This window comes from Sceloporus occidentalis, unplaced genomic scaffold, assembly GCF_023333645.1.
Source record: "Sceloporus occidentalis isolate IW3139 unplaced genomic scaffold, rSceOcc1.0.p SCAF_2, whole genome shotgun sequence".
Taxonomy (NCBI): Eukaryota; Metazoa; Chordata; class Lepidosauria; order Squamata; family Phrynosomatidae; genus Sceloporus; species Sceloporus occidentalis.
The window spans coordinates 206,172,529-206,232,493 of record NW_028316982.1 but is presented as its reverse complement, the minus strand read 5'-3'; the positions used below and the strand labels follow the sequence as shown (position 1 = coordinate 206,232,493).

The following is a 59,965-nucleotide window of genomic DNA, read 5'->3' as shown; positions in this document are numbered from 1 at the left end:
AAATTACAAAGCTGCTCTTATGAGACCATAATGATTATAGGGGATTGGAACGGAGTGGTTAATCTCCAACTTGATAGATCTACATACACTAAAGTTAAGGGCAATACAGGCAAACTTCCCAAATCAGCCATTAATATGATTAACTCGCTTAATTTAATAGATATTTGGAGAACGCAGCATACTAATGTAAAGGATTTTTCTTTCTTCTCAGGAAGATTTCACTCATGGTCTAGAATAGACATGGCATTCATATCAAAACCCTTTTGTAAACAGGTGATAAAAACAGAAATACTGCCAAGAATAATTTCAGATCACAGCCCTTTAATGCTTCTTTTAGATCTAGGGAAAAAAGAATTTTCATGGAAAGTACAAGATTATCTGTTATCGGATGAGAAAGTAGTTAAAAAAATAAAAGAAGAAATCGAATTTTATTTTAAGACTAACGTAAATGAAGATACTTCAATGGCAGTGGTATGGGATGCAGGGAAAGCTGTATTAAGGGGACACTTAATCCAACAACAAGCAAGATTAAGAAAGGAAAAAAAAATAAAGAAATAGAGCTCACAAATAAACTCAAAGAGGCAGAGAAGAACTTTAAGAAGCATCCCCAAGACAAGAAGTTAAAATCAGAAATAATATCTATCAAAAGGCAAATAAATGATATACTTACAGATGAGGTAATAAAAAATATAGAAGATACGAAACACTATCACTTCGAGAATGCAAATAAGGTTGGGAAATGGTTGGCGAATAAATTAAGAAAGAAAAAAGGAAGGAATACAATATTAAAATTAACGGCAAATGGGAAAGAATATACAACTCAAAAAGAACTTTCAAAAACAATAACAGAATTTTATGGGAAATTGTTCTCATCAAATTCAGAAACACAAATCCAAAAATCTAAAATCAAAGAATTAATTGAAAAATGCCAGATATCAAAAATAACAAAGTCACAACTTGAAATGCTAGACTCCCCAATAACACTAGCAGAAGTAGACATGGCCATCACAAATTTAAAAGAAAATAAAGCGCCAGGACCGGACGGCTTTACGGCCAAATACTACAAGATATTTAAAGAGGAACTGGCAATCATGCTACACAAAACAATTAAACAAATAGAAGACGGAAATTTACCTCAAACATGGAGACAATCTTTAACAACACTAATTCCTAAAGAAGGTAAAAATGCCCAAGATATAAATAATTATCGCCCCATTACCCTTCTTAATTTAGATTACAAAATCTATGCATCCATACTTGCATCTAGATTAAAAAACATTTTGAAAGTGTGGATAGGTAATGAACAGGCAGGGTTCCTACCTGGCAGATATCTCAAAACAAATATACGTATCCTACTGAATATGTTAGAATACCACGATATTTATAAAGAACGCAAACTAGGAATAATCTTCTTAGACTTAGAAAAGGCCTTCGACAATATTAATTGGGAGTATATGCTAGCTGTGTTAGAAGGAATTGGGATTAAAGACAAATTTTTTAATAGGGTCAGAAACATCTATAAGACTCAAACTACACAAATAATAATAAATGGGCAAAAAACACCAATCTGTAAAATAAATAAAGGTACTAGACAGGGATGCCCCCTATCTCCCCTCCTTTTTATTATCGCAATGGAATTGTTAATTAAAGAAATTAAAAAAGATCCGATACTTAAAGTACCAAGAATCAATAAGCAGAGCTTTTACTTAAGGGCCTATGCCGATGATATTGTCGTATTTTTGGATGATCCATTAAATAATATAACAAAGCTAGAAGAGATAATAGAACAATTTGGAAGCATCGCCGGAATAAAAATTAATTAAAAAAAATGTGGTATAATAACGAAAAATTTAACTTCTAAAGAAATAATGGAATTACAAGGAAAGACTGAAATCCAGATAACAGAAAGAATCAAATATTTAGGAATAGAAATCTCAGGAAAGAATACTGATTTATACAAAAACAATTACGAGAAGACATGGAAAAATATAAAAACCGAACTAATAGATTGGAATAAAAAGCAACTCTCTCTGTTAGGCAGAATTGCCGCTATCCAAATGTCAGTACTTCCAAAAATGATATTTCTTTTTCAGTTTATACCTATATTCTTAAGTAAAATGCGATTTAAAAGTTGGAATCAGGAATTATCCAAATTTATCTGGCAGGGCAAAAGGCCCAGAATTAAATACAAGGTAATGCAAGATAAGAAACAGAAGGGAGGTTTAGGACTTCCCAACTTAGAATTATACTATAAGGCCTGCGCATTATCTTGGATTCAGGACTGGATTCTGCTGGAAAATAAAGAGATATTATCAATAGAAAGTGCGGGAATAAAACATGGATGGCATTGTTATTTAGGGTATAAAACGCAAACGGCTGAAAAGGAGTTTAACCAACATCTAATAAGGAAGTCGTTGTACAAGATTTGGAACCAATACAGGAGAGTCTTTTATTCTAGAATACCTAGATGGATTTCTACACAAGAAGCGTTTCATAAAAACGAATATGTAGATAAAAATCAATGGATTAATTATGCGGATCTACTAATTAAAACTAAAGGTGAGCCTAAAATAAAATCGAGAGAACAATTAAATAAAGAAGGGAAGATAATAAGCTGGTTTCAATACGCCCAACTGAAAAAAGAATTCGAGAGGGACATGAAAGAAAAAGGAATAGATCTCGAATGGCAGCCAGTAGATAAGATTTTTTTTGGAGATAACAAAGGATTTATAAAAAAAAATGTACAAATGTCTGTTAGAAATAGAAATGGAAGAAGAAGTTATTAAGGAAAATATGGTTAAATGGATGGTTAATATTGGTCATACAATTCCATTGTCCAGTTGGGAACGCTCTTGGAAACTGAATCTAAAATTCACTAAAGGGAATACATTGAAAGAAAATTATGTAAAAATATTTCACAGGTGGTATATAACTCCAGCCAGACTAGCTTGTATCAATGTATCCTATGACAACAAATGTTGGAAGTGCAAAGAGAAGGTCGGAACTTACTTCCATCTATGGTGGCAGTGTGAATATGTAAAGAAATATTGGATTATGATCCATAAAAAGATGCAAGAAACGTTGATGTTAAGATTTCCCCTAAAGCCTGAGTTATTTTTACTGAATATGCTAGATATAATTCAATCAAACTTATCAACGGATACAATGAGTATCATACTATATATGGTAACAGCGGCACGTATTAGTTTAGCAAAAAATTGGAGATCTGAGGCATTGCCCTCACTAGAAGACTGGCTAACAAGAGTGCATGACTACTATATAATGGATAAAATGTCAATGATAGGAGCAAACAGAACCATACAGGAGCACGCCACTAAATGGGAAAATATAAGTAAATTATGGCAACTCTACTAGCACTAAACCATAAGGAATTTCAGAAATTGAGGCTATTAGATTGATAGATACTGTAATGAACATTAGATATTTGTCTAATCAACTGTATACGGAACTGTATAATATATGTATATATTTTCTTTATTTTATTTTTTATTTATTTTTTTATTTTTCATCTTTTTTTTTCTCCTATGTCGATGTATAAATAAAAATTGCAATAAAAATTAATAATAATAATAAAAAAAATTCAGCAATCTTGACAAGAAAAGAAATAAAGGCTCACAATTCCAAAATAAAGAAGCACGAATGCAACCAAGAAATGTTTGTGCTGTGACAGCAGCCCTGTCTGTTGTTGTTATGTGATTTCAATTCTGACTTATAGAGACATCCTCCAAGGGTTTTCTTGCCAGGATCTAGTCAGTGATTTGCCATTGCTTTCATCTTAGGCTGAAGAGAGTGTAACTTGCCCAAGGTTAGCCAGTGGGTTTCCTTGGATGAGTGGGGATTTGAACCCATGTCTCCCAGAATCCTAGTCCATTATTCAGACGATGCTGGCTTTATCTAGACTACAAAATGTGAGGCTGTGGTATTTCCCTTGCCAGGTTTACTGAAACAGTGTATGGTGGTGAAGATACCATCTCCTTCCAGGACAGAAGATCACATTACCATGTTCAGAGGAAGAAATACAGCAGTCTTCTATCATAAGAATTATAGCTTCTCTTTCTCTAGCTTGAATTTCAATTAAAGGGAAATCTCTGTTGGCAATTCCATCTCCATGTCAACACAGACGTATGTACTATTCCAGGTCATGCTCCTACTTCAGAATGGGCACTGATTCAGCTTCTTCCAATCAGTATTACCAAGTTAGATGACACCATCAATTCCATCCATGAAATGTTCATGACCATCGATACCATGGCTATAATAGATACAGGTCCCCTTCTTGGGAATCCTGCTATTCTGAAATTCATTCTTCCACTAGTGACAGTCATTCTGGGTGCTGTGCTTGCCACTATAGCAATGAGACTCATTGACATGACCTTCCAGATGCAAGATACAGTCGGCCCTTCTTATACACGGATTTTTTTATACGCGGATTCAAGCATCCACGGTTCGAAAATGTTCAAAAAAAGTATAAATTTCAAATATCAAACCTTGATTTTCCATTTTTTATAAGGGACACCATTTTGCTATGTTAATATATTTAATGGGACTTGAGCATCCATGGATTTTGTTATCCATGAGGGATCTTGGAACCAAACCCCAGCATATGACAAGGGTCCACTGTACATCATTCTGACCATACACACTCAGCTGTCCTGGCCTCCATTCAGCAAGGTTGAGCATCTGTTGACCAAACTCCTTCTGAACTGCCTATCAGGAACAGGCAATGTTTCAGCCAACTCAAGCCGAGGATACTACATCCAGTACTAAAGGAAAATCCACTCCTTCTACCTCCATTGTTGCCATTACTAGCCATCCATCTTTCTTCGACATCTATGACTTCCGGGCCTAGATCTGATTCTGATTTTGAGGTCATGTTGACTATGAAGTCTTCTCTGATTGAGTTAGGCACCATGGACCCTTCCTCCCCAATTGATGATATCAAGGTGGTTGTCAATCAGATGTTCTGCATAGCCAAATGTCTTGACAACAACAATAATAAAGTTTATTTATATTTCCTGTCTCTCCCAAGGATCGAGGTGCGATTACATCAGTAAAAATGATACAATGATACAAAATACAATCAATAAAACACTAATACTAAGTTAACCAACATTCCTGTTAGTTCTCTAAAATACAGTTCATCAATTCATCAATAGTTAACAATCATAGTCAGGAGTGGAGCAATCATCATAACCTTTTACATGGAGTCCGGTGGATAAGCCCGCCGGAAGAGATCCGTTTTGAGTGTCTTCTTAAAGGCCTCTAAGGTAGTGATAAGACTAATCTCTTCTGGTAGGCTATTCCATAATTTTGGAACTGCCCTATGGGAAGTTGTCATTAACCTAGTGTTATGATGTTACAATAAATACTTCCCAGATGTTCTGAGAGTGCAGAGCGGATTGTGTAGGGAGAGGTATTCCTGCAAGTAACTTGGGCCCGAGCCATGTAGGGCTTTAAAGGTAATACATAACACCTTATACTTTGCTTGGAAGCTAACTGGCAGCCAGTGAAGAGATTTCAACACTGGTATTATATGGTCAAACCTAGATGTACCGGTGACTAATCTGGCTGCCGCATTTTGAACTAATTGAAGCTTCCAAACTTGGTATAAGGGTAGCCACAACTAGAACTCATTACAGAAATCTAAAGAAGAGATTACCAGTGCAAGTACCATTGCTTCAAGGTCCTTTTGGTCCAGGTAGGGATGCACTCCAATTAAAGATCCAGATTTCAGTGGATTCAATTGCAAGCAACTACTCCTGCAGCTTTAGCAATAATTCCGTATCTTGCTCAAGTCATTTGGAAGTTTTGGTTGACATCATCATCCAGCCGAACCCAAAGGGTGCTCAACAATGGCTCCTTTTCATCCTGGAGAGAAGTGACCAGTGGGGTCCCATAGGGCTCTGTCCTGGGCCCAGTGCTATTCAACATCTTTATCAATGACCTGGATGACAGAACTGTGAACATACTTATCAAATTTGCAGATGACACCAAATTAGGAGGAATAGTTAATACTCCAGAGGACAGGACCAACATCCAGTCCAACTGCCTGTCATGCAGGAAATCCAAATCAAAGCATCCCCGACAGATGGCCATCTAGCATCTGCTTAAAGACCTCCAAGGAAGGAGACTCCATTACACTCCGAGGAAGTGTGTTCCACTGTCGAACAGCCCTTACTGTCAGGAAGTTGTTCCTAATGTTGAGGTGGAATCTCTTTTCCTGTAGCTTGCATCCATCGCTCCGGGTCCTGTTCTCTGGAGCAGCAGAAAACAAGCTTGCTCCCTCCTCAATATGATATCCTTTCAAATATTTAAACAGGGCCTATCATATCACCTCTTAACCTTCTCTTCTCCAGGCTAAACATACCCAGCTCCCTAAGTCGTTCCTCATAGGACGTGGTTGCCAGACCTTTCACCATTTTAGTCATCCTCCTTTGGACACGCTCCAGTTTCTCCACATCCTTTTTAAATTGTGGTGCCCAGAACTGGACACAATATTCCAGGTGGGGCCTGACCAAAGCAGAATACAGTGGCATTATTACTTCTCTTCAGCTAGACACTATACTTTTATTGATGCAGCCTAAAATTGCATTAGCTGTGGTCTACTTGGACTCCCAGATCCCTTTCACATGTAGTAGTCTCGTTCAGCCAGGTGTCCCCCATCCTATATCTGTGCATTTTATTTTTCTTCCCTAAGTGCAGTACCTTACATTTCTCGGTGTTGAATTTCATTTTGTTAGCTTTGGCCCAGCTTTCTAGTTTATTCAGGCCATTTTGAATGTTGATCCTGTCCTCTGGGGTATTAGCTATTCCTCCTAATTTGATGTCATCTGCAAATTTGATAAGTATACCCCCAATTCTGTCATCCAAGTCATTGATAAAGATGTTGAATAACACTGACCCCAGGACAGAGCCCTGTGGGACCCCACTGGTCACTTCTCTCCAGGATGAAAAGGTGCCATTGTTGAGCACCCTTTGGGTTCAGCTAGTCAACCAGTTACAAGCCTTGAGGTTCACCTATATTCAAGGCTTGAATGGGGCACATGCCTGCGAGCAAGCGTGAGGTGCGTGCCACGAGGGCACACCGCATTGATAATAACGGAAGTCACCCCTCCATGAATATTCAAAACCGCAGACCTCAAGTCCACGAGAAAGGAGGGGCTACTGTATTATATTTAAGCATCAGTTCTCTGGCCTGCAGCTTCATTGTCTCAACAGGTACTCCTGCTAAGTACAACTGCACATTGGCTCCCTGGATCATAGAGGCGCATACCCTATTTCAGTGCTGGGAGCATGTTCAGGGTCAAGGCTGTCACAAGCATGGTATTGAACCTATCCAGCAACACAGTTTCAAGCTTCACTGGCTTGGGAGTATCCAGTCTGGCCAGCTCAGGGATGTCAGCTTTGGCTGGCTCAGGAGGTTGAACCTGGGGTTTGTGTGACCTTCAGTGGCTCCTCACTAAGACCTGAAGGCTGGTGCCATTTTCAGTGGAATGATGAGTTCATTCTTTAGAGTGACACTCCTCTTTACCCTCAGTACCAGTCAATGATGAAAGCTATTATAATAGCTGTAAAATCATTGGCTGCATCAGCACTGCAGAAATAATCCAGTTTGACACCACTTTAACTGCCATGGCTCAATGTTATGGAACTCTGGAAATTGTAGTTTGTTGTGAAAGCAGAGTTCTTTGACAGAGAGGGCTAAATGTTTCACAAAATGATAATTCCCAGAATTCCACAGCATTGAACCAGAGATGTTAAAGTGGTGTCAAACTGGATTATTTCTGCAGTGCAGATGCAGCTATAGAATTGGAAAGAATCTTAAGAGCCCTATAGTCTAATCTCTGCCATGCAGTGATACACAACCAAGGCACTCCCAAGAGATGGCCATTCATTCTCTCTTTAAAGTTGTCTAAAGAAGAAAAGCTCACCACATTCTGCTGAACAGCTCTTATAGTAAAGAAATTCTCCCTAATGTTTAAGCAGAATTTTCCTTCGTCTAACCTGAATCCACTGGTTTTATGTTCTGTGGCCCATTCACACTTCTCTACACAGTTATAGTGCTATATTCCACTTTAACTGCTATGGCAACATTGTTTGATATACTGGCGTTTGTAGCTTGGTAAGGCAATAGAGCTCTCTGTCTGAAAAGGCTAAATACCTCTCCTGAAATTACAAAGAGACAACATGGTTTGAGCATTGGGCTACGACTCTAGAGTCCAAATCTCTGCTTGGTCATGGGAATGCACTTGGTGACCTTGGACAAGTCACCCTCTCTCAGCCTCAGAGAAAACAACAAACACTTTCTGAAGAAATCTTGCCAAGGAAACCCCATGATAGGTTCATCTTAGAGTTACCATAATTTGGAAATTACTTGAAGGCACACAACAACACAACTACAAACCCCCAGGATTTCATAAGCAGTTGCCATGGCAATTAGAGTGGAATCATAGTCCTATAATTTGTAGTGTGAAAAGATCTCAGCTTTTGGAACAGTGGAAAACCAGCTCACCTCATCTTCTGCATGACAGCCCTGTGAGTTATTGCCTTGTTTGCAGGTGAAAGAAAGATTAAAAAAAAGAAAATTAAGAGGATTTGGGGAAATAAAAGGTTAATTTGAGATATGGTTACATTTAGTGTATGTGCATGTGTGTGTGCCTACCTTCAAGTCACCTGTCGACTTACTGAGACCCTGTGAATTTCATAGGATTTTCTTAGGCAAGGAATATTCAGAGGTGGTTTGCCAGTTCCTTCCTTTGAAAAAAATTTCCTACAGTATCTGGGATTCCTTGGTAGTTTTCCATCCAAGTGCTAACCAGGGTTGTGCCTGCTTTTCTTTCAAGATTAGACAGGATTGGGTGCATTTTGGGTATTTGGGTTAGACCAATTCAAATCATTTGGCTATTACTCATGACAAACTTAAGTCGCTAAGTCGCTGACTTTCAAGGGTCATCTAAGTACAATTAAACCTGCATCCAACCCAATGTTTGTGTCTTTTTGACTATATGTGTCCTTTTTAGCAAACAAATTCTAAATAATGGACTAAGTAACTTCCTCTGCTGTTAGAACTCAGATCAAGATCAAGCTCTCTTAGACTTGCGAAAGACCATTTCTTGGCCAAAGGTATTAAAAACAGATGGCTAAAAAAGATAAGTAGTTTGAAGTGAAATGGCTTATAAATGTACTAGATATGCAGTGAGCTCAGATATGTGCAGCTGAACAAACAAAATGACTAGTTTGATCTTTGAAGCTTTTTGCCTATTGACACACTTTTCTGTTTTAGGAATGATAATTATTTAATGTCAGTCTAGAGCCAGTGAAGTTTTAAAGAAAGTTGGAAGTCATACAATGATAATAAAATAATGAAATGACACAAGAACAAGAAGAGATCTGAGGAAAAGTATAGAAAATTGCTTCCACCAGTTCCTATACTGCTCATGATGTCTTGCCTTTTGTTTAAAAAAACTATTTAGTATTTTAAATATTTATCAAATATTAGACCCAATCCACACTGCACAAATAATGGAGTTTGACATCAGTTTAATTGCCATGGCTCAGTGCTATGGAATTTTGAAATTTATGGTTTACCCTATAGACATTTACCCTTCTCTATCAGAAAGCTCTGGTGCCACAACAAACTACAGATCTCAGGATTCCATAGGATGGAGCCATAGCAGTTAAAGCAGTGTAAAACTGCATTATTTCTGCAGTGCAGATGCAGCCTTAGTCACCTCTATTCTCAGAAGAAAGATCGCCAGTTATCCCACTATGGTTGATGTCCTGTGTGTACATACTTGGGAATAAATCCCATTAAACAGAGTGGGAATTGCCCCTAATTGCTGTTGGTATAATTGTCATTTAAACTTTTAAACTGTTAACTCAGTAAGTATTCCAAATCAACCAAACTGCTTCTTCTAATACAAAGTTTGCTGTAATAAAGCTGTTAATTTGATTCTGCTGTCATTTGGCTGGGATTGCTACATTCTTCATTCTACAAACAGCATCTCAAATGTCAAAAAAGTAGGCCATATAGGGTGCATGAGACACATTCAGTACTCCAAAGTCTTTTACATAGGCTAGATGAAGGAGCAAGGACCTATGGGGAAAAATGTTAGGAATTTCTAACATTTAGAAATTAGGAATAATTTCTGTCCAGCATTCAGCTGCACGCATTATCACATCTGCCTACCACTCTGACCACATCTCTCCTTTGCTGGCATCCCTTCACTGGCTCCCCCTCCCTTTCCATATTCAGTACAAGCTCCTGCTGGTGACGTTTAAAGTCCTCCATGGGCTGGCCCTCCCTTATTTATCAGACCTTCTTTCTCCTCACCTTCCCACTCAGGCCCTCCGCTCTGGTAGTCAAAATCGGCTGTCCCAGCTCAGGATTTCTTCTGCCCCATCTAGGATTCACCCCTTTTCACTTGCTGCCCCTCACTCCTATAACCTTCTTCCCTCGCGAGCAAGGGCCATCACTTCTTTAACCAGCTTCAAAATGGAATTGAAGATCATCCTGTTCAGAGAAGCGTTCCCAGACATTGTGTGATTGTCACTTGCTATCTGACGTTCTTTTTGTTGCCTGTTTTATTGAACCATTTCCTGTATTGCTATGTGTTTTATTTGTATTATCCTATCTTTTCTTAGATTGTACACCATAGGCGGCTTTACTCTTTTATATTTGTTGTTTGTATGTACAGCGCTGTGCAAATCTACAGCGCTATATAAATAAATAAATAAATAAATAATAAGAAAAGATCCATGGGATCCACAGCCAAAAGTGGGTGTGGGCTGGTATCACTTTTTTCCAGGGTTGTATGGCAGTAGTGAGGGAAGGTAGGCCACATCTTGTTGCGTTTGAGCAGCCTATTTCTCCAATACCTTCCTTCCTTCCTGACTGGTATGCCCATGGCCCTTTTCCTCATTCCACCTTATTTTTACACAGGCATACTTATATTTGTGTAATATATGGCAAACTCCAAAAACAAAACAAAACCCAGAAGCAAAATACTATGGCGATATTCTTCTTAGGCCCACCAAAAGATGCAAAATCTATTACACAAGCTTTCAAAGTTCACAGGCTTCTTCCATCAAGCCTGTTGTTGGCCTAATAAAAGTATAATCACAATGTGGTGGGGTTTATTTGGAGGGGGAGACACTATATGTTGTCAACATGGCTACCTCTGGATATGTATCTTTTACACCAGCGTAGTTCACCAATAAGATTCCAGCCATGGTAAGTAAGTAATGCAGTAAGTAACCCAAGAGTTTTCCCCTCTTTGAGCCCTCTCTCTACTTGGAGTTATTCCAAACAGAAGTTGGAAGGATGGGAGGAATCTTCCCTGGAGAAAAGCACTGATAGCAAACAAGGAAACATTTATTAACAAAACTGCCATTTGTTCAAAGAGAATGAGCTATCCTATGTAGAATTAGAGCACACTGTTAAAGAGGGTATTTGTGGCTATAATTGTGCACTACTGTGAAAGGAGCTAATATCTTGTCCTCCCTCCCTCCATGCCTTGTCTCTCCTCAATCTGCTTGGACAGTTTTGAGAAGCTTATTACCCAAAGCCCATGGATGATATCCCAACCAAACAATACAGTGGCCTGTTACAGACAGCCAAAATAAAGCTGCTTCGAGTCACAGTGGAGGTATGGTGTTTCAATGATGCATGCGTCCTAAGAGTCCAGAAGTCGCACCAAAGCCACGCTCCAGCCCTAAGGACTGGAGCATGGCTTTGGTGTGGTTTCTGGACTCTTAGGACGTATGCATCATTGAAACACCATACCTCCACTGTGACTCGAAGAAGCTTTATTTTGGCTGTCTGTAACAGGCCAGTGTTTCTCATTCTCCGTATTAAAACTGACACATCTGGCATTCCCAACTTCTGAATTTGAATAAACTTACATTATTGAGGAAATGGGAACACATATTCTATTAATCAAAGAAGCTTTAGGACCCATATGCTGTATATTTAAAATTACCTTTTCCAGAAATATTTTAATGTTCTGTTTTAGCTATTTTGGAAGGTTCTATATCCAGTAATATGACACTTAGTAGTATACCTCCATATTTTTTTTTTAATAAAAACAAAACAAAACAACTTTCCTTCCATTTCTGCATTACAGACAACACAGGGACTTTATGGTTGTAATGTAGTTTGTAGCAACAATGACTTGGCAGCTAAGAAAAAGCTGCTCTGATAGACTTATGTAAGTTGTAAAGCTCAATTACTTTCTGTCAAGATATCAGATAAGAGGCTGCCCTTAAATGCATCACCAATGTGAAATCTGACTGAGAGTAGTGGACCGTTAACTTTAGTAATTCTTCAAAGCCAATCTTGCAAAAACAGAAAGAGCCCAGAAAAACATGATGGGAGTCCAGTCAGCAGTTTCTATTTTTGTGCTGCCTCATTTCCTCTACAGTTAGCATCTACAGAAATGAAGACAAACAAGCAGATCTTTTAGACATTTATAAAACATGTTTAAACAGGTATTTACTTAAGCAGATGAAACAGTACACATTTATTCACAGATAACTCCACAGCAGAGATGTTATCTGCATGCCAAAAGTACACATATTTATAGATATTTCAACACCAGTGTATTAATATGTTGGTCTAAGCCATGGGTAGCCTTGCTACAGAGGAGAAATCCCTTCTCTGAATCTCCAGAGGTATTGTAGCCTAAAGAATGGTGCTTCACCAGATGAAAATCCCAAAGCAGAGAAGATCATTTTTGGATTATCTGCTTATTTTACAACACATTAACTGAGCAAACTATAGCGAAGATGCTTCAACTGAAAGACCATCCTGTCTGCAGGAACTCTGGATGCTGTAATCATAACAAGTAATTTTTCCAAGCTCTAGCTATGGGATACATAGCAGTGGCACATTACTGCCACAGTATGCAGAAGAGCTAAACTGGTGTAGTGTTGTGGGCAAGGCAAAGGTGGGTCAGGGAGGATGATACATTAGAATATACAGTGGGTCCTTGTTATCCACTGGGGTTTAGTTTCAGCCCTCCCCTACCCCCACCCCCACCCATGGATATCAAAATCCCTAGGTGCTCAAGTCCTGTTAAATACAATGGCAAAATCAAGGTTTGCTTTTTGGAATTAAAAAAAACAAAACTATTTTCAAGCCATAGATGCCTGAATCCATGGATAAAAAGGACTGACTGTACTGCTCCAGTATATGATTACGCCCAGTGGATGATGGAACATCATACCACCCCCATAACCAGTATAAACAATTTCCCTCTCATTGTGTTCAAAGCCTTGCCATTGCACAGAGAATGGGATTCAATGCACATCAACACCCAGTTGCAACCCACCAATAGTATATACATCCATAGATGAAGACCATAGCCCGGAGAAGATTATTTGCAGTATGGAGCTATATCTCTCTATCATGACTGTATTATGTACACTTAGAGCTCACTGTGGAAAAACTCTGTGGGGAGAGTTCACAGCCCAACAACCAAGGGTTTAATGAAAAAGCACTCCACCCCAGTAAGCAAAGGAAAAAGAAAGTTTGACTACTCTCTCTGCCACCCATTCTTTGACCTTTGCCATATGGCAAGTGTCTACTGTGTTCTATGCTGGGCTTTCTAATCCCTTATCAGGCGTTGCAATATAGGAATAGTCTGGCATGTGTACAAATGTTTCAACATTTTTAACCCCCACCACCCCACTTATTATGACTATGTTTTCAAGGGTGAAAAGTATATCTTGTATCATAACAGCACAGTCATAGTGAAACTAGGGATTTTGGTAGAAGCTTTCAGCTACTGATCTTTATCTTCGCTCTGAAAGTTCACAGTCTTCAAAACTGAAGCCATTTTGCTGTATCATTCTAGAAATAAGCCCTTATTCATGCTGTGTGTCTTATCAGCAAAAACCACAAAGTATCATAACAACCCAAGAGTAAAAAGAGGGGGGAAATGTGGTTTACTATTAAGAATTGACAACATTTCTCAATATGAACTTGAGCTACAGTGAATTCAATAATTATGGTTGAATATAAATACTCCATGAAGAATAGGGGCAGAAGATATGAGGTTTTTTCCAAGGGAACATACATTAAACTCTCCCTTTAGACAAGATAACGTTTTGAATAATAATTTAACATATCAATAGTGTAATCTAAGGCTTTCCTGTTTATGCTCATGGGTCACAAATTAGGGGTGAGAGTGATCAATTTATGGTTTCATTCTTCTCTTCAGACATCAACAAACAAATTTCTCTGGAAAAGAGTGAAACCTTGTTAAAAAGCAACAAAATAGTGGGGCATCTTAGAGGAAAATACTGGTACACTCTACCTAACTTCTTGTAGTAGACAGGAGAGGAAAAAACAGTCTTCTACATACAGCATATTGTGAACATAACTATTTATCTCAAATGTTGGAGACATTTAAGTCACATTCCCATATTCATCTCTGGATCATAGTCCCAATTGTCTCTTCCACCTCGTAGTGGAATTCTTAGCACTGCAGCACTTGAGCTCCCTCCACTGGCAATTTATCTTTTACTAGGAAATAAAAACTGAAGTGACCCTTTCCCAACCCTTTTTATCTAGAGTCTCATCAAAATGCTATTTGCCTGATTACTGTATTACCGTTTTTCTACATTATAGAATGTGAAAAAAAAGAGTGTTTAATGATGTGATACCCCATCCATTTAAAATGCACTGGATCGTGCTGCTGTACACTCTTTTCAAAAACAAAACTGGCTTTAGCACAGCAGGCATTAACAGAAGATAGACAGAGACCAATGGTGAATCCACACCTCACTTTATTTAGCTTTGTACCTGCTTTCACTTTGTGCGTCATCTAAACACCCTGCCTTCAAAGCAGTTAGAAGCCACTTTATCTGGCCAGTGCAGACTACCCTTAAGAAAACAAATGTTTGTCAGCTTTTTGGTTGGCTGTTCAGTTAGCAAAGCAAAATATGTAAAATCACTCCAGATATTATCCCCAGATATTGGGATAAACCCAGAGCCAGGTTTTTTACTCAACTGAGAATATTTTTGTTTATCATAGAAAAGGGTTAGAAATAAACATATTAATTATAGCAGAATCAAACGTCACACCAACTGAAACAGCTGAATTATTATTATTTCTCCTAATTAGCCTAAACATATTTGTTTTCTACCTAGCAGGAGTTTATTTCTGTCAAAACAGTATAAACTGAAAAATTCACATGGTAGAAACTGGAAGGAAGCCAGACAAGTGTGGGCTTCACTCTTGTTTTAAGTTAGATGTTGTGAATGAAACCAATCCTGGAAAGAGAAGATAATACCCTACGGGGAATTTGTAAAATGATAACCAGATGTAGGAAAGGATGGGATTTGATGTCTGAAACAACTATGGAAAAGAGAGGGAGTAGAGGTTACTGATTTTATTATGCCTCCAATACTGTGACATAATTTAAAAATGAGAAAATAAATTACACTTAGTGACACCATTTTTCAGCACTTTGATACAAGAAATATAGCATGGAAAAAGTAAAGTGAATTCTTTTTACAAAAAAATGCTATGAACCAAGAATAAAGTTAACTGTAGCTATTTAAAAAAACACCTGTACAATGAGATTAAAGTGTATTTATACCTGTATAGTTCAATAAAAAATATTTCATTTTCTTTCTCTCTGCCAGCTAATTGTTAGGCATATATCTAAATGCACACAACAAAAATTGCATGTTGTATAGGCTGTTCTGTCACACAGGAGGAGGTTCAGCAGTGCACCTTCAAGTTATTTTAGAGAACTGCAAGACAAGCATCTTTGGACAAAACTTTCAGATATGAGTTGCAGGTTATGAAACAGTTGTATAATAACAGTATGCTGCATGTTCTATGAGAAAGCAGATTATACTGTTCAATAAAAGGTATGATTTCCCCTTGTTTTAAACTGTTTTCCCCCCATTTGATCGTTGTGTTATTTTTCTTTATGATCAAAGCAGATGCAAGCACTGGAGAAAGGCAGAATGATCCCAATTTAAATGAACAATCTTAACTACTTTATACCCGAGATCCTATCCTTAAAACAAGGTGACATTTAGCATATTTCTGTGTGATGGTGACAGAGCTGGTAAAAACACACCAAAGTGTTTTTCTCAGGTAACAGAAACTGAAGGAGGCTATTTGCATGGAGCTATATCTGCTTATAAACTAGTCTGCAAACCCCAAGGTTAGCTTTGGGTATAGTGGAGAATGTCACCTATTTTAAATAAAGTTTACAAGCCAACTTGATCTGCTTTAATGCTTAGAATCCATTTGAGCATGAGGCATGGAATAGACATCACCATTTTGGTCTTTTCATCAAGCAGCAAAATCTTTTGGGGGCAGCCCAGGAAGTTAATGTGGAGGAGGTTTTAAACACTACCTGTGCATGGGAAGCAACCCATCCTTGAGTCCCGACCCACCACCTGAAGACCAATGTTTTAAGTAAAAGTATAGGTCTATAGAAACCCACTGGGCAACCTTGGGTAAGTCACACACTCTCAGCCCCCCAAAAAACCATGATAGTTTCACCTTAAGTTGTAAATGACATGAAGATACACAACACATTTTGAAATGACAATGAGATGGACCACGTCTGTGCATCCAACAACTAATTTTATGCTCTGGGATCCTTTTGGGCGTGTGTGTGCCAAAAGTGTCATGAATATGAAGCTGAAAGTGAAAGTTCCCATCTAGTTTACATCTAGTTCTCAAAAATGAGTATTTTTTTATGTTAAGCAGTGCAGTGAGATCCCCTATTTTTTCAAAACTCTTGCTCCTAGCCACTTCCAGGATAAACAATTATCCAGGATAAACAAGGCCTGGGAGGTTAGGAACCACGGCCACCTGATATCTTCTTGGTCCCAATCCAAATCTACCTAGATGGCTCTGCTTCCCTCATTCATGCCATGTTTTAAGTAAAAGTATGAATGACTTGAAGGCACACAGCAATAACATGGATGGAGACATCTTGGATCTCAGAAGAAGTACCTCTTTGAATGGCTTATAGAATTCAAATTTTTATCTCCTGGATTCCTGGAATGCCTTTTTCCCCAGGACTTTGTGGCCAGGAGGGACCTGCTTGCATATACATCCCTCCACAGAACAACACAGCAACAGCACCTTGAGAAAATGCAGGCCTGTGATTAACATCTTCATTTTATTTTTTTCTGCTGTATAATTTTTAATGTCTTTGCTTGATGAAGAAGCCAGTGGAGCTTTGAAAGCTTCCACCATATATTTGGTGCACTTTGGTTGGCCAAAAAGGGTATCACTGTCCTGCAAACTTTGGATGTTATTGTTCTTTGCTATATGGCCAACACAGCTACAGCTGGATACATAAGCAACAGGTAAAGTATAATGTGGTTTGACATCACTTTAACTACCATGGTTCCATGCTATGGAATTCTGGGGTCTGTATTGTGCTAGGCAGTTTAAGCAGTGTGGAACCACATTATTTCTACTGTGCAGATGTAGCCTGAGGGGCTCATTACCCTTCTCTTCTACTAAGAAATGTATTGTCCAAAACACACTGCAGAAATAATCCAATTTGAGACCGTTTTAACTGCCCTGGCTCAATGCTAGGAAGTTCTGGGAACTGTAGTTTTCTGAGACATTGAGCCTTCTCTGTCAGAGAGCTCTGGTGCTCTCTTACAGAGAACAACAGTTCCCAGGATTCCCTAGCACTGAGCCAGGGCAGTTAAAGCCATCCCAAACTGTCCCCCCCCCCCCCTGCAGTGTGTTTTGGACCTATGTTTCTTTATTTGTGCTTCACAGGAGGAGTTTCTGCCACATAATCATGTCAGATGAATGCATCCAGAGGAAAACGTCATGCAGTAATATGGGACATAAGTAAGAGGTTACCATAGGCCATGTGGCAGCCATGAAGAGCAAGTAGTTTGAAGGATGCTGTGTCACAGGAGGATAATGACACACAGGCATCACCAGGCTTCAATACTGCAGAGTCATGCCACATGGGGAACAGGAAACTGTGTTGCACACCTGTAATGGGTTGGGCTAAAAGCTTCAGTAGTACATGTGTATATAAAGGGAGGAGCTCCCATTCCCAGTGTGTTGTTGTTGTTGTGTATATAGTTAGCGGAGCATTTTGTTGGCGGGTGTGACATATAGTAAATATCTGAATTAAGATTAAAAGCCCTCTTGAGAATACACGCATCCCTCCATATTTACGGATATTTGCAGCTTTGATTATTCACAAATTAATATGTTCTCTCTAGGAATATCTAGGTCCTCCAGTGCAAGTCTATGGTCAACTTTAACTAAAAGTTGCACTGAAAGACCTAGAGATTCCTAGAGAGAATACTCTATTAGGCCTTTGTAGCTCCTCTGGCTCAGTTCTATGGTCAGCGTCTGTTGACCACAGAGTTGCACTGGAGGACGCAGAAATCCCTAGACAGGTGTCCTCTCAGGTAAAAACAGGGTGTTTTTGTTATTTGCACTTTCCCCATATTCACAGGGTGTGTGTGTCTTGTGCCCCTAACCCTAGCGAATATGCAGGGAAAAGCATACTTGGCGTGTTGTCGTGTCTGCAGCTTCGGCGTGTGGGAGAAGGGAGTTCTCCAGCCTGCGCCAAACTGTACAGCAACTAGCAAGAGTTTTCTGCGGCGTGCGTTCCCGGCACAAAGCTTCAGCGTCTAGATTTCAGGTGGAAGATGCACCAACAATACCAAAACCAAATAGCAGTGTGGCATAGTGGTTTAAGTGTTGGACTACGGTTCTGGAGACCAGGTTCTGGTCACCCAGCTCAGCCGTGGGTTTGCTGGGCAAGTCACGCTCTCTCAGCCTCAGGGAAAGGCCACGGGTAACCCACTCTGGGGGGAAAAACGAACCAAGAAAACCTCAAGGCTGCTTTATTTATTATTTAATTTAAATATTTATTTATTCAATGTATTTATTATATTAATTAATATTAAACTTTATTTATATAGCGCTGTAGATTTATTTATTTTTTATTTTTAAATATTATATTATTTATTATATATTTAATTTACATAGCTATTTTAATGTATTATTTATTATTTAATTTACATATTTATTTATTTTTATTTAATTAATTAATGTATTATTTATTTATTACTGAATATTATATTATTTATTTAAAATATTTATTTTAATGTATTATTTATTTATTATTTTATTATTTGTGTATTATTTAATTTACATATTTATTTATGTAATGTTTTATTTATTTAATGTATTATTTATTACTGAATATTATTAATTAATTAATTAATATTAATATAATACTTATTTATTATTTTTTTTTAATTATTTTAATTATTTAATTCAATGTTATTTCCATCCCGCCTTTGTCTCAAAAAGGGACTTGAAGGCCCACACCACAAAAGCCACGCCCACTGGAGCTTTAAACGCCCTCCTCTCAGCGCGAGGCCCTATCAACCCCTGGGTGGGGGCGAGAGCAACCAAGGGGACGCATGCGCGCCAGAGGAACGAGCGCAGGGTGGGTGGCTGTGGGGCGTGGCTCGCGGCGCGGAGTAAAGCGCTGACGTCATCTGCGCCCAGCGTCCAATGGGAGAGAGGAGTGGGTGGAGGAGGTTGGGATGGCGTCACCTGACCGCGGTGGGTCGGCGCAGCGCCCTGAGGATTCTCTGCCGAGCTGGCCCTCAGGAAAAGGGGCACGGGGCGGACGTCGTTGGGACGAAGGGGCGCGAGGCAGGTGAGCGGACTGGGGAGTCTCGCGACAGAGGAGGGAGGGGGTTTCCTCCGAGGCAGGAGGGAGACGAGGAGGGAGTGCGAGTGCGCATGCGCACATCTGAGCCTGTTTGTCTTCACTCTGGGAGCGGGGCAGCATTGGGAGTCCCCATTTTAAGGCTGTGGGAGGGCAGAGTGGGTCTCGCAAGGGCCACTGCAGAAACAACCCGCTTTGACTCCGCTTTTAACATCCCACTAGGGAATCCTGGGAACTGTAGTTCTCTGAGAGAGATCGAGCCTCCCCTGTCACAGAGCTCTGGTGCCACAGCAGACTACAGTTCCCAGGGTTCCCTAGCACTGAGCCAAAGGGCAGTTAAAGGGGTCTCAAAGTGGATTGTTTCTGCAGTGTAGATTGGGCCTGGCTCAGTGATTCTCCCTTTACCACAGAGGAGGAGAATATTCATGATATTTACCATTTTAAATAATGATCTTTATTATTATTATACATCATCATAATAATAATAATAGCCAGGCAGAAAGTGTAGGCCATTCAAGGAAAAAAATGGGAGGACATTTCATAAAAAACACTACTATGAATGTAAAGTCATTTCAAATAAAGAATAATAATGTTTAGGTTTTTTGGTGGTTTTTTCAGGCTACACGGCCATGTTCTAGAAGAGTTTATTCAGGAATTTATTCATAGCCCGAAAAACCCACACGAAACTATAGATGCCGTCCATGAAAGCCTTTGACTTCACAATAATAATACTGTTTGTTTATTTCTTACCTACCTCTCCCCATGGATGGAGGCGTGGAACAACGATAAACGACAGAAACACCACATCAGTTAGAACACATGTGTTAAAATACACGTTGGTTTGAAAGGACAAATAAGATATAAACAAATTAAAACAATCCACATTTAAAATTCACAGTTTAAAAATAATCTGGATAAGCCTAACAAGGCACTGGTCTTTAAAGCTGAATTTAAAAATTCAGACAGGCTTATACAGTTTATTTACAGCTATATTACATATTCTTCCTTATTTCTTGAAGGGGAAACGCAAACGGGGTGTTTAGTTAACAGGCTTCTTGGTCCTGCTCAAAATGGAGGACCTTTCGAAATTCTTTCCGGACAGGAGGTTGAAATGTAGGACCTGTCCTGGAAAAGGAGGACATCCAGTCACCCTGGATTCCACCAAGACACTGAGGAAACATATTCAGAGTGTGGGCCGTAAAGTACAATAACATCCCAAATCCACAGAACAGTCGTACCTTTATTTGGCCAACCCAAATGCAGGCCTCAGAGTAACATAATTTTCTATTATCTTTTTCCCCTCTTGTATGATTTTTAACAAGAGCAAGGCATTGTGGTTTGAGTGTTGGAATATGAATCTGAAGACCAGCATTCAAGTCTCAGCTTTGGCATTAGACCAGCTGGGTGATCTTGGGTGAGTCATCCTTTCTCTGCCTCAGAAGAAGGCAATGGCAAACTTCCTCTGAACAAATATTCCCTAAAAACCACATGATAGGGTCACCTTAGGTTTGCCACAAGCCAGAAAGAACTTGAAGGCTCACAACAACAACAACAAAAAAGGATTTTTAAAACATCTTTGCCTGATGAAAAACGAAGTTGAATTTCAAAAGCTGGCATCATATATTTGGTGCATTTTGATTGGCTGAATAAAGGTATCACTGTGTTGTGAATTTTGGATGTTATTGTACCAAAACCCCATTATAGGGTTGCTTTAAGTCACATGTGGCTTGAAGGCACAAAATGACAACAACAACAACGTCTTAATTATTTATATTATATCCTGCCTTTCTCCTGAGGTGGGACCCAAAACACCATATAGTGCAGATCTGTGTAGCTGAAAATCAATCATAATATTAAAAGTATTGGAAAACTGTTAAATAATCTATTCTGCAGTCAGACTATTCTGGCTGTAAAAAAGATTCATACTTTGGACTTTGAGAGTATGTGGCAGCTACTCCTGTCAGTTTGTGGTTTTGCGGGGGCTACATGTAAGACACCAGAGAAATTTCTTTGGGTGCATGGTAGGCCTTTAAGCTTATTGCACTAGCTGCAGCAAAGATTGTTGTGATACCGTAAGGACTCATGTGTTTCTTTTGGTATAAAATTTTGTGGGCAGCAGCTACCTTCCACAAAAGTGGATGCCAAATAAAACATGTTGGCCTGTACAGCAGGGGAAGGCAATCTTTTTGAGCCGGGGGCTGGATTGCTGTCCCTCAGACAACTGGGGGGCCGAAGCCAAAAAATAAATAATTAAACAATTTTTAAAAAAATTAAATAAATAAATAAACTGGGACAAATGTAGGACAAAATTTTCAAATGGTGGACACTTTTTTTTAAAAAAGTGGAGGACACGCAAAAAATTTTGCTGATTTTTTTAAAAAATGTTAATATAAATGCATGTTTCTGAGGCTTCTATAAACAATTGCCCCTGCGCGTGAGAGGCCAAAGGCCCCGGCGGCAATTGGCGGCAGGACTGGGCTGGGGCCGGTCCCAAGGCCTCGCCGGGCCGCATCCGGCCCACGGGCCGCAGGTTGCCTACCCCTGCTGTAAAGGCTGGTGTTGGACCTGAAAAGAATTTAATGAGAAGGAAGTATGGTAGTTGTTGGATGTGCAGCCATTGAGGTAAAGCAGTAAAACGATAGGCGACCCCTGTTTCCCTATAAGCAGAGTGTTTGTAAGACTAAAGCTAAGCATACTTATTACCAGTTGCACTCCTTTTAAACTTTTTCCACACTTTCTTGGGGGCTGTAATTAAAAATAAACTTAAAGAGTTTGCTCCTAAATGCAGAGTTAATTTTAAATTGTAAGGCGCACTAGGTGGTGTGTTCACAAAAAAAAGTTTTTAGGATTACAGCCAAGGGCTAATTGTAAACTGGAAGATGTATTTTTATTCTCTAATAATCACTCTAACTTAGTTGTGAAGGTGTTGAGATAAGATTTGTTGTTGTGTGCCTTCAAGTCATTTTTGACTTATGACATCCCTAAGGTGAACCTGTAATGGTGTTTTCTTGGCAATGCTCTGAGGTGGTTTGCCTTTGTCTTCCTTTAAGGCTGAGAGAGTATGATTTGCCCAAGTTCACTCAGTGGGTTTCTATGACAGAGCAAGGATCTGAACTCTCCCAGTATCCTAGTCCAACACTCAAATCACTACATCATGTTGACTCCCTAGGATACAGAGAAAAAGCAAAATATGTATTCATTGTGTCTGAGTGGTGGGTAGACACTGAATCCAGCTGTCAGATATGACTGAAGGACGTTATTTTTATGAGGTCTTGCTTCTGTCCTTTTGCTTATATTTCATTGAAATCTGTCATAGCATTATTACTAGCTTTAATTACAATTGACCCTCCATATCCACTGACTCTGCATCCATGGATTCAACCACCCAGTGTTTGAAAATACCAGTAGTCATTCTCTCTCTTTCTCTCTCATGCACACACACAAATCCAAAAAGCAAACCTTGAAGTTGCTGTTTTATGTAAGGGACCTCAATTTACCATACCACTGTATATAGTAGGACTTGAGCATCCACAGATTTTGATATGTTCTGGGGGGTGGGGTCCTGGACACAAACCCTGTGGATGTATTGTTTGTAGTGGTCATGTATGAAACATGGAGTTTAAAAAGGTTCTGCACAAGGTTGTACATTTTGTGTGTGGGGAGGGCAAGATAAAGTAATAAGCAATAGGGTGTGCCCTTTCCCTTCATTATAACTTATGTATTTGGTAGAGTGGCAGAAGGTTAGTTAAATTTCTGTCAAAATAGTTATATAATCAACTGCATTTCTTACCTCTTCCTCCCTCCCTGCTTCTGATGTGAATTTTTTTCCTCCCTGAATGCTGCCAAATGGTACTGTAGACTCAATCTGTCCCATTTTAAGGGAAGTGACAAGGTCTGGTAACAAATATGAAACTTCAGTTTAAAATCTAATGGAATATAATACTAGGCTTGTTTAAACTTTAGTTTAAACTTTAGTTTAGTGATCACTTATAGGCAAAATGAAAACTGGCCTGAATAGGTTTTGTAGTAAAGGATGACATTTGGCTACTGTGGTTTTGGTTGCTATAATGGTAGCTTCTTTGGGACTGTTATTATTTACTACTGTAAGATTTATGGGGCATGGTCTAATAATATAATATGTAAAGCACAGCGTAATTCTTCCAAATTGGCGTACACATTGTGTCTTTATGGAGCTTACAGTGTATCTTAAACCTGACCTGATGCACCTCCATTATTTATGAAAAGCCCACTAAGGTCCGAAACAGACGGCCCTGAAGGGCCGGCTTCACGCTACTCCTTTGATCAGGGGTGCAGCAACCGCATGCCATGGCCCCAGTCCGGCTATTTGTTGCTTAAAAAGAGGTGCCAAAATGCTGCTCCCTGGTGGCACAGTGGTTAAATGCCTGTATTGCAGCCACTCACTCAAAACCACAAGGTTGCGAGTTCAAGACCAGCAAAAGGGCTCAAGCTTGACTCAGGCTTGCTTCCTTCCGAGGTCACTAAAATGAGTACCCAGATCGTTGGGGGCAAACTAGCTTACAGTTGTAAACCGCTTAGACACTGCTTAGGTGGTATGAAGCGGTATATAAATGAAGCTTGTTTGTTTGCTTTGAGCTGGCAAAAGGGTGTCCTTTCTGCTGCTGCTGCAGCTTTGTAACACTCAAGTGGTGTGCAGCATCTAAACGCCACGGGGCCGGAGCACTGTGAAGCCAGGTGTGGCAGGTGGGTGGCTTCTGGGTGGTGTCTTGCCAGCATCCGAGCATGCGTCATGTGTATGCCACACCCCCATGCTGCCCACAAGGCAGCTTTTAGTACTGGTCTGTACTGGCCATAAGTTCATTAGAATGTGTGCAGCTGGGCACTAGTGAATAGGTTTTTATTTCTGATGGAAGACCCTGTTCTGCTATGAGCTCCATAGGTTCTGAGCATTTTTGAAAGGCTGAAAAATCAGCAAGTTCATGTTTTTGGGGGGAGTGTGTCTCAGGATCAAGAAAATACAAATGAATCTACCACATCCTGGTTCTTGAATGGTACATATGGGCTTATATACTTTGGAGGTGTCTAGGCTGAAAATTTAGTGGTGGTGAGCACCAATTTTGGCTGGCTACCAAGGCTAGCCAAAATTTATAAATCCTTGAGTATAAGTGAGTGTAGACTTCACTCTTGGAAGTAGTAGCCTGCAAGTAAAAGCTACTGTGGGTGGCTTGGAAATAAATGCCACTGTAGGTAAAGGATGGGAGAGTTTAGTTAAAGCATACACAGGTCTGGACTGTTAAAATAGTAACTCACCAAAGTATTAGTTGGATAGTTTGAAAAAAGGTGACCACTGAACTGTGAAAGGAGAAAGATTTCTGGGAAGTATGAGACACTGAAGTGTGTGGAACATTCCCCTCCCACCAGGACTGGCTAAATGCACTTTGCAATGGACTATAATTCATTGACATAAGATTATGCACAGATACCATTTCCTTATCCATGCCATCTGAGTCAGGAAAAAAGAAGCACAGGATGATCTACTGATTTGTTTTAAAGGAAGAGAAAGTGAGTATTATCATACTCTGTTTCTGTTGTAATGCCAGTATTGGAGTAATACTTGTATGTTTGTAAATATTAGTTGCTGGAAGTGGAAAGCAAATGCACATGAGACTCTCCATACTTCAACCTGGCATCAGTTGTAGGAGGTGGAGGAACTTGATGGGGGAAGTTTTGAATGTGCAGGGGAGGGAGGGAGAAATTCAGAATGTGTGGAAATTCTGAAGAAAAAACTGTCCCACTCAGTCTTAAGCATGTTCACATTGTTGGAAGCAAACTTGGGCCACATCTACACAGCTTGGAGTATTTGGCCCCAAACCTGCTCCGAATTCCCCACATTACCTAGGCACTCCAAACGACACCAGGCCACTCTTCACAGGCATGTCCTGCTGTGCTGCCTGCCACTGCCAGCCTGATTCACTCCCTCTGAAGGCAGAAAATGGCTGGCTGGCTTGTTCTGACCTCAGAGGGAGTGACTTTCAGCAGTGGAGGGCACGTGGCACAGCGGGATGCATTGTAAACAGCTGCCCACCGTTACTTCATAGGGCTCTGGATTTTCTTGGAAGATCTTGAGCAAAAAGTGAGTTTTTAAAATTGATTTTTAAAATTGGTTTTTAAGGTGTAACGGGTTGGGTGCTGAACTGGCCATATATTGTCAATTGGGTTCTGTGTTGTCTGGACTGATCACCAAAAGGATAGTGGAGGACATGCAGACACAGCCTGAGTTGCTTCTTAGTTAGCATGCTGAGTCTTGAGCCATCAGGCTATCATCGGATTTATAGCTGATAAATAATCTGTGGGGATACAGAATTTATTTTTATTACAGCCTAGCTAGCCAAGACATAGTGATATTTTTTGAAATTAGTTTTAATTCCTTGGAAATTCCTATATACAGTACTGTCTCTGCTGCGTAACTTTCTGTCATAAAATTATAACCAAATGAAGTCTGTATAGTTCAGAAATAAACATTTCAGCAAGAAAGGAGACAGGGCAGTTACAAATGAGAAGCATTAGCACCTTCCAGACTAATGCTTAGTTAGATAACTAACAATGCAGTCCTATGCATGTTTACTTGGAATTCCTGCTGAGTTCAGTTTGTTACAATTATAATCTGCCTTCTTCACCTCATTTTCTCTTTTTTAGAATAGCCCTGTGAGTTAGCTCAGGCTAAGAGAGTAGGAGAGAGTCAGTGTGGTGTAGTGTTGGACTGTTATTCTGGAGAATAGGGCTTGAATCCCCATTCAGCCATGAAAACCCACTGGGTGACCGAAAGACAAGTCACACTCTCTCAACCTCAAGCTTTAAATGATGGCAGTGGCAATCCGCTTCTGAAGAAACCTTCCAAGAAACCCTGTGATGGATTTGCCTTAAAGTCACCATAAGTTGCAAATGACTTGAAGGTAAATACAGTGGACCCTTGTTATATGCTGGGGTTTGGTTCCAAGATCCCCCGTGTATAACAAAATCCGTGTATGCTCAAGTCCCATTAAATATAATGACATAGCAAAATGGTGTCCCTAATAAAAAATGAAAAATCAAGGTAAATGTATACTTTTTTGGGACATTTTCAAACCGTGTATGCTTGAATCTGTGTATAAAAAATCCGTGTATAAGAAGGGCCGACTGTACTATAACACCAAGAGAGTAGGACTTTTCCAAGGACCCCGCTGAAATTCATTGATTGGGGGGGGGGGGGGGTCTACCCAAATCCTAGGCCAATAATTTAAACTACAGTACTACAACTTATTTTTAATGAATGATGCATTTCTGTCTTTCATTTTAATGCAGCTATAAATATTAATGTTCATTTCTTAATGGTAAACCTAGGAACTGTCGAATAATTACATTTAGAACTGGCATTCTAGATTGCAGTATTGTATTTCAGTGGAATTTAGTATACTCACATATACAAGACTGTAGCCACTGTATATCTAAAGGATGGATTGGAACTTCCTTTTTAATATGAAATGTGTTGTGATGAATACCACTTTAAGATCTTGATTCTGCAGAATTTGTGCTGTAATCAAGACAGTCTCCTTTAGAGCTAAGCGTTAAAACACTTTGAATAAAGAACATTGAGATGGTGTTGATCTGACAGGTAATCTTATAAAGTTGAAGTCATTTAAAGCACTTTGGAGTTATAATAATGGTCACATTATTATGAAGTACAATTTGAGCTACTTGATGTAAAAAAAACTTTTAATGTCTGGGACGAGGCTATTGTTATTTGAGTTAATAAGCGTAGTGTGCTGTTTCCGTTGAAAAATTTAGTTCCGCATCTTAGTTTTCAAGTGCTGGGAATGCATTTGTATATATTTCTGATTCTGAAACTGTTGTGTGGGAGAAGTTTCTATTTGTAGACATTTCTGAGGTATTTATTTAGAGATAGATAGCAATCCAGGTCCAAAACATAGTGTGGAAATAATCCCGTTTGAGACCACTTTAACTGCCCTGGCTTAATGCTAGGGAATTCTGGGAGCTGTAGTTTTGTGGGAGATTTAGCCTTCTCTGTCAGAAGTGGTGCCACAATAAACAACAATTCCCAGGATTCCCTAGCACTGAGCCAGGGAAGTTAAAGGGGCCATTCACACTGGCGGCATTGCTCTGGAAGGAACTGGGCAGATTTGGGGGGCCCCGTCCCGAATCTCTCCGTTAGCAAGTGCCCACTACGATTTGAGGGGCATTTAAACCTGAATGCCTTACTCAGAAATCGGGTTTAACTTGAAGGCGCCTGCTGTCACTCAAGCGATTGTCATAGGTGACGTTTGCAGCACTCATTGGGGCATGTTTCCCCTCCTTTTTTTTAAAGAGCCAGGCACAAAATGCACCAAAATGCGCACATTTTGTCAAATAAACCTCTTTTGTGTGTATGTGTGTGTGTTGTGGGCATCTGGGTAGTGCAGGTTATGATCTGCCCTTTGCCCCATTTTCAACCCCAAAATGCAAGCTAATGCATCCTGTATCCCCCACTCCTTGCCACCCTAGAATGCCTCTTACACATGTAATAATAATAATAATAATAATAATAATAAATTCCTCACCTCGGAAATGCCAGAAAAGGATGCGATTGTCATGCATTCTTTTTTGCCTTTAAAAGGCTACCTACCCCTGAATTCCTTAGAGACAGTAGCAAAAGCATGTATCATTTTGCCAATTTGAAGAGCAACAAATGTAACATTCAAATTGTTACATTCATTCACAATTCTAGCTCTTTGCAACATTTCCCCTTTGCTGGAAGCCAGCATATGAAAGGGAAAGTGAACCAGCAGCTGCTACGCACGTTCTATCCATCTATATATCTGCCTGAAGAAAAAAAATGTGCATATTTTGTCAAACATAATTTTAAAAAATAAAAAAGGGGGGAAGGTGCCTGATGGGAACTCCATTCATGCCCTGCCTTTGACCTGACCTGAACTGACCCTTTTCCTTCTTCTACATTCTCTTCAGAGGAGCTTTGCCATTGCCTTCCACTGAGGCTGAGAGAGAGTGACCTGTCAGTCACCCCAAAAAATTATGCGCATAAATTGTCAAAAATAAAAGAGGCTGCTTCTGTTGCAGCCTGATTTCCCTACATCCCCCGTCTTAGCCTCGCAGCCCAATTTCCCTTGGCAATCCTCCTCCTCCTTCCTTCCGACCCTCCCCTCCCTCTGAGGTACCCTGAATTGACCCTCCCCCCTCCTTCATCCTCCTCCTGCTGCTCCATTAGAGAATGCCCTCCATGGCTCTCTTCTTCCCATGGTTCCTTCCTCCTCCTCCTCCTCCTCCTCCTCCTCCTCCTCCTCCTCCTCCTCCTCCTCCTCCTCCATCACTTTCTCCACTCCCCCCGCCAGCCCTTTGCAGCCCAATCACCCTGATTTCCCCCTTTGCCTCCTGTCACCCTTTGCATCCAGATTCCCCCTTTTCTTTCAGCTCTTTCCTCCTCCCCCTCCCCTTGGATAAGGGGAGGGAATGCTCTGACCTCTGCCCGCCCTCTGACCTTAAACCCTCCCTGAATTTGCCCCGATCATGATTGAGGGCAAGTTCATATTTTGTGGAACCTGGGTCTTTTCAGAAAAGATGGATTTTATCCTGATTCCTGATAACCCGCACTAAGGGGCATTTCCTTGTGCAAGCCTCGACATGGATTGTGACAGAATCGGGCCCAATATGAACTTCACGTGGAAGAATCGATTTCAAAACCAGGTTAAAAGGTAGTGTGAATGGGCCCCAAAGTGTTCCTAAACTGGATTATTTCTGCAGTGTGCTTTGGACCTCAGTTAAATAGGTTAGGCTGAGAAGGTGTCTCACCCATAGTTTCCTGTGTATATATTATTAATTAAATCTGTATTCATTTATCTGTGTTTTGAATGGTTCTTCTCCTACCCTCCTCTGCATTTGTTATATATTCACATAAACCCTATGAAGTAATTTACATAGATATAGTGTCTAATGTTAAAGTTAATAATTGACTTCTTTAGCTGAATGGGATTTGCATCTTTACATGTTGTTTATTTATCTCTCCCAAAAAGCAATTGACATTTATATGTAGTTTATTTATCCTCCCCCCCCAAAAAAAAACAACAACAATTGACAGATCTCTGCTGTGACTGTGAGAAGAAAACTGTGGCCCTCCAGATATCGTTGGATTGCAACTCCCAGTAACCATAGCCAGTGTAGGTAATGATGAGGAATGCTGGGACATGCAGTTCTGGAGAGTTGCGCAATTTCTACTCCTGCTGTATTGGTTATGTACACCAAAGTATTATAAACTTTACAAAATGTATTTTCTGTGATACAGTTGCTTTCCCCAATCAAAATTTATTTAGTAACCTCTCACATAAGGGAGGGGGAAAAGTAATTCTATGATATTTTTATTGCACCAAATGCCTTTGTATTGAAACAATTAATACTGTATTTGTTCTGAATAATCTAATGAAAAGGTGGCCAAGTTACTGATAGTGACTAGTCCAGCGCTGGCTAGGAGGCTACAAAGACTAAGTGTTCTTTCTCAGTAAAATGCTGCTTCATGCCATGTCAGCATAACATAATGACTCAGCAGCTCTTAACTATTGCAAGCACTCATCAGAAGCATATCTTTTCCTCCATGAAAGGAAAGATGGTTGAGGTAGGGTTAGATGTGCAACTGTCATGAAAAAACCCACTGTGACTTGTTTATTTGAAGCGCTAGGCGTGCAATTTCCATAATAGAAAAACCAACATTTTCCATGTATTGGGCAAAGTACACAAAGGAAAATATTCTCGTATTAGATTCAGTAGGCTAGTTAACATTCAGCAAATATTGCCCAAGATTGAATAGCAGCATTTTCTGTGTTTCACAGAGAATTGCAATAGGAGGTGATATTTTTCTTCCTGTACAATATTACATAACATGAACCATAAACAGCCAGATGCACTCTGTGGCCTTTGGCCATATAGAGATGTAAAAGTCAACATATAAACAAGTGTTGCATTCAGTGTGATTGTTCTGGTTTTCATGGTGTCGTAATTCTGTTTACAGCTCTGGCAGTGCCCAACTATTCCAAAAGGGAAATATTGTGGAATCACTGATCTCTGCATACATCATGTATATTTAAGTGTGTTCTGAGCAATCGGTTTCTAGTTTTTAAACTAGTTTCCATCTGCTAGAATTGATTCCCTGAAGGTTTTCTGTGCATGTCTCCGACACAGTTAACAAAGAATCTTTCAAGATTTATATACTGAGTCTAAAGAATTAATGTGTACATACAGGATGATTATTTTTAAAATTGCCACTATATGCCATAGAATTACACTGCATGTTGTCAACACTATTGCAAGTGACTGGGTGGGGGACTGGTCTTCTGTTTATAGAGCTGCAAAGATGATGTGTAAAAACTCCTTAAAGCTGGCAGTTTAGAGGCTTCATTCAATCAGTATGAAAGATACATTTTATCTATTATGCTTTAAGAAGCAAAATCAGTAGATATGTCACTTTGTGATAGTTTGATTCTCATTCTAATGTTAACAGCTGGGGTTTTGTCCCTTGTTCTCAGTCACTATTTTCACTGGTAATATCAGTCTTGCCATGAAAGATCTTTAATAAAACAATAACAGCTTTTTCTTACTTTATTTTAGAAGTAGTAATCGTTGTTGTTATTTACTTATATCCTGCCTTCTTCCCGATATAGGGGCTCAGTTAAAACTTTTTTTTCTGATGATATATTGTAAAGGTGTAGGTATTCAAGATATACTAAGATGAGGCATTGAATGCCCTTTTCATTTATTTTGGTGTTTATCCTTTTTTTCTTTTTGGTCTCAAGAACTCTAGTCATTGAATACTGTATTGACTTGATCTTATATTACAGTATTTATGAATTATTCTTAGTGTCTGTTTCATCATGTCTTTGTGTGTCTGCCTCAAGTTGCCTGTCGATTTAAGGAGACCTCATGAATTTTACAGAGTTTTCTTATGCAAGAAATTCTCAGGTATTTTGCCATTGCCTTCCTCTTAAATTTGTGTGCAGATGTTCATTCAAGTCACCCATCAACTTCTGGTGACCATATGAATTTCATAGGGTTTTCTTAAGCAAGGGATACTCAGAGATGGTTTTTCCAGTTCCTGCCTCTGAAATATAGCCTGCAACATCTAATATTCATTAAATATATCTGTGTTTTAATCTCCTGTGATCTGCATAAGAGTAAGATTTTTTTAAAAAGAAGAAAACTCCTGAGAATTGGAAATTCAAGAAAAGCAGTTAGGATAGTTGACAATCCTTGCATGGGAGGCCCAGTTGGAAGTATATACATCTCCCTATATAATCCGCCCTGCACTCTTAGAACATCGGGTAAGAACCTATTGGAGATAGCAACCTCTAAGTATGTTGCTACTTCGCAAAGAGCATTTTCAACATCAGCTCTGAGACTTTGGAACAGTCTCCCTGTGGAGATCCGCTTGGTGACCTCATTAGAAACATTTAGAAAAGCGATTAAAACCGAACTTTTTAGCCAAGCATACCCCACCTGATATGAATACCCCCCTGATATGAATGACTTGCCCTGTCTGTGTATGATCCCTGCCTTGTTTGTTGATGTTATTGTTACTGTATGATGTTGTGTATTTTATTGTTTTTAGCTTTTGTTAATTGAATTTTTATGTAAACACTTTGTGCTTTTTTAGTCTGTAACCCCGCTTCGATCCACTGGGAGAGGCGGGGAAACATAAATAAATTTTATTATTATTATTATTATTATTATTATTATTAAGTAGGCAACCATTCTCATGGTAACCAGACAGTGTTTTCCTCAGGGTGCTGCCTGATCTCTCTTTGATGGAGGATGGTATCCTGAAGCCCTTCCCTTGCTGTGTATGTGAGGGTAAAAGAAGATTATTGTGATGTAAATGCACAAATGGGAATAGTTGTTGAAAGCCATAATTTGGGAAGGAAAAAGGGTTTGTTTCATAAGGGCATGGGGTTACACACTTGCTGTGAATTTTGTTCTCATTTGGTTGATCTGGAGTGTACAACATCAATAGCCGTTTAATAGCACTTAAACTGTCATGGCTCCATTTTTGGATCATGCAGTCTGTGGTTTCATATAGTGTCAAGAATTTCAAAGAGCTCTAGTTTCCTTCTCTGAATTAAATACCTCACCAGACACAAATCCCAGGATTGCCTTGAATGGTACCATGACAGTCAAAGTGGTGTCACACTTACAACTATGGCCTTGTCTGCACTGCGTGAATAACACAGTTTGACACCACTTCAACTGCCATGGCTCCATGCTGTGGAATTCTAGGAATTGTAGCTTTGTGAAGTAGTTAGCCACCTCTGTTAGAGAAGTTTGGTACCACAGCAAACTACAAATCCCAGGACCCCAAAGCATGTAGCCATGGCAGTTAAAACAGTGTTACACTGCATTATATCTGAAGTGCAAATGTAGTCTTATGTCATACAGATGCACTGTACATTTCTCTGAGTAAATATTTTTATTGCTTCACTTATTTCCTGTTTTTGTATCTTTTTTGGCTCCTGAGAAGTGAGATTGTTGTGCCTTGTTGCTCTGAGTGAATATATTTTATTTATTAGAATCCAGTGCCCTCCCCTGATGAAATTTCAATTTCTCCCAAATGGGCCAACCTGCTGACATCCAGTGCCACCACAACTTGTATGGGATCTGTTTCTCCTAATATATTAGGTCACATAGTGGCAACAATCAGTAAATATATTGGGACAACCATTGTTTATACTATAGGAGAATGAAAATTGATCCCAGGGACTAAAATTTTCCATTCTAGTGTGCTTGAAGGCTAAATAACATTTGAAATTTTAGTAGTATCTAAGAAAGAATGTGTTTCCAAAGTTGGCAGCAACAGATGTCCAGAAGTTGTAATGGTCTGCTTCCTCCTTATTTTTCTTTACAACTTTTTAAGGAGCTCGAATAATATTGTAGCCCATACATTTAAATAAATAGCCATTCTCCTATTTCCTCTCCAGAGCTGTTTGTTAAGGTTCAGGTTACATTTCTACAGATTCACTTGGGCAACACAGTTGCACAATTGGTTCTTCGTCAGCAAAATTTATTTATCTGGGATGATGCACAAGGAAGAAATGACTCAACTGAAACTTCTAGTTTAGCTTCATTGTGTGCTTAGGCAGTAAATTTATCATGTAAATTGATTATATGAGATGGAGGCAGGTGATAGGAAAATACTTGCTGTTTTTATGATAATGTTTTAAAAAAGCTGAAATTAGAGTTGTCAAGCAACATCTAGACTTGAGAGACAGGGCCACACATGCTTGATACTGCTGGCCTTTATGTTAGCTAGATACTAAAAGTTTGATATCTAAGGCCTAAGCTGCACTGCAGGAATAATTCAGTTTGACAGCACTTTAACTGTCATGGCTCAATGCTGTGGAATTCTGGGAACCGTAGTTTTGTCAGACATTTAGCTTTCTCTGCCACAGAGCTCTGTGCCACAAAAAAACTGCAAATTCAATAGCATTGAGCCATGGCAGTTAAAGTGTGTCAAGCTGCATTATTTCTCTAGTGCAGATTAGATCTAATTGAGCAGAATGAGACATGGAACACCATAGCACTCAGCTCATGGTGTTCTCTTACTCACACCTTTGTGACACCCCCAGATTTTCATTACCTAACTCAGTGTGGCACTTAAGCTGTGCTCCTGTTTGTGTGCAGAAGTAGATCTGTACCGCAACAAGGAAGGATGTAAAAACACTGCTTTGTTTGAAATAGCCTAATCGGTATAGTGGATAAAATCCTTTTAGGACTTCTTGAATAAAAAAACAGCAAATGTTGATTTTGGACAGAGTTATATAAGGCAGTTGCAGGTTGCATGAGTGAGGGATTATGAAAATCAATGTACGTTTGATGAGGAAGTTTAAGGAAACATGGAATATGTATTGTCATATGTTCAAAATATAAGATTTGAAATGAACATAGTAGCACTATCTTTTTGGCTTATTTGTTAACACTGACAAAGAGAACAAACCTCATACTTGAGCTGAAAAGTTTGTTGCTGCTATGTTTAAAAAAGAATAAATATAATCAATTTTAATTGTTTGCTAGTTTTCTTGGCTCTAAAAACCTATTGCTTTTATTTCATTATCCTAGCAAACTCCCAAATTCAAAGGCCACTGGATAAATGAATCATGATTTGAAGTGGGAGCTTCTATCCTACAGTTTTTGTACTTAATCAGTATATCATGCCAGTTTTGAATGCAGCATAGCGAGTGCAAAGTAGAAAAGACAACACACCATAATTGTTTAGATAAATCAAAATTTATCTTGCATGTGCATATTTGAACAACTCAATCCTGCTGAGATTGATCAAGTGTATTACATTGAAATGTACATCTTTATGGGAGTACTACATTCATTTTCTGCGATAGGGGGCAAAAAAGGAGACACTTCTCCAAATGTTCAGTGGATGGCTGTTTTTTATTTTGGAAAAAGCAAAAATGAAAACAACCATCTGGATTTATCCAAAATAAAAGCATCCATCCACTGAGCAATTGGATAGGCATCTCCTTTTTCCACCCTGTGGATTCATTCACATTAGGTGCTCTTCAGTTTTTGACTCTTCAGGTTTCTGGGGCCAGTTTTCCAACCATCCATGAAGCCTGAAGACACAGAGTTTTGACTGATCCAATTGCTGCTGTAAAGAAAAACCTTTTTGGGGTGGTGACAGACACAAGGGGCTGGGTCTTGTTTTAAAGGCGAACAACTGCTTCTGAAGTCTTCCAGGATTAGCAATTAGCACATGAGGGACAATGTAGAAATGGACATGGGGGAACTGCATGCTCTTTAGCAACTAATTAGTATATTGTCCATCTGTCCCCCCCCCCCCCCCCAATCCAGATACTTGTGCACAGTGGGATAGATTCATATGCACAATGAAAGATCTGTAGAGAGCACAGTGGAAGATATGACTTGATTTGCCATGCATAAACCTGCCAGTTTCTTGCACACATAAATATACAGTATCTTCATTTTTAAACATCAGCCTGCAGTTCATTAAACAGTGTCTTATTTGTACAGACGAGCACTATATATTGCAACTGAATGTGCTCATGCTTTCTGTTTCATTTGAGTTTAAAATGAAAAGTTCTCCCAACATGAGGCATTGGAGTCATTACCAGATCTCCTCTGTGACTGCATCTGCACTGCAGGAATAATGCAGTTTGATGCCACTTTTACTGCCATGAATCATTCTGTGGAATTTTTGGATTTGTTCTGGCATCAGTGTCATCTGACAAAGGGGCTGTACAGATGGATGGCATGCAGCTGCTCCCCCCCCCCCCTTTACTGGCCTGATTGTGGCCATGGCAACCTCATGCTGTGGCCCCAACCCGGCCTCCGTAGAGCGCAAAAAAGGAGCTGCAAAAAGTGGCTCCTTTTTGCGCCCTCTAAAGGGCGCCATAGCCACAGTGGCGTGGCTTTGTGACGTCCTTTCGGTGACGCATCATGTGGATGAAGCACTGGAGAGGCATCATGATGGTGTGCACTGTCTGGAAGGGCGTGCACCATCATGACGCCCTGGGGTCGGGGTTAGGGCATGCAGCGTGCAGACACTGTGCCTTAATCCCGCCCACAGGCCGGCAGAAAGTGCTGCTCTGTATAGGTCCAAAGGCAGCTAAATATCTCACCAAACTACAAATCCTGAACTTCCATAGCATTGAGCCATGGCAGTTTAAGTGGTGTCTAATGGCATTAATTCTGCAGTGCAGATGCAGCCCATGCCATGCACATGCAGGATGTCAGAGTTCATTTTCTTAGGATTTTCTTTCTGACTCATTCCTTGGATGTGTAGTAAAATTAGCAAAATAAGTTGAAAGAGCTTAAAATCCCACCATGACTGCTTAAAGATTGTCTGTTAAAAGGGCATTAGAAGGGCGATCCTTTCATTGTTTCTGGAAAATATTCAAATGTTGATGCTTTGGTGTGTTACCAAAGAGAGAGAATTCTCCAGTGCCAGCTACTTAGGATATCTTGACACTTGCCATTCAGGATGTTGCATGAAGAAAACAAGCACAACTGCATTCTTGAATTATTGTAAAATTTGTAGGACAATGAGGGAAGTGGGATAAACCATACACACAGCCTAAATCTTACAAATTTAGAGAATTTGGGATTATGTCCCAACAGCAAGGAGAAGCTACCGTAGATGCTGAATCACTGGTGTTAACATGCAGTCAGTAAACCAGCTCTGTTAGGAGGTAAAATGCTATCTTTGGCACCAGCTGAAATTTGTGAAGAGTAACTCAAAGGTGGGCTGTATAGAGTGTGCTGTGTTACAAAGATATGAAGAGCGGATGATGTCATTGCTCTTATCTGGTAGAGCTGGGGAAAGATACCCTCTGTAAGCAACACAAACTTGGACTGCAAATTCTGTGTCTTAGACCAAGTGACAGGCAAAATAAAAAGTGACAGAAGGCTAATTAGAAGCATTTTTACAGCTGGATTTATGAAGTTTCTGTCATAGTATGGAGTTTTGATCTGTGTCTTCCTCAGTTCACCACTTCCTTTTTTCAGTTTCTTTAGTGCTGTCTCTTGAAAAATTTCCTTAGACATTTTTAGCCTTATACAAAGTTATAAGTGTCGTCTGTCATTAGGAAGAGTTTTGTGTTTGGCTTTTGTGGCAATTTATTTAAAAGTAAATACACAGCTGGCATTTTTAAGAATTAGAGAAGTACTAGTGTGGATGGGTAATTGTTCCTCTCCCTATTCTGCTGTCAGAAGCAGATCCATAGGTAAATGTCCCCTTTTGGGACTATGTCATTTTCTCTTGCAGTTTTCCTTACCATTCTCTTCTACATCCCAAACCCCTTGGTTTTCTTCATTTTCCTGCCTTATCTGTGCTTGCTGGTATATGTTTAACTGATCTAAGCATTGATCTGTAAATTTAGGGAATTGGCACCATAGATTAGTCCATGACGTGAATGCAATCTTACACTAGGATGACTATATTCAGAGAAATTATCTGTGAAATAGCATGAACTATATAATCAGTATTGATTATATCTACATAGGGCATCCTGTGAAGGCACTGAATCCTGGATGACTTCGTATACTTACCTGAGAAGACACAATAACGCTCTCTCACTCTTGCATATCTGGTCCTGTGAAGCCATAATGACGATTCTAGTGTTTTGTAATACTTACCTGTATGGTTTGAAATTACTGTTAATAAAGGGACCTGTTTTCACATGAAATCCATGCAAGACAAATGGAAGGCATCGGATTTGGGATCCCTTCTGGGGGTGCAGCCCTGACCTAATAATAGATGCCATTTTTTTCCTTTTGCTCTATTTTGTGTTAACCATAATCTAGTAAACTTTATTCTAGAGAGACAACAGTGTCCATGTGTTACAGTGTCCCCCTTACTGGTATAACACATTTGTAATGGCAGAGATGTTCATGAAGGAGACTCTTTTCCACAGAACTTTAAGCCATACTAATTTTACTATTCTTTAAGATGCCATAAGGCAGTCTCTATTCTTTTTAAGCATTTTGTTTCTTGTATTTTTATCAGGTGTGAAGACTAGAAGCATGTTTCCCTCTGAGACCTTCATCAACATTTGTGATACAGAATGCCTTTAAGCGAAAGGAACAGTGTTGTTTTTGCTTATGAGTCTTCAGTGCACAGTTCCAATGTCCTGTTGAATCTTAATGAACAGAGAAAGCAAGATCTGTTATGTGATGTTACCATCTTAGTGGAAGATCAACGATTTCGGGCCCATCGCTCTGTGCTTGCAGCCTGCAGCTTCTATTTTCGTTCGAGAATTGTGGGTCAGTTGGAACGAAATCTTATCATTACTTTACCTGAAGAAGTAAGTGCCTCAGCAGTTCATCCACAGCTCCAATGCAGGCATTCTTATCTGTTGACATCTACTTCATCTTAAGTTCTTCTCTCACTCCTACTCAGAGTAATATACTCAGTACTGTTATTGGGGGTCCATATGTTTTGCCCAGGTTTAATAGGTTTCTTTCTACTTGCCAGCAAAAATGTTGTAGAAGTACCTTGGAATACATACTGAGTGCCTTTCCACCGAACTAGTAGTAGCTTAATTCTCTCACAGAATTAAGAGAAGGGCTAATAATACAGATGATAACAATCTCTGTAAGCTTGAATCCTTACACCTTTCTCTTCAAAAGTTAAATACTATCCCTTCCCACATCCCTGGCACTATCCAGCACAGCAGGCTTCTGTTTTCTGAATCAGAAATAATGCTAGGAGACAGTTTGTGTACTGTCCCAAAAATTCAGCTCTAGAGTTTTCTTTCTTTTCTGCAGTGTTTTCTTTCACATGACACTGAGCACACAGGCCAGGGAAGCATGGGCTGACTCTGTGCTATTATGGCCTGGGTGCTTAACCGGGTCAGTCCCCGGGCTGGCATTGGGATGGGTGGATGTTTACATGCCTGTCCTCATGCTGGCCAGGAGCCCAGCATTGGTGCATGCTCCTTAACTTTCTGCACTGTCAGTCCTACTGGGAAGCCCCCTGCTGCCGCATCTCATGCAGAGAAGGGGCATCTGGATGAACCCCCTTGGCCAGGTGCCCCATTTCCATGTCAGATTCAGCAACAGGGGGCTTCCTAGTAGGAGCAACAGCACAGAAAGGTAAGGACCATGTGGGGACCGTTTAATTAGCTGGGAAACTCTATGACAAACTGGGGCCATTAATGGCTGACCCACATTAATGGCTATTTACTCCAGGATCGGGCTGGATCCTTCAGATCCGTATCAGGATCCAGCCCAATCCTAGCTCTAGGTTTTTGGCCAGAATTGTCCAAACAGGATGATGTGAGGCCAGGGGGAACATTGGACTTTTGCCCCATATGGACAGCCCCTAAGATATCAGTCTTCCTTGTGAAGAGGAGGTGCTTAGCTTCCAAACATTGTTTTTTTTTTTTTTTAAAGAAATGCCATCCCCCTCCCCCCCTTGAAGGTGAAGGGAGTGTGAGAGAGAAGTGTGGTTGGAGAATAAAAAAGTGCTGTGGAATGTAAAACAATTTGAAATTGCCCTCTCCCTTTCCCCATTTTCATGATCAGTTTACAGAACAAATCTTCACTTTTCTTTGAAAAACATCTTGCTACAGAGAAGGAAGTGCAGAGAAGCTTGTTGACGAGGGGGGAATATGGAAAGAATATATTCCATAGACTGAGAAATGGGAAGTGATGTTAGCTCCCGGGGAGTTCCAGGGTGGTATTGCGGGGGTACAGCACAAGGGAATGAATGAGAGAAAACACTTTTGCACTTGAAGAGAGAGAATAAGAGAAAAAATGAAAATGGTTTCACAGCATCCTTCTTAGCCTATCTATCATTTCTGTAGTATTTTCAGAAATACTAAAGCCAGGAGAGTATTTACAGATCACACTAAGGACTAGAAAACAGGCTCTCATAAAAATCTACTTCAGTTTTTAAAAATCCTGATTTAGCTGCTGTGCCTGGAGTCCATGTCTCCCCCACTTCCAGTATTCCTGTATCCTTAGATCAAAGAAATTCTTGCCCCTCGCTTGTTTTCTGAAGGGTAAACATTAAAGAAAACATTCAATTGTTTAAAATTACTGAATGTGTCAGTGATTCTTTGAAAAGTTTTGCTTTGTGTTTTGAGGATGTTTGTAAAGGAAAGAAGCTATTAGTCTTTGTCAGAAATCCAGACAATAATTTCATTTAGTGATTTTTCCCCCTACCAAAGAGACAGAGGGGGAGAGGATTACTAATGATGTGTTTATGACTGAAGTGATAAACAAGTGCCATAGTGAAATCTCTATGATGCCCAAATCACTATGTAATCAGTTCTCTAGATTAACCACAACTGTATTAATTTGGAAACTAGCAAGAAGAATTGAAACTGCCTAGAAGTGATATGTAGTCCTTGTGTAGGGACTTCCTCAAATTTCTGGTCCTTGAATTTCCATTTTTGTCACTACTTGGAATTACCTTCTTCTTACTATAAAAGGAAAAAATAAAGTAAAGTATACAAAGTTCTTACAGCCAATTTAATCTTTAGCATCATTGCCTCCTGGTATAGTACCCTGCCTCACAGTGACCTTTTTTTGTCTTCTTCACTAATACACTAGTCACTTATGCACCAATCTGATTTTTTGTTCATGTTTTGTTGTTCATGGTAGCCACCTGTTCCCTCAAGGCACATAACCCAGGCAAAGGAGTGCAAGTGCTTCATTTAAACCAGTGTCAACCATGCTCACAGTACCCTGCAGCATCATGATTGCATGTCTCATGGGTCATTTGGAGCAAGTTGTGTCCTCCTACTCCTGTATAGAGCCTTGACATCATTTTGTTTGACATTCTGCTTTCAGATTTGCTAATAAATCTTGCTGATTTAAAAACAAACAGTACTTCTTTGTATACACAATATCTTCTGTGTAGAAATAGACTTCCAGTACAGATTGTGCTGAACTGCATCTGAATCAAAAGTACTGATATGAAAGGTGGTGAAAATGAAAAATGTCATGTAATTACTTTTCCTCAATTGTTTTTTATTTTTATTTTATTTTTATTTTTTAGGTCTAACCTTGTTAGAACATATACAGAATTTTTAATATGGGGATGACTGTGAATAAATGCTTCCAGGCCTGAGAACTAGATAAGCATCCTGCCCTGGATGAAGTTGCAGTTTCTCTGAAAGAGCAGCTGAATAGTTTTGTACTGCTAAGATCAGTTCTATCACTGGGGGCCAAAGCAGACTCCATGACTCAGAGCTGGCTGTAACTGATACACCAGCTATAAATTTTATTTGATAGAAATAACTTGCAAAACCTCTCTGATAAAACTTGGCAAGAAAACCCCATGATAGGGTCACCTTAAGGTCACCATAAGTCAGAAATGACTTGAAAGCACCCAAAAACAACAAAAAGTATGATAGTTCATGCACTGGCAATTTCCTGATTAGATTATTACAATGCACTACACATGGAGCTACCCTTGAAGACAATTTGTATACTGGAGCTGGTGCAAAATACAGCAGGTAGATTGCTGATTGGAACAGCTTACAGAAGCCGTATAACACTAGTTTTAAAGGAATTTGACTGGCTGCAAATACATTTCCAATCTGAATTCAAGGAATAGGTAATGATATTTAAAGAGAATTGAGATTGGCTTTAGGAGCTATCCTCTGTGTCCTGCCAGTGAGAGGAATACCATGTGTAACAACATGACAGAGGCTTCTTGGCTCTGGCACCCCACTTTGGAAGGCCCTTCCCTTGGAGGCCCAACTAGCACCAAAGTTGGTTTCATTATGGTGCCAGATTAAAACTTGACTTTTTAATAAAGATTTTGGGTTCTAATGATTTCACACATACATACATACATACATACATGGTATTAGACTGTTTTAATTTCAGTTATTCAGTTACTAAATTATTGAATTGTTTATTCTCTTTTTTAGAAAATGTAAGTTAAGTTGTTTTTATACTGCTTTTGTTGTAAGCAACCCAGAGTTTTTATGATACAGAGCTAGATATAACTATTTCAATTAATAAGTAAGAGAAATTTAACTAAATGTTGTTTGCAATAATAAAGTAAAATTTTTATTCGGTCATTGACCAGTACAAAAATTAAGAAAATAATAATTGCACAATACAGTTATTAAAAATTGTTAAAACAATTACAAATACAATTTCAGATCAGCTATAGACGTTTCAGTTTCCATCAACCAGTGGGGGGCATAATTTGCATACAATATAGCAAAAGTTTGCTACCTTGTGAACAACATTTGGTTTCCGATTATCCAGAAGATAACATAAATAAAAAAGTGTCAGAATGACCAGGGTATTTATTTAGGAGAGGAATAATCAACTGATGGTGAATGTCTTTATAAAATTGACAGTAAAAAAGAACATGCTCTGTCATTTCACAAACACCATCATCGCACTGGCAGAGCCAAGATTCATAAGGTGTTTTCCTGTATCTTCCTTCTAGCACTGCTGTTGAGAGAGCATTAAATCAAGCAATAGAATTCCATATAATCAAAATACTTTGCTATGGCCCCATACAGACAGGCCAAAATAAAGCTGCTTCGAGTCACTTTGGAGGTATGCTGTTTAAATGATGCCTCCATCCTAAGAGTCCAGAAGCTGCACCAAGGTCACAATCCAGTCCTAAGAACTAGAGCGCAGCTTTGGTGCAGCTTCCGGACTCTTGGGACACGTGCCTCATTGAAACCCCATACCTCCAAAGTGACCTGAAGCAGCTTTATTTTGGCCTGTCTGTATGGGGCCTATGTATATTATTTTATTAGTTGGTTGTGTTCACTGCCGCATCCCCCTTGTATTTTTTCTAATTTTTATGTCATGGTGCATGTTTTACCATATGATTGTTCAGCTGATTTAGGTTATAAGGACTGTGTTGCAAGAATGACATTTTGTACATTAGCCTAAAGAAGAGAGGCCCCAGACTAGTCTTAATTAGTTACAAGCAATATTGATCATAACACATCAATAATCCATGTTTTAGAAAAGAATGATTAAATTCCATATATGTGTATTTTCATATATATTGTCTTTTGTGGAACAGAAACTAGATGTGCATCCTTTTCTTCAATAGGTCACCCTGAAAGGATTTGACCCTTTGCTTCAGTTTGCATATACTTCTAAACTTATTTTGGACAAAGATAATGTGGCTGAAGTGTGCAAGTGTGCTGAGTTCTTGGGAATACACGACATTGAAGAATCTTGCTTTCAGTTTCTCAAATTCAGATTTCTGGACAATAAACCAGACCAGCAGGAATACCAAAAAAAGAAATGTTGTGAACCACATTGTCAGAAGGAGTACCGTAAAATAGATGTGGCAGATGATGGGGATTTAGAAATAGATGATGGAAATATTTTGCAAAATGACTGTATCCAGAACTCTCAGCTGAAGGCCTCCGAAGGAGAACAAAATGCAGAAGTTCCCATTCTGCAAGATTATACTAATAAAACATGTGAGTCTATAGCAGAAAGGGGACTTGTCTTTGGTTTAGAAACCCAATGTCCCAAATATAGAAAGTTCCAAAAAGCTTTAGGAAGTGATAAAGTCCCAGTTGTGGAGTCCAGTCCAAACATTAAAGAAGTTCAGGTAACATCTGCTGCAACCATTCATCAGACTGACCCAAATACCAGTGGTGCTATACAAAAACCCCTTGAATGTGTAGCTGTGCATCAAGATTCAAAATGTGCTGATGCTCAAATAAAAATGGAAGATGATGGGAAACAAGAGTTCTTGAAAGAGACAATTTCTGTATTCCAAAGCATTGACTCTTCATCAGAGAAAATGGATTGTGCTTTTGAGCCCCATAATTCTTCTGCTGCCACTCATGGACTTTATCCTCCTCCTTTCTTAAATCCGTATGATCAATTCTGTATGCAGGGAGGTATGCAGAGCAATTCAGAGGTAGCAGAAAAAAATGGCATTGTTACCAGCAATTTTGGAGATTGCAAGCCTGTTGGTGAATGTACTGATGAGACCTCACCTTTGAAATCTCACTTGTGTGACAAAGAAAATATTAACAGTACTTCGCCTAACAATCGCAGCAGTGTGGAGAGGGAGATAGCAGAACAACTAGCAAAAGGATTTTGGAGTGATGTTTACAGCACAGATACAGCCTGTCCAGTAAACCTGTCTCCTGCCTCTGTGAAAGAGTTTTCAGAGCAGGACTGTTCTGAAAAGAGAAGTGAATGCCCCTGGTTAGGTATCCGGATCAGTGACAGTCCTGAGCCTGGTCCTCCAAGAACTTTTGCGACTTTGAGCTCTGTCACTTGCCCTTTCATCAGTAATCTCAATAATGAAAATGGTACTGAGACTAATAGTGGAGACTGTGTTTCAGAACCACAACCTGAACAGTGTCCTTACGAATGTGTGGTAAACTTGGAAGAAGATTCTGAAACTGATACTGAGGGAGACAGTGAATCCTGTTCTGCCAGAGAACAAGAATGTGAGGTGAGAATGTACAAAGTATTCCTTTTTGTTTCATTAAAGTGGCATGCCTTATTTGAAAACCTGTTTCACCCTTTCCCCAAAATGTTTAAAAAGAAAGCATAAGACTTTCTTCCCTCTCCTCCCCTCAGAATAACCCAAAGTTGTTTTTAATGGCAGCAAGGTTTCTTAAATAATTTGAAATCTTAAAACACATGAAGCTTGGAAGCCAGTTCTCCTGAGACCAGTTTGTCTTTCTTTGTGTAACTGCTTACTCAAGACACCTAATTACAATATGTGCCTGGAAATGGAGGGGAGAAGGAAGAAACTCACTGTGGTTTTAGACTGTGTTCTATATCATAAGTCTAATTTGCACTGCAGAAATAATGCAGTTTGGCACTCCTTGAACTGCCTTGCTCCATCCAATGGAAACCTGGAATTTGTAGTTTGTTATGGCAGCAGAGCACTCTGATGGAGAAGGTTAAATATCTCACAAAACTATGAATCCCAGAATTCCATAGCACTGAGCCATGGCAATTGAAGTGGTGTCAAATTGTATTATTTCAGCAGGGCAGATTAGACCCCAGTCTCTGTTGGCTTTGAAACATGTTCTCCACTACTAAGGATGCTTTCAAGATAACCATCAGGATAAAATTGCCCCCGCCCAGATCATTATAAGATTGCTTTTGAGATAAACTGCCAGTTTTACATTAGTCCTGCCCTTGCATGAAGCTTATTGGGGGGAGGGCAGGGGGGACACAAATGTTTTCCTGCAGCATATTTAAAGTATCTTCTTGGAGTTGTACACAACAGTAATATTGCTGCCAGTATTCCTAAGAGCACCCCTTCCTCCCTCCTCTCCCTGTGGTCTACTCTCTTTCAAAACTTGGGAATTCCTTGGAAGTCCCACTTAGGTATAAACATTATTTGAGAATGTTTACTGACTGCCTGACTTGAGTTGTCTGCACAACTGTCTCCCTTCTTAGTACTCCCTTCTCAGCACCATGTTTTCCCTGCTCAGTACCGTGTTTTCTCTGCAACTGTGTAGACATGGTTTCGCTTCCACTCAAGCCTTCTATGAAGAGAATGCGCACATTCCCGCCCCGCCCCCTTTGTTGCCCCTTTCTTTCAACCTCTTGTAAAGTAGAGCAACCCGATCAGGATTTTTGCTTCTTCCACCTCTTTTTCTTCATTGATTGTTGAATTCGCCTTAATTTACTGTTTGTTCAGATCAGTGAGTTGAATGGTGACACCATGGTTTAATACTCCCACAGGTCCATCTTACTGATTATGACAATATGCTACAGTTCTCTGCTTTCCTCTTAAAGTTTATACTATAGCTCTCTGAAGTAGCCTTAGGTTTTGACCACGTCAATATTTCCATACCCTCAGATCTCCAGCTTTGGAACTTGCTGCTGCTTGTATGTTGCTGTAGTACTTAGAAAACCACCTAATTTATATTCAGAACTACTATAAAACTTAATTTTATATCTAAATGGTCACATAGTTCATTTTTGCAAAGTCCTCAGGATAGGTCCAACAGAAACAATACATGTTCACACAAATTAATCATTATGGCAAGTTTGATGGTCAAAACATCACTCCTCCCCTTGTACTTTGAGTGTTAGCTGCCTAAATATGTTGACCAGAATCCTAGTGATAGAGTATGCTAGCTGGCATGAGTAGTGACAGCAGAAGGAAAAAGGTTATGTCACACCAGCTATGAAGAAGTAAGACAATGCAGAGACAGGCTGCTTTCAGACTAGAATACCTTGTGATCCTGGAAAAAACTGAAACCACTGGTATAGTATGCCAACATGAGTAGTATACCAGAAGGACATACAGTGCTTGACTATTTTAATTGCAATCTAACTTGCAGGTGGATTTTAAGGTCACTCAGCGTTGTCATCACTTTAAGATTTCTATGTATAGATGTTACAGATGTTAAAAGACAGGCCTTGAAGTTGTTATTTTATTTTATTTTGGACCTTATGATTGCTCAGATAAATCACAGGCAGGTGACCTAAGTTATTAGACTGCCACTTCAATCAGCCCTATATAGGGTGACTAATTGGGAGGAAGTTGTAGTCTAATATATGAAGAGCTGTAAGTTGCTCATCTCTGGGTCCGCTTTTTCAAGCATAGCGGGGTATGTAATATTTGTGGCTTAAAACTGAGTCTAAAACTATATTTATCTTCCAGGTAAAGCTGCCATTGAATCCACAGAAAATAATTTCACTTTCTAGAAATGACTTTCAGTCTTTTCTGAAAATGCACAAATTGACACCTGAAGAGCTGGATTGTATCCATGATATTAGAAGGCGAAGTAAAAATAGAATTGCGGCACAGCGCTGTCGGAAGCGAAAGCTAGACTGCATTCAAAACCTTGAATGTGAAATAGAGAAACTGGTATGTATTGGGATACTTTTACATTCAAATTTTGAAATGAAACCTGATTTATATTGCTTTTGCCACACCTCCAAATTCCTTTAATCATGGTTGTAAGTAAATAAGTTTGCTGTTCCTTTTCAGCTTTCATATCAAGTGTTTGAGATAGACTTTTGAGTAGCTGCTTTGTTTGCCATTATAACACTTCTGCTTGTTCATGTACTGATTTTACTGTATTTATTTAAAACTCTTTGGACTATATTTTAGGGTACCATCTTTAAGAGCATAACATTTACATGGTGATACAAGTATTTAAAATGAAATAAATAATAAAACTACAGTAGTCAGTAAAATCAATCAATACCAGTGATAATGTGAAACACATCTGGCTCAGAAAATATTGAAACAATTGCAGCTAAAAGCCTGAGGGCATAAAACACAATTAAAAGATAACAAAAGTATATCCCTGCCAAAGCCCAAACCAATAGATCTCTAGGGTTTCCTAAAGGCCTGCAAAAAAGAGACCAACTGGTAACTTATTCTGGAGGAATGAAGCCACTATGGAACAGTCTCCTTCCTTTTTGTATTCACCAAACGTAAGCCCTTAGTGGCAGTAAATGAAAATAACCTCCATAGCTGGCCTTAAAGTGCCAGCAGGCTGAAAAGGATGAACTTCAACTAACTTAAAATCAAATTGTTTAAAGGTGAAACCTGGCTGTTTAAATTGAACTTGAAAACACACCGGCAGGCAGATTTCTCATGCTTGGCTCCACTAATATCCATATAATCATTATTCTACATCAAACCTAAGTTCCCTAATCATCTTTACAACCCACCTGCATAAAGGTTACTGTAGTAATCTACAGTGGCATTGATAGTTCATATCTTTGTCTTTGGATAGACAAATGTTATCAGCACTACCTTCTTAGACAGCTTATCCAGAAAGGGCTGGTAGCACTGTAACACCATGCCTCCTAAAAGCCCAATCCAGGCAGTTGACTCAGAAGGACTCAGTGAAGGACTCAGAAGGACTCGGTGAGATCAAAATCCAGTGAGAGGTCTAGGAGAACTGGCAAGCGTACTCTGGACCTATCTATTTCCTGGTATTAGGGTGGCCAAGGCTTTTTCTGGTCCCAAAGTCAGACCTCAAATCAGACTGGAGCAAACAGTACACCCTTGCTATCCATGGAGGATCCGTTCTGGATCCGTCCCCCCACAGATAGCAAAAAAGTGCAGGACTTAGTCCTGTTCTTTTCAATGGGTGTGCACTCCCCTGTGCACTGCTGCGTGCGCCCATTGAAAAAGCTAGGGCTTGCCATCCACAGAAGCTCAAACTGCGGATGGCAAGCCTGCGGTAAGTGTGGGCACACTGTAATAATCATCATCTAACACTGCTAAGCTTTCTGTTGAAAAAAGTATAGTATGATTGTTGTGTGCCTTCAAGTTGTTTATTACTTATGGTGACCCTAAGGGAACCCTATCGTGGGGTTTTCTGAGGCAGACACTTGTCCAAGGTTACCCAATAGGTTTCAGTGGATGAGCAGGAATTCAAACCCAGGTCTCCAGAGTTGTAATCCAGTGCTCAACCACTCTGCCACGTTGTAAATGGTACAAAAATGAAACCACCTTCCAGCACTTCAATGTGACAAAAAAAAAAAAAAAAAAAAGACAGCCAGTGTGCTATACAGATAGCGAGTTGCTTGGTTGTCATGGATCCAGTTGAGATGAAGCAGCACTCTAGGACCTGATTGAAAAGAGTGGGGGATGTTTGTTTCTTCATATAGTTTGCAGAAAGGAATTCTTAACTACACAAATCTGAGAAGGGATTTCATAATATACTGTATATACTTGACTATAAGTAGACCTCATGTTTAAGTCGAGGACAGGTTTTGTGGCCAAAATTATAGATTTTGATATGACCCATGGAGGTCAAGAGTAGAACTAGAAACATATAACAAAGGATGTAAAAAATGAAGCGAAGGCAAACAGTGCCAAAGAACTTAGAAAATTCCAGCAGGCATAACTGTTTTCCTCACCCTAAAGGCTGGATGAATGAAGAGGGAAGTATCACTGTTATTTTCCCACTCAGGCATTCAAAAAGGTCAGAAGTGGTACCATGGCAGAAAGAGCAGAGGGAGGCCACTGTTTCTTTAGGTTCTTCTGGGATGGACTAAGCTCTCACCTTTCACTACTTGACTCAGAGAAGGGGATGGTTCCTTTTTTTGATAAGAATTAAAGTATAGTAGTTACAATCACCAGGGTTTTTTTTGGGTCAAGCTTTTACTAAAATGTATAGACTTATACATTAGTATATACATAATACTTTTTTTCATTATAGGTGAATAGCTACCATTCATATTGAGAAGCGTAAAGAGCTTTAGGAACAATGTTGTCAGGCAGACAGAATCTGCATACACAGCCAAGTATTGGAGGCGCTTGCTCTTACTGACTTGAACTACATGGGTAGATAGCTTCAAAGTCAGGTGGAAGAAGTGTGGTGTTTCTAGTGCATCTCTTTCGTAACAGACCACAACCCAGGCTCAGGATGAGGGAACAAACTTGCTTGATGGACAGGGATGGCCTTTATATCAGCCCTGAAAATTGTGCTGTTTGCTTTGAGGAAGCATAGGTCAAAGCAAACCTACCGTATATACTCAACTATAAGTCAAGAAATTTATGCTCAAATATTGACCCTAAAATCTGGGGTCAAATTATACACAGGTCAATACAGTTACCATGGCTTTAGATCAACTGGAGGACAGCCAACAACAACAATAACAAACTGTAATAATGCTCATAAAGCTCCTTTAAAAAGTAGCCCTGATGTCCCACTCTCTGTGCCTTGGCAGCGCTTGCTGAAAGAGCTGCGAGGCACCCGTGTGAGTGTGCATGTAGTGATTCCCTTCTCAATCCTATCTCCAAACTTTTCTTTCTCCTCTTTGCTTTTCCCCATTTTCCCTCTGTTTGCAAACTGATCTCCAAACCTTGCCTCCTCTTTGCATTTCCCCATTTTCTCTCCATTTGCAAGCTGATCTCCAAACCTTGCCCCTTCTTTGCATTTCCCCATTTCCCCTCCGTTTGCAAGCTGATCTCCAAACCTTGCCTCCTCTTTGCATTTCCCCATTTTCCCTCTGTTTGCAAGCTGATCTCGAAACCTTGTCTCTTCTTTGCATTTCCCCATTTTCCCTTCATTTGCAAGCTGATCTCCAAACCTTTGCTTCTTCTCCTCCTCCTCCTCGCATTTCCTCTGAAAACCAAGCTTCTCCCCCCCCACACACACACTTTGAAGCCAATCTTAAAATCTGTCTCCTAAATTCTGCCCTCGACTTATCCACGGGGCATATCAAAATCCAAGATTTTGATCCTAAAACCTTCTACACAACTATATACGGTAGTCTTCCTGTTGCTTCACCTGTGCTAACTGTATTAGTAATGCAAGGATCTGGAGAGGCTAAAAGTGTTAGTGTAAAAATATGACCCATTTGCTTGCTTGTCTCCGCCCATCAGTCTGGATATATTATTTATGCTGGTAGAGGAAGGAAAAGTTTTTTAGGGTTGTTATAAGGCAGTGATGCCGAACCTTTTGAGGTCGCCATGCCAAGGGTGGAGCTTCTGTCCTCTGGGGGCAGGGGCCCGTGCCAGAGGCGGGGCTTCCACTCTCCAAGGGCGGGGCTTCCACCCTCCAGGGACGGGGATTTCCCTCGTGCCCTTTCCCGGCCTCCAGCTGTCTCTTGAGAGACAGCTGGAAGTCGGGGGGAAATTGGGGGAGGGGTGACAGGTGTGCGCCTGCTCCTCCTGCCCTTCCCTTGGCCTCCAGCTGTCTCTCAGAGACAGCTGGGGACCAGTAAGGGCCCGTGGGGGGCCGGAGCAAAGAGTCCGCAGGCCCTGCTCCTGTCCTCAGGGCTTTGCCAGGCTGGAGGTGTCCTCCAAAGGACACCTCCAGCCTGGCGAAGTCCCGCGGGGAAGAGGAGGAGGAAGCCGGCGGCCCCTGCTCCTGTCCTCGGGGCTTTGCCAGGCCGGAGGTGTCCTCCGAAGGACACCTCCGGCCTGGCGAAGTCCCACGGGGAGGGGGAGGAGGAAGCCGGCAGCCCCTGCTCATCTCCTTGGGGCTTCCCCAGGCCGGAGGTGTCCTTTGAAGGACAGCTCCGGCCTGGCGAAGCCCCGCAGGCAGGAGGAGGAGGAAGCTGACGGCCCTTGCTCCTCTCCTCGGGGCTTCCCCAGGCTGGAGGTGTCCTCCGAAGGACACCTCCGGCCTGGCGAAGCCCCGTGGGCAGGAGGAGGAGGCTGCCCACCCTTTCTTCCTCAGCTCTTCACCCTTTGGCACAGAGCAAAGGGAGGCCGAGGAGAAAGAGTCTGGGCACGCGTCCCAGCCCCCTTCCCTTCGGCCCTTCACTCTGTGCCAAAGGGCTCCATGGAGCCCTTTTTTGCAGAGCGAAGGGAGGCCAAGGGGAGAAGGGCTGGGCACACGTCCCAGCCCCCTTCCCTTCAGCCTCCCTTCACTCTGTTCAAAAGGGCTCCATGGAGACCTTTCACGTGGAGGGATGGGAAGCCGAAGGGAAGGGGGCCGGGCACGCGTCCCAGCCCTCTTCTCTTCAGCCCTACCCTCTGCACGAAAGGGCTCCATTGATCCCTTTCACGCGGAGGGATGAGAAGCTGGGAGGGAAGAGGGCTGGGAGGAGTAGCCAGACGTGCACGCCTGTCTCCTTCTCCCAGGCGCCATTTTCTGGCTTCAGCGGGAGGCCCGAAAATGGCAGGGGGAGGCGGAATGGGCACGCACGTGCCTGTTTCGCCTTCTCCCTCACCCCGTGCCTGGCGAAATGGCGTCGCGTGCCACCCGTGGCACGTGTACCATAGGTTCATCATCACGGTTATAAGGGATAATACCTCTGCTGGCAGCAACTAAGTTGGTGGATGAAATACTGCAAAATGTGGTACATGGAACTAGTCACAGTTCTTGTGTTTTTCAGTTTGTGGAAGAATGTTGTATCTGGGATGTATATTTGCCCTGGCTTCTGGAATGTAGTTGTCTGACAACACAATAAATTGCTTTGCAAGGGAATGATTTATAAGCCTGCCTAGTCCAGCATTCATTTGCTGAGTCATTTGTAGTAATGATACCATTTACAGTGGTGCCTCGGGTTACGAAATTAATTCGTTCCGCTGTCAATTTCGTAACCCGAAAGGCTTTCGCAAGCCGAATCCCCATAGGCGCTAATGGGGAAAAGCCGCGATTTGGTGTGAAATCGCGCAGAAAAGCACCAAAAGTTTTTTCGTAACCCGAAAAAACTTTCTTAACCCGGAACAATAATTTCCTATGGGTTTTTTTCGTATCCTGAAAATTTCGTAACCTGGGTAATTCGTATCCCGAGGTACCACTGTACTCTTGCAAGGGCTCTTTCCTCTGAGTACACATTTTCCCAGAAGCTGAAATAGACTTCTAATTCACAGTGGGAAACTAGCATTTTCTTTCTATTTTTTATTCCAACTTCTACAAAGGTTCAAATAATAAAGATATGCTGGCCCATTCCTTTAGTAGTATACAGTAATTAGCAAATGGCATGACTACTGAAAAGAAGTCCAGAACAGACAAGTTGTACAACTGATTGTAAGAATATAATTATGTTATGAGAGACAAACTGTCAGAAACATAAGTAATTAATTGATTACAACTTGAGTCTCCCTTCTCCAGAATTCCAAAATCTGAAATTCAAAAAATTCCTGGTCCCAATCAAGATACTGAACCTGGATGTAGTTTTGAAACTCAAATTGATGATTGGCTATTTTGTTCTTGTAGTTCTCTTACACTTGCTTCTCTTGTGACAGCTGTAGTCCTGTGTTGATGCAGCTATTTAAAGCCATATGCAGGGAGAAATTTGAATTCTATTTTCCCCTTTCACATAACCACCTGATATCTTTTTATCAATGAGCTGTTCTTGTTGTTGTTGAGATGTGTGATACATCCTTTTCTGTGTGCTTACAGTCATGTTAGAATGGTCCCTTGTAGATTATATGATGGCTACCAGAGGTCTTTAGAATAAAACAACACAGTGCTAGAATTATGTTAACTAGCTGAGCTTATTGATGGCATATATATGTGATTGGGAGAAGTGCACTCTTGTAATGCTTGTGTGATTTGGGCTGATCCTAGATTAGGCTCAGTGTATACCAGTTGTCTACATAGCTAATTTGATGGACCCAGTAGCAATTGCTGCTACCTACCCATCCTACTTCTAGTATCTTTTCTGTATCATATGCATTAATTTACTTAATGTTGCAGATGAAGTTGACCAGCTATAGATCAAAATAAGACTTTGTCTCTTTATTTAAATCATATAAAACAGTCCTTGAATTCCTGGCTGCCAGTCCATGAAATTTTCCAAGAAACGCAGACATTGGGGACAAAGATGGTGCTGATCATTGGCATTTGTTGTGGGTGGGTAGATTGCCAGTTAATCACATTACATAGCTCAAGAGCACTCCTTAAAGCATATCCTTCAGCCTTTCCTTTAAGTAAACCAAGATCTTGTACTAAGTCAGAAAGAGTTGGAGGAAGATGGAGGCAAGATGTCTTCTTTCCTGAAGTATCAAGTAGTAGTGCAAATGGATGCTGTATTCTGGTTTTGACTAGCATGGATACTGTCAACATCACATCTGCTTTTACAGGCGTACAGATGGCAGCATTATTTGAATTCTTGGATCCTAATGGTGGGAGGTGGTGGGGGGATCAGTCTGTAGACACCCTTAGATTGGATGTTTTGTCATTTGTTTGGGAAAGTTCTCTGAGAGGGTTCTTTATTAGTATGAGTATTAGTATTGTATGATTATTTTTGAGGCAAAAATCTCTGCTCTTCTGATAGGGTAGTGATCTTATTGTTAATTCATAGTCAGCAATAAAGAAAACCAGCACCAAATGTTGCTGGCAGATGATGTTTACTCAGCCTCCTGTCTTTCAATTCGGTCCACTTCAAGCTGCTTGGCAAAAACATTGAATACTGACTGATAGTAACTTTATTTTCTTCCCTTCATCTGTCCCAGACATGTTATGTTTCCTTCTTCAGGGGGTAGATCTTCCAAAACATGACTTTTGGGGGCCTGCAGTGCCTTTATTCAGTGCTTAGTTTGGTAGTGCTCACCTGTGCTTGACGCTGTAGGTTAGTGTTAACTACTCTGTTGTAGTTAAAAGACAACCTCTGCCCTGTGTTCTGTTATGAAATATATTTTTGAATATACTAGGCCTCAAATGAGAAGCATGGCTGATAATTTTGGTGGCTGTGCAACTGCTGTCTTACCCAGTAGTAAAGCTGGAAAAACTAGGGCTTCATCTGCACTATAGAAATAATCCAGTGTGATACCACTTTAACTGCCATGACTCGATGCTATGGAATTCTGGGAATTGTAGTTCCCTCAACAGAGAAGGCTAAATGTTTTTTAAAAACTACATTTCCCAGAATTCCATAGCTCTGAGCCGTGACAGTTAAAGTGATGTCAAACTGGATTATTTCTACAATGTGGCTGCAGCCCAGGTCATTTTCCAGATTCACTAAAATAGTTTGTTTTGGCTTATTTTTGGTAGCCAGAGTGTAAGAGTGCAAGCTTACATACTGTTTTAGTAATAAAAATGCCTCCCTTGGGCTCAGCCCAAGGTCGGGCTGGCAGCAAATTGAAAAAATGATAGCTGATGTGTAAAGAATGCTAATGACTGCATATAAATGTTAGATCAGGTTTATTAATCTGATTTTATCACAATCTCTTCCCCAAAGTATTGACCACCTCTGCTAAAAAGGAAATCATTTTGTGTCATGTAGTGTGTTAGGAAGGTTGGTCAAAAAAATACAGTGCACCCTTGTTATACGCTGGGGTCTGGTTCCAATATCCCTCGTGGATAACAAAATCCATGGATGCTCAAGTCTCGTTAAATATAATGACATAACAAAATGGTGTCCCTTATAAAAAATGGAAAATCAAGGTTTGATATTTGAAATTTATACTTTTTTTGACCGTGGATACTTGAATCCTTGTATAAAAATCTACATATAAGAAGGGCCAACTATAGCTACAAGGTACTCTAGACATAACATTATTCAGGCATTATGAACAGCATATAAATGTGAAGGAATGTCTTTGTACAATGTCTTGTTTCTCCTCCTCTTTGCTGACTAAACTGACATAGATTTGATGACAAATTTAGACAATAACAAAAAGTGGTAATTTATTTGCAGATTAGGTTGATCCTTGCCTGACCCCACCTCTGATTTCTGTTGGACCATAGTAGATGAGAAAATCTCCTAGAATCCATAGCAATGTTTTAAGATTCCAGAAATGTGTGTCTTTGTGAGAGAGCACTTCATCTGGCTCAATGTCATCTGCACTGACTGGGTCTTAGGCAGATAGCCTTCCTTTCCTACTATCTCAGGTCCGGGACAGATCACCGAGAAACGGCAGCCTGCTGATGCCCGTTTTTGCTCCGCAGGGATGGTGCATCCCCCAAATGGCGCACCGTCACTGCAGAGCAAAAAAACCAGGTATTTCTGAGTTCTTGCTGCGACGCTGCAGTGTGTGGTTGCCATGTGGCCCCTAACCCTAGTATCGGCCCTGGTACGCCGCTTATTGGCAGTATGTACTGGGACACAGATTCCTTAAATACAGTCAGCCCTCCATATCCACAGAAATTTTATCCATGTATTCAACCATCCATGGCTTGAAATACTCAAAACAAATATAAATTCCAGTAAGCAAACCTTAATTTTGCTATTTTATATAAGGGATAGCATTTTACAATGCCACTGTTTTTAATGGAATTGAGCATTCATAGATTTTGGTATCCACAGGAGGTCATGGAATCAAACCCCGGCAGATACCAAGGGCCCCACTGTACTGAGAATGGAATCTCATTATAGCACGCTAGCAGAAATGAAACCCTTTCTACTGTTGTACCTCAAAAGCACTTGAACAGTTAAATGCCCTCTTAAATTGTACTTTTAGAACCCTAGCTTCTTTTTAACACCAAACTGGTATTTGATTGTGTTTACAAAATTATATGCACCATATCATCTAATGCTGTTCATTGTCACAGTTTTCAAAACATCTGCACACATATTGTGAATTATAACTTAAATTCATTTTAAAAATAAAAACTGTCCATTCTATATTGCAGAACTGTATTGAACTTGGATCTATTTTGTTTTCTTGCAGCAAAATGAAAAAGAGAACTTGCTGAAGGAGAAAGAGCACATCTTGTCAACACTGGTTGAGACAAAGCAGAATCTGACAGGACTTTGTCAACAAGTATGCAAGGAAGCAGCACTGAGTCATGAGCAAATACAGATTCTTGCAAAATACTCAGCCTCAGATTGCCCACTTTCATGTTTTATCCCAGAGAGGAAACAACCAGCGCCTTCTGATGCCATGTCTGCAGTGCCACTGTGTGTTGAATTATCTGCTGGTTTTTCTGTTGTATCTCCCAATGAGCAGAGTTCCACCTATCAGCATATAAAAGAAACATCTGATGCAGGATTTGATCAGGTGCAAGAATTGTGTCCAGTTCCTGTAAGAATAGCTGACAAAACATTGTGTTTGGAGCAGTGTGTGAAAAGTGGTAGTGGTATCACAGATTTTTGTCAACAAATGACTGACAAATGCACTACAGATGAATAATCTTTTTGTTCAACTCAGCCTAGCAGGATTGAAGCACTGGCCATTGAGTAGATAGGTAGAATTTTCCATAAAGTGTAGCTGTATTAATTTGTTTGTATCTATTCATCATCTTCCTTCAAACCTAAATGTATTTGTGGGCCTTTATTTTAAGGAGGATGTAAAGATATATCAAAATCAATATTGTGGTAATACCTTCATTAGGCCTTTATTACCTTTGCTACCTTTATGAAGGTAGTTTCATTATAAAAAATCTTTATTAAGTTTGTAACATGCCTTATCAGAAACAAAAGGGAATTCCTGAAGCTTAGATACTTCAAGCTGCAATGCATTAAAAAGTGAAATAACTGGAACAAACCTTTCATGTATTCAGTTCTCTTACAATTCTGGGTTAGGTGTGTTAAAAACAAATAAACGTGATAATATCACAAAACCTTTAAAACTCTCGTCCTGGAAATGTGAGGTCACTGCATTTGAGACCATGCCCATTCTTTACAGCTTTTCTGCCCTTCTGTGGTCTTACATGGTTCTGCTTAATCATGGAAATTTGTGCTTCCTGTTTCAAAATTGATAGGCAGTTGTCATAAGGAGAATTAAAATGATCAAGTCTTCTTGAAGGATTTCAGATGTTACCCTTAATTGTGGGACCAGTTCACTTTTATTTGAAACCTAATATTTAAAGTAGATACTTTTATGGATAAACCTAACAATTCATACTCAGTTTTCAATGGCTTGTACTTCTGTTATTATTATTTTTAATAGAAATGAGCCACTGGAACTGGAATATACCATTCATATTGATTCTTTAATAGCAATTTTAGCTATTAAAATAAGCAAATAGATGATTTCACTGTAGCCTGTTCTGCATTGTAGTAATTACAGAAAATCCATACTAACTGTTCTTAACAGAAGCTTTATCTACTGAACCTCAAACACTTTTGCTGGTTTACAAAATGTAAAAGCCAATGGAATTCTTCATTTCCTACCTCAGTACAGATATCAGTTTTATATCTGTGTTTGGAATATGATCTTTCTGTAATTATTGTTTACTTTGCAGAATTTTAGAATTATAAATTCCTATCTCCTCTAAAATGCAAAAATATTGATTAAGCTCACAATGATTTAATTTTTAAAAAGGTAAGTTTATGTTTAGTAAATGTAATGAAACATACATGGTGAACATTTGGCCAAATACATCATCTGAACAGTACTTGTAATAACCAGCACGTATTACAAAAACCTACACTACCTCATAGAGTGATTTCAAGATCATTCAAAGCTGCAGTGATATTCAAATACTTGTCACAAATTAGCATTACGAATTACAGTGTACAGACTTTTGACTTCATTGTGGAAGTTCCTTTCTTAGTTCATGTGGTTTCTTCTGCTTGTGTTCATTTTTCTAATGATAATTTAGGGAAGGATTCTTAATACAAATTTAGGTGGCTTTTTGTTATGTGCATTTAACAAGGGCATATAGTTCTTTTCTAGGAGTCAATGCTTTGTCTTTCCTACTGATCTATCTTGTTCTTTTAGGACAAATCAGTTTGCAGTGCCAAATTTGTTCAGGCATATAATGCAAGCATCTATACCAGGGTTGGAGAACCCACGATCCTCCATATGTTGCTGGACTCCCAATTTTCATCATCTCCAACCAGCTTGTAGGTGGTGAAGACTGATGGGCACAGTAGTTCATCAGCATCTGAAGGGCCACAGTTTCCCCACTGCTTGTGTGTACCCTGAATAGATAGTTTAATTTTATCTTGAAAGGTGTAACATTGACATAATAGCTTATGAAAATCATAGGTATCAACATTTTGCATTCTGATTATATCTTCAGGAACTGGATTTTCTGCCTATTATATGGTTGAGAGTGAGGCGGTCCTCCAGATGTTATAAGACTGCAACTCTCATCCCTCTTCATTGACTGTTCTTATTAGAGCTGATGGGAGTTGTACTTCAACAATATCTGGAGGGCAATGCATTTGCCACCTGTGTTTTGTAGACTGGCTAGTGCTAAGGTTGAAACAAACAGTCTCATTCAGGCTTCTGTTTCACAGAGTTAAACAATAAGACATGGAAGACTGGATCACTGCCCAGGAGAATAATAAAAAGGAAGCCTGTATGGTAATTGTGCAGTTGCTTAATAAATGTATTGCCTCTGAATTGGAATCCTCATTTCAATTCACATTCTTATAGGAATTGTTAAATATGCCTAGTTTTTAGATCTGATGGTGGGGTTGTATGGGGGATTGAGGTGGCTTAATGCTCATTCAGCTACCTCTAGAGAAGTATGTACAGTGATGTTTCAGGTTGCATGTAAACACTGAAAGGCTAGATCATCAGCTTGCAAATATTATGAATGAATTGCGAACATCAATGACAATTTTAATATACAAGAATCTCAGGTAAAACTTGTGTTTTTCAATTTCAGCTAAGAACATTTGGTTTTGAACATGTACAATATTTGCATTAAGGCATGTAAACGTAGTTTTAAATATTTGGGGCAGAACATTAGAAGTCCTAACAATAAATCAGCATAAAGATTGTAAAAAAAGAGTCCCCTGAACTAATTAGAATTGATTTTATATCTTTCATAGTGCAGTGTTTTCTAATGCAATAAAAACCACTATCCTTTCTAAGAAGGTCCTCATTTTGTAAAAGTTTGGCATTGTACAATTGATGCATACCAGTTGATTCATTTAGTACTACTAAAGCTGAACTCTGGAAATAACATTATTTATACAGTTTATATAATATATTAAAACAGCAAATATTACTGAATTGGAATAAAACATCTAAAACCATACTTGAAGTGATGTTTGTCTCATTCTTTATCATCTGAAGAAATAAACATCTTTTGTTACTGTTTGGAATTTTATTTAATTCTTTTACTTTTATTTTTATAATACATAATACACTGAATATACCAAACAATATCAAAACTTAGTCATAAAACAAACAAATATATATATATATATATATATATATATATATATATATATATATATATTACAATTGACGTCTTATATCCGGTTTCTCTCTGTATTAAATGAACAAACCTAATTTATTTTGACCCCATTATCTTAACTTTTAAAAGTTCCACATCTTTGAAAATTTAAATTTTCTTCTTACAGTATTGCAGTATTGGGGCCCAGTCCTGTTCTATTTTTTGTAACATTTTGTCTTTTTTATCTAGCAGTTAATAAATCCATACTCATATCTAATACATTTGAAAATTATTCTTTTACTGAGAGTATCTCAGAG

At 39.7% G+C, this 59,965-nt stretch overlaps 1 protein-coding gene across 5 annotated transcripts; it reads left to right on the top strand.

The window, feature by feature from the left end:
- The first annotated feature begins 18,396 nt into the window (after nucleotides 1-18,396).
- BACH1 (BTB domain and CNC homolog 1) lies at nucleotides 18,397-59,507 on the top strand. 5 transcript variants are annotated; one of them, XM_089512126.1, is made up of 6 exons: nucleotides 19,564-19,716; nucleotides 21,051-21,142; nucleotides 38,273-38,570; nucleotides 43,310-44,683; nucleotides 46,862-47,068; nucleotides 56,240-59,507. In XM_089512126.1, exons 3-6 carry the CDS (start codon nucleotides 38,331-38,333, stop codon nucleotides 56,699-56,701), a joined length of 2,283 nt encoding a protein of 760 aa, XP_089368252.1. In that variant the 5' UTR covers nucleotides 19,564-19,716; nucleotides 21,051-21,142; nucleotides 38,273-38,330; the 3' UTR covers nucleotides 56,702-59,507. The 5 variants fall into 5 exon arrangements, with proteins under 5 accessions (XP_089368253.1, XP_089368252.1, XP_089368251.1 ...); XM_089512127.1 differs by lacking the exons at nucleotides 19,564-19,716; nucleotides 21,051-21,142 and adding an exon at nucleotides 18,397-18,448; XM_089512125.1 differs by lacking the exon at nucleotides 21,051-21,142.
- The last annotated feature ends 458 nt before the right edge of the window (nucleotides 59,508-59,965 follow it).

Coding starts and splice junctions, on each gene's coding strand:
- BACH1 (XM_089512127.1), top strand. CDS start 38,331: ATGCCTTTAAGCGAAAGGAACAGTGTTGTTTTTGCTTATGAGTCTTCA. Junction 38,571..43,309: donor TCATTACTTTACCTGAAGAA/GTAAGTGCCTCA, acceptor TTTCTTCAATAG/GTCACCCTGAAAGGATTTGA. Junction 47,069..56,239: donor AATGTGAAATAGAGAAACTG/GTATGTATTGGG, acceptor GTTTTCTTGCAG/CAAAATGAAAAAGAGAACTT.